Below are 72,089 nucleotides of genomic sequence, written 5' to 3' on the forward strand. Positions count from 1 at the left end.
CCTGTCTACCCAGAGAACAGACTGAGCAGCGGGGCACAACAGAACAAAGAGCACCACCGTACTAAAATGAGTACCCTTCCTATCCGTCCTCCACACCCCCTGCAAAGCTGTCCTGCCTTGTTATGCAGTGATATAATATTTAATTTAAAAGATATGACATAGAATTCAAATTTTACTTTATATGTGGGTGTGGACACAGGGAACAAATATTTCCCCATGTATGGTTACCGTTACATTTTTCAAGCCATAAAATTTTATTTGGGAGGGGGGGGGGTCATTTTAATATTGGTGCCTTTGCTCAGTGTATCACTGGGGATATCAGTCCCCAACTGTGTACTGGTGAAAAAATGAACAAACTAATCAAATACATAACAAGTCCATTTGTAGATATAGCATGGATTCTTCTTTCCCGGGGAGTTGAGGTTGCCAGTTTGTAATGTGCCCAGCTTGGCACAGAATACAACCTTGTCCAGTAACACTCATAATACTGGAGGCTTTGTTGGAGTGGGGGGGGGGGGGGGGGGGGGCGGTGCAGAAGGGTCTTGCAGAAGGAAAGGTTTTCTACATGGACCCGGGGCATGCAAAGGTATGCTAACCTTGCTTTTGTGAGCAAAATCATCTGTTTCAATGTAGTAGCATACCAGAATGCATCTCCATTAAAAACACTCAGATTATTGAAATCCATTCTGGCCATGTGATTTCAGAACAACAGTGTTATACTCTTGGAAAGCCTTATTACTGCATCCATCTTGTTTCCACACAGTGTAGAGTTTTAATGACTACTAACTGAGAATACATTGCGTTAAAGTGAAATCGTACAGCCAATAAGGATCTTGGGAAAAATCAGATATATCATCAAAAAAAGCCTTCTGCAAAATGGCTGTGTGGAAACTAAAACGGAAAGCGCTCACAAGCTAAAGATTCTTATCAAAGAACACTTCCACAAATTCCCCATAAAAAGGCCATGATACCACACATTAACAAATTTGTGGACAGAGGTCCCCAAAGGAGAATCTCCAACACGAAAATAGATTTCAGAGTCCCAAGCATATTTCCACTACAATACAGTACAGCCAATCCTGAAACAGTGGATGCCTTCTTTCCATTTGCAAGTTACAGGAAATTCATTTTTGCTGTAAATCTAAGTAAATACAAATATATGCTGTTACAAAAATACAAAAAAAATGCTGTTAAAAAGGTACATCCTGGTGGGTGTTCTGCTGTATTAATTTAGATCAAGATGGATTCCTTGAATTGCCTAATCCTACTTTCTTTTTTTGGCAGCCGGAAAAAAGACTTCCATTAATACCATTTTACGCAAACATAAAATCCTCCTCACCCAAATGTGACAACTCATTTCAGCAACTTCATCTCATAAGAAACCAACAGAGCCAGAATGAACTCCAGTATGGGGGTAAATGTCTCAACCTTGAAGATTCCCAACCAGAAACACTTTAATCCGTGACAGATCAATGCCACATTTCCAAACTGCCGTTGGTTTTCAAATAGGATAAAATTTTAAATGTTTGACTTATTATTGATATAAAAATGACATAAAACCTTAAATTTAGATTTGGTGTGGTTCAGGAATCCTGAGATTTAGTGATCTTCCCCCATTGTTTGAATATCCCTTAGTTTGGATTATTGTTATTTTTATGAGTAGGGGTTGGAAGTGGCATTACTAGATTCTGTAGAAAGGTCCTTTCAGGGGGAGGGCTGGCAGGGGGTGGGGTTGGGGTAAATGTTGGGGTTAGGTGAGAGACTGGAGAGCACGGTGTGGTTCTCACACGTGTTTGTTGCAGAACTGGACACGGTGGTCTTCCCAGCATCTGCTTCCTGTCCTCATTCTTCCACACGTCTTCATTCATTTAAAAAAAAAGAGTTGGGAAAGTCTTAGTTGTCTGAGACAAAATTCATGGAAATTCCTTTTTTACTTCATCGATGATGGCCCAGGGCTTAAGACTGAGGGTCCTGACTGAATTAAATATGGCAAAATATGGCCCAAGATCAACAGGCGAGCAGTTCCTTCTCTGTAGAGTGGTTGTACTTCGCCCTGGGTCCAGAGGTTGGGTTATGCAGGATCTGTTTGGGTTGTTTTTAAAGGGATATTATGTCAGCAGTTTGATCTGTTTGTTCCTTTTTTCTTCGCTCTTCTCAGTAATTGGTCCAGTGTTATCAAAAATGCAGAAAAATGCAGTAAAAAAGCTAAACAAAACAAAAGGCGTCAGAAGTTTTGAGATGAAAAAAGATTATTTTCCTACACTGTCTCAATTTTCGAGTAGACTGATTGCTGTTTGGGTTCCTGATGATGGTGATGCAATCCCACAGTCCAGCAATGAGGTGGGGGTATGATCTCAAGGCGGACCATGGCATGTGGGATTTTTCCTTCAGATTTTGTCTGTCACTGAAAGCTTCCCCATCGTTTTCCTTCCCTCCCAATGAAACCGGCTCAGAAATGTTGCTTTCACTGCTCTCCCGCATGAGGAGACAAGGACTATACACTTCAAGTTGAATAAATTAAAAATATATACTGTGCCTTTATGGAAATACCAGGATTAATAAATGCGTCAGTCCTTATCGAAACCAGATGAATTTTCTTCCTGATGTTTGTGAGATGAGAGATGTTTGTGGTCAGAGCTGTGTTTGATAGGTATCCTGACACTGCACTTGTGAAACTTCACAACTCGGATAAAAGGCAAATGTGTATGCAATGACGTAGATGTGCGCTTGCCAGAGTACTGTACATATGTTTAACATTCGTGTCGCCCTCTTGTGCTACTATGCTTATTATACTTCTGTTTCTATGTAACACAAATCTCTGCGTCTTTTGTCAGTTGGTCAGAAATTCGGAAGCAGGGGGTGTTAATCTGCAACTAACGGAGACGCACTACGCGTGGAGAGTAGAGACGCTCGAGATGCAGCAAAAACAAAAAAGACAAACTAAATAAAAAAATGCCCGTTCGCTCAAAGTGAAAGGGTCCTCTGTTGTGCGTGGAGGCTATAAATCTGCACTGCCTCGGGAGCGTAACGCATGAAACGGGGGAGAGAGTCTGAAAAGAAACGATGGCATAAGTTCGTTCAGTGGCCACCCCAGTCCCTGACGCTACACTCTTTATCTCAGTGCTAACTTCCTTCCATTGACCAGGGCAAAATAACAAGCCGCTAACACGTTTCGAACAGCAAGGTCGTAGGAAGTTACAGGTTTTCTCAAACGAATAATAATAATAATAATAATAATAATAATAATAATAATAATAATAATCTATTCGTGTATATATTTTCTTTTTTATATACAGGCTATTTATATCACAAATGCCGTTTTTGTGTTGTTTTTTTCCCTATTGTTTTCTGATGAATGTATTTTGGAGTGATTCGGAGGTTCGTTTATTTCAAATGGTATTCGCAAAGTCTCTTTAATTCCTTTAAAATACCACATGGTCAGACAATAAAAAGACAAATTAGTGATGATGAAGACGATGGTAGTAATGGCAATAATATAATGAGACATAGTCACACCACAGTTCTATTAAATATTATTCAACAATAAATAAGAATATGCAAGCGTACCAAACTCCCAGTGTGTCGATTCTCGATGCAAATGGAAATTCTCTGATGTACAATTTATAATCTGTGAGTATATAATTTCTTTAGATATAGATACATTAAAGACTAAATAAAAACACAAATTTAGCAATAAGGGCAAGTGCTTTAAAATAAACCATACAAATAAGAGACTGCCTTAACAATTACAAGCAAATTGGGCAGTCAGTTATACTAACTAAATAAATAGATCTGCAATAGTGAGCACACGCAAATAAATTAAAAGTAAAATTAAAATTCCATGTTGTTGTGTGTCTCACCTCACCAGTTCATTTTTCTTTCATAATGATGTGACTTCAGCGAACACCTTTTAAAATAAACGTTTGACATACTGCTGTTAGCCTAATTATTAGTGTCATTTGTATCTTTAAACTGCCCAACCTGTCACCCTTTACCCTTTTTGAAGGTATAGAGTGGGATGGTTAATAAAATTAAATGAGGTAATATGCTAATTCCAATGGTTATTAAAGTTCAGCCAAATTAGTAGTGTGTATTGTTTGATCGTTTGTCAAATTTATGTGCTTTGCAAATCAGCTTCCAAATTCAACAGAATAGTTTTAGATTTTGTACTGTATGAGCAATCTTAAAAAAATATTTCTGCCCAGTTTTACAAAGCTAATATTAATTGATCGAACCAACCAAATCACTGAACTTAACTGTTCGGGGCCACACATTAATTAATAAAGTGCCTCAATGTTGTGCATTTGCACCTCAGCAAGTGTAAGTATATACTCAAAACATAAAAAGAAATATCATTTATCTGGATCTGAGTCGAGTGGATTACTCATCTAATCTTGCATATCAGAGAATTCTGAACTTCTTATCTCCTTCCCAACAACAAATAAATTATATTTCAGTTTTTGTATGTTTTGTTTTTGTTTCTCTCAACTGAGCCGTGAACCTCGACATCAGTTAGATCTTCCTGTTGTGACCATAATCTCCAGCAACATTTCAGTCTACAGTCTATAACTTGGTGTGTTTCTCAGATTGTTTAACGGGTAACATGGAGGATGTTGAAACGCTATCAGTCCCTGTTTTTGGGGGGTGTTTTACTGTGGAGGGTGTTGGGGGGTGGGGGTTGGCGGGGAAGGGGTGAGGGGTTTTTGTGGGAGAGGTCTCTGGGATTTTTTTTTCCGGGTTTGGTCTTGCTCCCGTTACACCAGGTCAGATTCGACCACGCACTGCTCAGTGTACTCCTTCACCAGCTCCACCCGCAGAGTGTTGCGGCAGAAGTCAGCCAGCGGCTCCCAGAGGGGGGGATCCAGGAACACTTGGCACATGATGTGCCCTTTCAGGCTCTCGGTGTGGCGGTGCAGGTGGGTCAGGAACTGCTGTCGCACCAGGCTCAGGTCCTTCCCAAAGACGTCGATGTTGAGGTAGTACCAGTCGTCGCCAATGGGCACGTGGAAGGGGAAGGTGCAGAGGCTCGCCACCGTGGGGCGCTGAGGGTCGTCCACCATCCAGTCGATGTCCTTCTTCAGCAGGATGGCCATGTTGCTGGGCAGGGGCTTGAAGGGCTGCCAGTCCTGCACAATGGTGTTGTTGGGCAGGACGTCCCGCATCAGGCCAGAGCTCAGGAACAGCTGGTGCACTTCCTCGGGGTCCAGGCGCACGGGGGCCTCCATCTGAGCTGGGGACATTCCAGTGTCTGGTCCAAGCTCGGCCAGGCGGAGTTTGAGATCCTCAGCCCGGAAACGGATCAGGAGGATTCCCTGGAAGGAGAATTTGTGGTGTTGTTTTTATTGGTGTTGTTTTTACTGGTGTTACCTTCTTGTTCCTCGAAAAGTCATGGCATACCGCAAACCAGAGGGAGAAACATGTGAAAGGCTATGAGTGGAATGAATAAGCTTTTGGATTTGCTAAATCTTTCGCTTGTGACTCAGAATTTTAAATCCAGTGCATAAGTAACCACGTTTAACAGTGAGGGACCTTGGTGACAAGAGGACACAACACAGTTAGTGGATGCATAAGGTAGATCTTTGCAGCTGCATACACCATGTAGCACAACACAGTCCAGAGGGGAAGGACAAGATGCCATGCTTGCTAACTGGCACTTGCTTTACAAACAAACAGTATGCAGCGGTGAGAGTATATGCTTTAGTTGTTGTGAGTGACTTCTTTTCACGAAATGAACTAGTGCACAATGGTTAGCATCGACACCATCGAACGCTACCTGTTTGGTGATGAGCCGGTACTTCTGGAAGTCCTTAGGTCCCAGCTGGTCATCGCGGGTGAGGCGGCTCACTTTGACGTCGGGGTACTTGGATTTGACCAGCTGGGCACAGAAGCGGAGGAGGACGCCCGCCACCCCCTTGCCACGCTCTTGGGGTGCCACCCTCAGTCCCTCCACCAGCACTGTTTCACCATCATCGATCACGCACACTGACTCCAGGGCAATCTGGGAGAGGAAGACGTGGGCATGGTGGGGGGTGGGGTCAACAGCAGCCAATGACAGCAGTGCAAAGAATTCATTTGTGTGCCAATGCACATTTGTGAGCCACTGTACATTTCTGTCAGTCAGTTGTGCAATATGTCTGCCAAGTGCTACATGCGATGTAATGCATTGTATTTAGTTGAGCATTAGTCTGAGAGCTGCAATTGAATGAAAATGCTTTTTTTCGCCACTGGAAAAAATTTAATTAGAATGAGAATCTGTAGCAGGTGGACTAAAAAATCATTTCTCATTTCAACAGTGATGATGGAATTCAGGGCCAATTTGGAGCTAAAATGTGTGCTGCAGCTGCTCCACGACTAGCACAATGTTGGTTGGAACTATGATGAAACGCTCAATTCTCTGTGCGTACCACTTTGCCTTGCTTCCTGGCCAGGATGACCGTGCGGTTGGTCTCCTGGAGCCAGGCCTGGTAGCGGGTGGGGAGATAGTCAAGGCCGCCATAGATGTCCTGGCTCATAGCCATGATCTCATCAAAGTCCTCCTCGGTTGCCACGGCGAACTGCAGCCCTGTGTGAGGGGGTGGCTCAGGGAGCTGGGGGCGTGGCAGGCTGCTCTCAATCTTCATCCTTGCAGCTGAGAGGCGTAAGAGACAGGAGGAGGGAGGGAGATAGAGGGAGAGAAAAGAAAACCTTTGAGAACAACAAAATGGGTTGGGGGCCCAGCATGCAAGATGTACTTCTGTGTAAGGGACAGAGGATGAACCCAGTTGATATCACCTTGCGTAAGATCACACTCTTTTTAACTTCACGTTTTTTTCTTTTCCAAAACATTTTGCCACTCACCCTCAGTCTCAAAGGGCACGAAGCAAGCATGCTGTACTTGCCTTTAAAACAAATTTACTAAAATTAGTGCACCTCTGTCCTGCCGGCTGGAGCTTTTGGGGGTTTAAATTTGTGCAGAACAGCTCAGGTGTTCCTTTGCGGATTGCCGCTGAGGCAGCTTTGCTTCACCAGCTGAGGGGATGGTGATGATGGCATCAGTAATGCTGCTGTGACAGTGATGTTTCAGCTGCTGTGGGTAAACACAGGTAACTGGCTGAAGAGCGACCCTATGGCATGAGCGTTCAGGCATCTTTGCCACACCTCATTGTTCAAGCTGCTCAGGCTTTGTCTGGCATTTCCTGCACTGGATCTTCCTTGAATGCTATTAAGTCCAAAAATGGTTAGACCAAATTGATCTGGATAATAGTATTACTGTAAATGGACTGTATTCTTAATTGTTTATGAATTGTTTAATTGTTCAGTCAAAAATATCAAGAATTGAGAATCTATTTCCTCTACTTGCACGTGGACAGTAGACTGCAGCCATGCCCACTAATGACCTGTAAGTCCTGGATAACAACCTTTGTTAAATGAAAGAATGAATAACCTAATTCATTATTATTAGTAGTAGCGGCAGTACTAATAGCATACTAATAGCTATTGAAGTAGCAGTAACAGTAGCACAGTAGTCATAGTGTCGTAGTAATGTAAAGTGTATCAAGCCCACCGCAGAATGAAGTGGCAAGCTTGTTTTCACAAGATTTTGGAGAGATTGTCAAGTTCAGATTCAATGGTATTTCAGTGCTGCATGACACCAGCTCTTTGCTGTTTTTTAAAATGCTATGATTTCATAAACTTTACATTGTGTTTGCTTACATTACATCTCTTTATATGAAAAAAATCTGTTGCTGCCAAAACATGCAATAAGACCATATTTCCTTCCTTCCGTAAGTATTTGCTGTGGGCTAGTGCTGTGGCACAGAGAGGACCTCCATGTTCTTATGGAAGACCTGGCAGGCGGGGGACGGGGGGGAATAGGCAGGGCGGGGGTGGTTGGGGGGGGTTAGGGGGGAGGCGACCAGCACGGGCCATGTGCCAGTAGAGGAGACGTTGCCATTAGGAGTTTGGGTGGCACGGTGTCAAGGCTGCGTTCTGTTTTCTTGCGATGCCAGCTCTCGGACCGCGTCGTGCCGGGGTCTGAGGCGACTGGCAGCTTTCCCCACGAGCCCCTCCGCATCCTGCTGCCAGCTCTAATCCCCGCAGTAATTCCCCCTGGGGCCCGGGGTTCAGCCCCCAGCTCCCACGGAAAACAAACACATTTTTTGCGGGTGAGAAAGAATAGGGGAGATAGGCTGACACGGGGCTCCCGGCAGGGAGAGAGAGTCACGGGAGGCGCATGCACGCATGCATGGCCAGTGAGCGTGGGTATGGACATGGCGGGACCGCAGATGTTTTTCAGCCCGTACTGGAGAGGAACACGAGGTGCTCCCTGTAAAAACACTGTCAGCTCCCTGTCCCACTGGTAATTTTCCATCAGCGCAGATCCACTAACTCACTAACACCGTCCCAATTGTCTGAAAATGCGGCAGCTAAGTCTCTGTACTTTATACATGATTTCCTCTGTGGCAAAACAAGCCCAGCAATGTTGGAGATGCCGTCAGGAAAAATGCTGACCGCAGAAACGCACTAGTGAAATGTTGAGCATTTCAGGTTTCGCACTTCAACGAAAACACTGCCACGCCCAATGGACAGTTAATCATCTCTAATCATTTTGGATTGAGTCTTGTCCACAAAACACCAGTGGCCAGTTTTGTTCAAAAAAATAATGCACACTGTCTTTGCTGAAGTAGCTGAATGGCTTATAGATATCTATTACACCAGCATACAATCAACTAATATCATGTATGACATTAAAATATAGGAGGGGGCCTCATACCTGAATAGTGTTCCCACACATTTTAGATATTTTCTATGACTTTTCAATGATGTTCCAAGGACAAATGTAGGACTTTCAAAGATTTCTTTTTTTATCACAGCAGCATTGAAATTACTGTGAAATGGGGCCACTTAAAAATATCTTTTGGTTGCCTGGACACACTTGGGGATACTTATAGCAGTCACCATTTCCTTGGCTAAGGACTTAATGCACAGACCATCAAGCTAGCCCGCTTGTTAGCAATACCAACACACTGACACTTCTGGATTTGAGAGCAAATTGTAAAAAGATAATGAGCAAGCCTGGAATGCATCTTTTTCTCTCATCTAAAAGGATATACTTTTCAGATTTTTCCACAACTTTCCAAGGATAGAGGGCTTTTGACCACTTTGCACAATCTTTCCACAACCTTTAAAGGATGAAAAGGGCTGTGGGAACCATAATTTTTCCATCCAGGAAACACTACATCCATGCATAGACATGTATATGCATCATTTAAGACAAGCCCAAGTACCTGCTGGAGGGCACTGCATATGTAGCTCTTTAACATCCCCACTCATTTGTGGAGTAGGTGGGTTTTGTGATGGGTTTGGGTTTGGGTTGGTTTTGGGAAAGGTGTGTGTGTGCTTGTGTGGGGTGGGGGATTGCAGATCACTTACCTAGAAAGATGTGATGCAATTATCAAAATGACTAACACCCACAATGCATTGCCAGTGTAACTGTATGTAGAGGGGATGGATGGCTCTGATAGGAAACCCATGAGGCCATTGGTGTGAAGGCACAGAATTGAATGCATAATTACATTATCATTCCTGCAACATCCAAAATGATCTTGTGTTTGCATGTGTGTATTAGTGTGTACATAGAAGGGTACATGTTATGTATTTGTGTATCCAATTTCCCCCTGGGGGTATAAGACAAGAGATCATGCTTGCTATCAGGCTGTCCCATGACACTCGCACATATAAATCAGGGCCCTGAGCTTTCCATTACTGCAGATCAATGGCTGACTGTCTCCCTCTGTCATTTCCAATTGGCATCCTGTCCCCTGCCGACAGTCTGTGGCTCCTATCAATCTCTTAGTCATTTGCCTCAACTAACCTCACCCTGGATTAAATTTTACCAGACTAGGAAACACATTCCATGGCATCAATAAATAGTTGGAAAGAGAATTGGGGTGAGGCCAGGCTGGGTAGTGGTAAATTCTAAGGTTAATATAAAATGAAACATCGTCAAAGCTCATAATCCCAGCATAAGCCCAATAAGCCATGAAAGCACATATATGATGAGCAGCTGCTACTGTAGGTAAGGAGCAGGGCTTGTGATTCAAAGGTTGCCGGCCTGGTTCCCCACAGTGGGCCACTGCTGTTGTGCCCATAGGCAAGGTTTTTAACCTGAACTGCCTCAGTAAATAACCAGCTGTATGAACAGATCACATGTAAAAACTGTAAGATTTAAGTTGCTCTGGATAAAAGGGTCTTCTAAGCAACTGTATTTGAATGCACTTTATGAAAAGACTGAAGATGAAAGCATGCTGCATGCGACACTGTGTGTTGCGGCCGTTGCTGCCTAGTGCAGGCCCTTCTCATTGCCTTTGCTGTCTGCTTTTCCTTGAGCATCTAGACAGTGGGTAGATGCTAACTGAGCATAATACATGTTGTTTTGCATATATTGCCTTTGCATTGCCCCATTGAGTTCTTCTTTCACCAGTGCATACTCAACCACATACGCATACATATACAAACACACACACCAGCTCAAAATGCAACCAGGAATTATTCTGGTTATAAAATTGTTATGTTATGTAACATATGCACCCAATTAAACTCAACCTAACACAAAAGACCACAATACAGCACCCCCTACTGGTGGTGTTGATTTATCTGAGGAGGAGAAATAGAGGCAGGGTGACAGTTAATACTATTAATATCATGTTGCTCTCATAATCACTGGAAAAGCACTGGAGAATAAAAACAAAGGCTTTCTGATAAAGCAGAATCCATCACAGGAGCTCTGTGATCCCCTTATGTAATTCAAGGGGCATTGCAACAGATGGGTCACGGTTTCTCACAGATATTTTGGAAGGATTTAAGAGCTTTATTGTTCCATGAAAAAATGATAATCGCTATTGCAATATTCCATTTTGGGAACACTGTGAAGAAGCAGTGTATCTGAGGTTGTTTGATGTACAGTGTCAGAGGTTATCCCCCACTTCTGTGGGGCGAAGAAACTTGATGGTCAAGTATCGCCTGCTAAGGAATCACCCTGAAGATCAGGACTGGAGAGGAGAGGTTTCAAACTAGTCACATGGTTGTAGTTTTTTCCCTGCCCACAACACATGCTCCTGTAATTGGAACAGGCCCGTTTGCTGAAAGGCTAATGTCAGGTGAACACTCATGCTCTCCACGTGCTGTTCCAACAGTGTCACGAAGCAAACAATCCAACCAATGGCCACAACACCGTGGGCCTCTGCCTGGGGCAGCATGATCGATCTCCAGGCCACTGCCATAATGAATTCTCCCCGTGGTGCCAACAACACGAGAGGTATTAACACAGAGGAAGGCCGTTTGGTTACCACTAGCAGCAACTGGTTGTTGGATTTTAGAATAACAGAGACAGGAGTTTCATGCGGTGGTTTCCTCAGGTCTGCACACAGCCAGTCCTGATTAAGCTACTGCTGTGAGCAAAATGCTCACCCTACTGACCACGACTGAATAGACAACCTGTAACATGCCTCATTGCCACTGGAATAAAATCATATAAATGCTTAGAAGTAGCAGATAAACACAAGGCTTTCAAGCCAGTTACTTTCAGTTATTCTTTGTGTGAAAACCTAAATAGAGGGTAAAACAAGGATCAAGACAAGATAATGGGCTGTCAGCCATTCTGGGATGAAAGCCAAAATATGTGTGCAACTTGAAACATATTACTGACAGAGCTGTGTGTGGGCTTTGACTGACTGCACTCACACAGTGGTGCTAAATTTCTGTCAAGCTGGTCCAGTGGCCCACGTACATACGGTATGTGTTCACCGTACAAGGTAATGCTGGATCCCTGCGTGGGCGGAGCAAGGCAGGCATTCTGAGTCACAAGGCCAACGAGGACTGGATGTGAGAGGTGCAGGTGCACGAAATTACACCTCGACTCTGCGATCTATTTACTGTTTAAAGCTTCAGCCCTCAGACCTCATTAGCATGGTTGTTCTGACATGGTTGTTCTGACCAAAATGCAACAGCCACCATCTCCACAGTAAAATCTTATGCTTGGAAGATGAAATTCTTTGTGTAATTCTTTGTGTAAAGCCTAGTCATAGCTTCTGTTCATATGTCCTGTATCCCTCTCATTTCTGAGTGTTCTTCACTCACACATAGATGTAAATGACATAATCCTTATGTCATTTACATCTATTTTTTTCTTGATTTAGGTATTGTCTTCACTGTTTTTTTTTTACAGTAGAATGATGACATTGTGTATAAGAGAAACAGAATGAAACATTCACTCACTTGATTACTTATTTAAAGTGTGACTGGGTTTGTCTCAATAAGCGACCATCACTTGCACCTGGGTGGGCGACTCTGAAGAAGGGGCACCCTTTTGTTCCAGAGAGGGGTCACTCAAAACTTGCGGCTGTTTAGTAAAATTTATCTGACCCAAAATTCCTGTGAGGCAGCAGTGTTGTCACTCGCTGGACATCTACAGAAGATTCCACTGAGGATTATACAGGGATGATTGATCAGGCACTCACACATGGCTGAGTGGATGTATTGTCTTTTGAAAGTGGTCGTAATCCAAGTTTATATTCAATAAAAAAAAAACAGTTAGCTCGGCTTAGTTTTGTGATCAAATTTGCTTCCTTCGGCAGGCACTGTTTTTGTCAGCTTTGAATAGGTTTTCACAAAGCTGCTGAACAAAAATTAAAAAATGAAAAAAGGAAAGCATTGTTTGATCAAATATGTTCTGGATTGTAAGAAATACTACTGTGATGCAGGAAGTAATAATCTTCAATGGGTACTTCCACACCATATATAAAGAACATTTTATGAACTTTGTATGAACTTTTTATGAAAACTTTATTTTCACATTTCATGGTTCATATACTTTAATTATATGAACTTGAAGGCCTCCTATTGTTAGAGTTTCCATACCCACAATAAAACCAAGTGCCATAATTTGACACTGACCAGAAACCAAGGGCTGTATTCACTGTTTTAAAAGCAGCAAGTGATTACAGCCTGGACTACCAAACCCACAGCAAGATGAAGAATGGGAAAACTGCAATGGAATAGGAATAGGAATAGGAGTGCTTGCTCCGGAATATCATGGTCATGTCTGTCTTCATCCAATGACATGATAATAAGGCTATCAGTTGATTTGAACCAAAATTCCTGCCTTCATATTCTGAAGAAGCAACAAAATTGTACTGTTCAGTATTTTACCTTCTGGTTATAGTTGGTTTCTTTGCACTCCTTCATGACGTTTTTTTTTATTTTCTATTTGAGACTTTTCAAAAGGCAATGCATCAAATGCATTTACAGACCAGCCTCCCCTGGAAATGAAACCAAAAAAATCACTTTTGCTGGCTAGTTATCATGCTATCATGTTAGCATGCAGAGGGCTTTAAGCAGCAGCTTGTTGGCTAGTTAGCATACTGCGAGTAGACAGGCTAACATGCCTACGTACTATTTACTGTACGGAGAGAAATGAGTTCATTGGCATGACAGCATGGATAGTCATCCTTGTTTCCACCGTCCATGTAATTCCATCAGTGGTGTCTACTTTTTCAAATCAGCATAAGTACCTACAAAGATACTACAGACGCTCCTCTTTTAAGATTTTCTTTCCATAACATGCCAGAGAACACAAGGAAGGAGTTGAGTGACAGGTGTGGTTGACCAAGAGACATTCAATCAGGTGACCACAAACGTCAGCATAATTATTATTGTAGGTTATGATTTTAACACCCCTTAAACTTGCTTTTATATTGAAAAATCTTCATCCTTGTTTGTTGCTCCATCCACAGAATACATAAAACATGTAGGCTAATTAAAATTGTATACATGTCAGGGAGAAAAAAGACTCTCAGAGGAGGTCACTGAAAACTGAGCTGAATATAGGTGACCCATCAGCTGGCTCAGAAATTCTGTCTGCTGTCCCATGCCAGCTGAACACGACTGGACACAGCTGAACCAATCACAGAGCAGGAGGGTGCAAATGTAAGATCATTGGAGCTTCTGTGTGATGTAAACACTCAATCAAAAAGGTACAGACCCTGGGCTTGTTTTCACCATCCACTGACCAAAAATTAGGGGAGGCAAATGTAAACAATTATAAATGTAAAAAACAAAATTAAGGCAAATTATGCTTATACGTACTTAAATCATAGTCAAATGATAAATCACTACAAACGCAAGCTGATGATTAGCTTCATATTGTTTTATAAATTAAACCCCATTTCAACTAGCACTGCTAAACTGATTGCAGGTAGAACACCTCTATAGCTCACCTCTGTCACCTTCCCTGCTACACCCACTACATCTGTTGTTTATACACTGTGATGTTTGACCCACTTTTGTTTAAATTTAGCCTGGATTTTGAGGATGAACAAAGAAAGAACAAAAGCTGTTTCTGGAGTGTTTATTTCGCTCTTCCTGTTGGAGCAGATTCTATAAATCAGTCCTGTATGCCCTGGTGCATCTTGTGCTGTAGAAAATACTAATGGTTAATCTTCAAGTAGAGGGCTAGGTCAGCCCATCAGGATGAGGCTCCTAAAACCTGTCCCTCAAGCATCACCCCACCCCTCCTCTCTCCCTCTCTCTCTCTCTCTCTCTCTCTCTCTCTTGCTCTCACTCTTTTTCCCTCAGTAATTCTCACATGGTTTAGACTGTATCACTCTTCCCTCCTCTCAGTAAAATGTATCTGCACGTTTGCACTTCTGTTTACATAAGCCCCTCTGGTAAAAACCCCATGACTTCAGATTTTACTCCCCTCCATCTCTCCTCATTTCTCACACATCAGCTTCCCATACAGTGTGAAATCTCTTCTGTTCACTGCTGAATTTTGCTTTTAATTATGCACCCCATAATGAAAAACTATTGATTACCTGTATTGCTCTGGAACAGGCGGGCAGAGGGACAGACACAGTCTGATCGGGGATGTCTGAACTGTATGTAAATAACAGCCATAACCATTACCCATTAAAACACAGAGCTCTGATTCTTTGGCCCATCTCTGAAAAAGATGTCATATAAAAGGGTTGGGGGGTCACAAAGGAAGTTCTGTTTTTACTTTTGTAATGACTCTGAATTTTCCGTACATCTATGACCTTGATGGACAGACAGGAATGTCTCAATGGATGGTAGGCCAGAGGAGTTGCAGAAATACCTAAGCTGTCTTCGACAACTTCACAGAATGTAAGGGAGCACACAAGCATGGTTTCGCCCTGATTCCTATTTAGACATTTCACTTATGATAGCTTGGCTCCTGCTGAAGCTGACACCAACCTGCTTTGCTCACAGCTTTGGTGTTCCTGATCCCTGTGCAACACTATATAAAGAAACATACAGAAAGCCTTCCGTTTTCAAGGGTATCAAAGATTAATGCCATCATGTGCTATATGTTCTTTATGCATTTGGAATTCATCACTTATTCATGCCTTCTCATATATAGAGCGTATGCGTGTTCACTATCCTTTCTCCTTCCCTCTACTCCCATATTTTTCCTCCTGGTCACCTTTTTGTGGGGCTGAATCTACTGATACAATCTCATGCAATTTAATTTCACAAAGATACAGCAACCTTATTTCTAATTATTTTGTTCAGAAGCCTCCACTAATGCAAAAAAATCACTCAGCCACATCTTCATATTTATATTCTGTATTTCACAGTTGTTCTCCTATTATGGCATCCCATTACACTCTCAAATAAATGTATTTTTCCCTGCCCTCTGTATGTGTCTGTATGCTCAAATAGAGTAGGTTTAAGACTACAGTCAGTCAAAAAAATGCACACAGAAAACTAAGTAAAAGGTCATATTAAGGGGAAAAAATGATACAAAATAATGAGGCAAACAAGCAAGAATACCCTCCTAACACTCAGTATCCCATCCCATTTTCCTCTTGTTTTTCCTCTTTTCTTGTTCCTCTTTTCCTTATTCCATTCATTTTTCGCTTGCCCTGTAATGCCGCTGCTTGGGCCACAGGTCGAGAACTAGCACACTATTGAAAACCAGCTGTTCCACTCACAGTGCTTTGCTGTGCCCATAATGTGGAAGCAGTGTTGGAGTGGCTGCCACAGTAGCCTTTGTGATATTCTGTGCCGTCACTGATGGTAGTTTGAGCCGAAGAGCTGGTCTTGTCACCTGATTCATCGCCTCATGCACACACACCAGGCCAATGTGAGCTCACCATTCATCTGAGATACAGTACATACTGTACCAGGATTCCTGATGTGGATCAACCCTCATTTTGTCTCTGAAATAAGTGCGACATGAGGAGGTGCAGTGCGGTGTGGTCCCACTAGCAGGGAGCTTAACCTGGATTGCCGCAGTAAATATCCAGCTCTGAGCAAACACAGCAATACATTGAGATCCACTTATGGTGATGTCACGGTGATGTCATTACTTCTCTGTGAAAGGGTAATGTGTGACTCGATATGTCCTTGAATCCCACCATTAGTGGCTGTGTTTTAATGTGTGTGTGTGTGGGGGGGGGGGGGGGGGGGGTGGTAGATGACTTTAGATAGGAAGAGAAAGAGTGAATGAAGGTGAGGAAGACATCCCATAATGTGTTCCCGTGATGACTTTGCAGTACCCAGAGCTGCACCAAAGCAGGAGACCTTCATAAAACTACTGGGGCAAGACAGTGGTGCAATACTCTCAGTCCCTCACTGCAGCAGCCAGATAAGCTCGAACCAGCACATTCTGTTTTTTGAAAAGAGGAGCTGTTACATAAGCTTACCATACTTTCAGTATGTATAGAGTCTGAGAGAAGGATGAGACTCAGATTTAGAGGTGGCAAATGCATCAAAAGTGGAGACCAATGATGTCAACAAAGACTAAGGACTATTGAAAACCACTCAGAGAAGGAGGAAGAAGATGTAAGTGATGACAAAAGAAGATTGAGAGGGTTGGCACACATTTAAAAATGAGTTTTTCTTTATCCTCTCTTTCTCCCTGCAAAAGCTCCTTGATGCGATTAATTATGTGTACACAGTCGTGTCTCTCTCTTTCAGACACGAATTCCAAACTGCCAGTGGGAATTAGATCACAGAACAGAGTGTATTTTACACAGTTACCTATACTGGCACACACACTACATGTACATACACACGAACGTACGCACAGACACAAAGGCACACTGTCTCGGGAACAAACTTAAAATAATTAATGTACATACTTTGGCATCCACACGAAATACTGCAACAGAAGGTCATCGCAAGAGGCATGACGTTTCAAAGTAGGGCATTCGCGCATCAAGATACAGAAATTCTTATTGCCGTTTATAGTTTGAGTCCTGGTGTTAACATGGTATTGCAATTTTTTAGTACATCGTTGTTTCTGCAGATTTCCCTAAAAAAAAATAAAACTACTCTCATAGACTCAATGTACTCGCGTACATACAGCGTGACAAGTGTACAACCGAGCGCCCTCGCGCTTGTGGAGAAACAGTTTTGTACGCACAGGCTACACATACATGCTGACACACGCATACAGGGACACATGCACACAGTGTCTGTCGCGCAGCATGAAATAATCAGCACGAAATGAAAATGCATAAACTCGTGTTCGGGATCTGTGCTCTCTAGTTTCTGCACTGGTCCCGGGTTATCTTTGGTGGAATGCGAGCAGTTATCTCAGATAAATCGTTCATTTTAAGTCTCCCCGAACACCACATTTACCCATTGTTAACTATAGTTTTTGTGTTGTGGCATTAGTGATACATGGCGGAATTTAGATGCAATGACCTACGTGGGCTAAATGGTTTGATGGCGTTTTAAAATAGAACGTTAAGCCTCACTACCCGATTCTATGGATTCAAGTGCAACTAGCATTTGATATAAAAAAGCTGAAATGTGTTGCATTATCTCTTGTTTACTTTTATGTTTGGAATTTTAGGCGAATATCGTGTTTGCGAAGTGGAATCAAATGTTAAATCATTTACTAAATCTATTTAAATCCCTTTGTTACTGTATGTTTTGACCGTAGTCTTACTGTTACAATGTCGTGTAATTCGGTAATTCGAATTGTTCTATATTGTGGTCTAGATGATGGTTTCATGACAACGTTTATGTTATGTTAAAATCGTATATGACCAAGGATAATTTGCAATCCAATTTATTATTATTTTGTGGTTGATGGAGGTAAATCTGTATTTCAAACTGTAAAACTACGTTGGTGGAAAGTGTAGCATGAATCGCACAGCATTGATGCTAGTTCTGTTCTCTGATCTGCGCTTTCATATTCCACGGCACAAACTAAAAGCTACACTGATTTCTGTCTGCACGTACAGTATAGAGTGACAGGGCCACTGACATGTTAAGTGACTCATCAGTGCCGGTATATAACCATCATGAAAGACCAATTTCATTTCTGGTGAGAGACAATATTCAAGTAATTTGTGTAGTCTCGCTCTCACATATACGCACGCGCGCGAACACACACACACACACACCTACATGCACTTAACACACAAAGATGCTTAATTTAAAGGCACCGTTTTACCATCCCGTCATCCTTTAACCTTCCTATCTCAGTCTCTTTGGTGCATTCCTTAATTTGGGCATAGACAAAATGGCCGATATGGATGAGAGAGGGGGGAAGAGAGGGAGAGATAGATAGAGAGAGGTAGAGAGAGAGAGAAGCGGAGAGACAGATATGAGAAGAGGATAGAGTTGGAGTGCAAGATGAGGAGGGGGTTGGGGACCGAAAATAGGAGAAAAGGGGGGTGGGGGTAGGCAGAATACGAAGAGATGCGCGATGTCCGGTAAAATAACAGCAAAGAGCATTTACATTAATCATATTTAATCAGGATTAACACAATAAACGTAGTGCCAATACCATGATTTAAAATCATTTTAACAATTTGATTCGAGCAGCCTGTGAATTGCAAGCATGAAACACTAAATTTCCTGTTCATAAAATAACGGTATGGGCGTGAATTCACCTACCGTTAGCGTGGCCCAGGGGTCTATTGCTGGTGCGATTGGTCGGCAGGTGTCTGCTAAGTATGCAGCGGAACACAGCAGAGGACTGGATGCAGAACGGTGGCTAAAAGATAAATTCTGTCAGCTACCGGGTCGGGCTTTCCATATAAGAGATTATTGCTTGGCCCCTCCTACTCACGCTTCCACCCCCCACCCCCCTCCCTCCCACCACCCCACCGCCACCAAACCTCACAGTATCCCCCCCTCCCTAATAACCCTCCCCTCTCTCACACGTGCACCCTTTCTTTCTCGCCACTTTAAAAAGATAAATGACCACTGAACAGGACACATCAGAACGGTGGACTTACTAACGCTTGCATCGCTAGCGGATCGGCTTGGTCAAGTTACCAGCGTTCCCCACCTTAATTTTAATGAATTCAGGCAGTCAGTTCTATTCCACCCTCCCCTCTTCCGTCTTTCGCTCCCTCTGTATGTGTAAACGTACGTGCGCGCGCACGTGAACATGTGTGAATTTCCCGCAATCTCAAGGGCGCTGCTGGAAACGAGGATGACTTTGAACAGTTATTTGCAATATACTGCTAAGATATACTGCAAGTCAATATCTCTATTCACCCAGCCAATCACTACTGACATCCCCTCTGTCACCCACTGTTATCAGTCTTTTCATCAGTCCTTATGGCTATATTATTTCAGTGTGTTGAGTTGTATGTTGCTGATGGCAATAAAAGGATCTAAAGGATGAGTTATAAAGGGATTTTTCACCAGTTTATGTATAGAATACATTTTAAAATTGGCTTTTTCACCAAAGGGTATATAAAAAGGGCATTGCAAAACATTTCACTGCCCAACTCTTTGCAGGAGAGACATGTGATTTTTAATGACTACCAGGAGCTACAAGCTGACCTCAGCAAAAGACCGTGTGTGCTGCACCATCTCTGCTTTGCTTTATTGGTTTTCTCAGTACCAATGTTAGAGTGGGCCCTGACCCACTTATGGCACTTCTCTTTCAGTAGTACTCCAGTTCTCCTGAGAGGTCCGGAGAGAACAGTTTCAAGCAATGGCTGGTCTGGTCCTTGCCAAGACTGCCATATAAAGGATGGTTCCAATGAGTTATTTATGATTGTGGAATTAGCCAGCTGCTTCTGGTACTGATATTATAGTTGGTGTGACCAAAATTCATATAGGCTACAATGGTATTATCACAATGGTTGATAATTGGCTTAGTACAAAGGAGCTGCACGAAAAAGGAAGCAAAGGTGCGCTGATGTGGTAATTTTTGAATTCTGTATCTTATGAATTTATTGCTTCCTCTGTTCAGCTGAATTGCACCTATAGGCATATATACAACTCTTGATTTTTCCATTTATTACTATAGGCCTACTAGGCTTATATGCTCTGGTCCTGAAATCTGTTACAGAAAAAAGTACAATTATAGATATCCTCCCTCTCCTTCTTTGGTTCAAGTCTATAATATATAACTTTATTGTTGATGAATGTTTCTGTTTTTCATCTGCTTGAATGTGGACTTTTTCTGTAGGCTAATAGTTTAAATCTTGTAATATCTTACATTTTTATTTGGGGAGGGGGGGGGGGGGGGGGCATGCAGGCCAGGTCCCCCTTGTAAAGGAGCTCCATATCTCAGTTGGACTGTCCTGGTTTAAAAAAGGTTAAATAAAATTAAAATATAAGGCTCAGCATTTGCTACGCGGGCCTACCTGAACTGTAAACATCTTATAGCTGTCTGATTTTAAAAACATTCGGTAAGGGCCTGGGATTGTTCCGTTTTCTTACAACAAATAAAAATACGGCAATCCTTGGTAACTGATACATGGTGTAGCGCGGTACCTTGTTATAGTAGCACACCAAAATTACTTCAGAGGATCGGCTATTCTAACCCTCATTTTCACTCAGTTTTACGGCAGCACCCATAAAGTTTCAAAGTTTAATATCCTGTGTTTTAGTACAGTTTCATGAATTTTTGTAAACTAAATAATTTAAATAAAAACGTGGATGCTCAAAAGGAAGAGGATTACTTAAGTTAACGGAGCTGTCTACTAAGCCAGTGCTGAAAACTACGGTAGGCTACTGCAGTCAGTCTCCTCCTCTCTGTCTAAGGTCTGACGGCTGAACTGCACAAACATAGATTCATAAAATATGATATGCATAACACAGAAATACAAGATTAGCCTGTGTGCGTCTCATTATTTTTTCTTATTTAATTATTCAGAGATTGCCATGTTTCTTGTCGTCATTCCTTTTTTTTTCATTTCTAGAGGTCTTCTGAGCGCAGCCACACAAAAGTCAGCCTACTAACTGCAACTGTTGTCCTACATCATCCCGTGTTTCTGTTTACATGCGACCCCTCTACAAAGATGGCGCTGGGAAAATGACTCCAGAGGTCACAGCCGGAAACAGATGGCATGGGGGTGAGAGAGAGGTAATGGTCGTAGATTGTGGTCGGAGGGGAGAAGTATGCAAGCAACTTGTCTCGGAAGTTGAGGGGATAACAGCTGCGAGTATCACATGCGTAGGCTATACAGTATTATCCCCCTGATCTCGTTATCTCTTCAGCTTTGCGTTTTAATCATCCATGTCCTCTGTAGGAAAATTACACCCCTGTATTCCAACACGTATGATGACCAGGCTATTGGTCCAGGCTGTTGTAACGTCGCCGAAAGTAGCAGCGACGTTTAATTGTGTCGCCAATCGAAAGATCTCGAGTAGGGACCCCCTAAGCGGTCCTTTTAGCACTGTAAGATTGGTTTCCGTCTTACTCTACCAGTTATGTCAGCTATATACAGCTACCTTACCTGTTGAATGCACCTTTATATGTCGCCACAGATAAGAGTGTCTGCCAAATGACTAAATGTAAATATAAAATGTTATTTGTGGTAGCCTATTCATTTGTTCGGCAGAATCACGTTACAGTAAATATTGTATGTAGCCAGTTTAGTGTCTAAAGCAACTTTACAGTAAAGTCAAAGCTGATGAAGTAGGCAAGGGAACTCAGGTAGCGACCGTCCGACATGGAAGAGAGTAGGTTTAAATAAATAGATAGATAAATAAAATAGTTTAAATCACGTTTGTCGATGACATGTAATTTTGGCTTATACTATAGCCAGTTCTGTTCACATATGCACCTCATTATAAAGACCTTATTCTCTAAAGTGATTTAGGGAATTGTATTCGCAAATTGACATGACGTCAAAGATCAGTTGATCTTGAATGGAGTAGGCCTACCACGATCAAATATTTTCTTACTAGCTAGAACATAAGTGGCCTGCACCTGGTAAAAAAAAAATCTGCCAAATTAACATGGAGCTTTTTTTGCTTTCACTACCCTTCTGCAATACTCTGAACTTGGCTATCAAATGGCTTTAACGTGGTTTGGCAACCCTGTGCAGCTCTGCAGTTGTGGGCGGGAACGGGCGGTGTTGTGGAGGGCACGGTTGACCTGCTATGCTGTGCTCGAGCATGACCTATGTTAATTTGGCTTTCAAGGACGATGAAAATGAGGTAGTGACCTTGTGTTGTGGGGTGTATGATGGAGAAGAAGGCTACTCAGATCAATCAATTCGTACTCAGAGACTGACCTAAGGGTAGGCCTAATTATTTAGTAATTTAACGTACGTTATTAGCTAACTTAGCTTGGTTGTTAGCTAACGTTAGCTGGTTAGCTGGCGAATGTACCAAGCATATTACGATTAACCGTAGCTAGGCGGCTGACATTGTTCGAACTGTCCCAATATTGCTAACCAATTAGACCAATCTAATCAAGTACCGCAATGTAATGTACTTATGTCACAGACATATTTTGGTATATTTAGCAGAGTCGTAGCACCGTCGTTTTGCTTGTGTTTCAGTTGCTGGATAGCCCAATAAAGCGATATACTGTAAGTTAATCAACGGGACTTGCTGGCAGTGCATTTATTAACAATATAGATTTGCTGAAGTAGCTAAACAGCCTTAATACTGATTCTTCGTGAGTTTCGTGGGTTGGTCAACTTAGACTACCTCTCGTGTTGGCCTACTAACTAGCTAGTTACTTAGCAAATTAACACTGAAAATGCCCATAAGCTCCCCGCAAGTGAACATTATGAATGATTGCCTAGAAGATCTTAATTTCTGATGATTCCATAATTTTCTTGAAGCTGTAATGCTACGTGATCAGCACTGCAAGCTCCCCGGTTTCTGTGTCTGGTGAAACTGGGTAGGTAGGATCTGGATGATGAGTTTCCATACAGTTCCCTGACAAGTTTAGAACTTCTGAGTGTGGGGAGAAAGACATGCTTTGAAATCGATGCTTTTAATATTCTCGCTCACTAAATTGTGAAGTAGGACATTTGCTTACCCTGTAAAAGTCGGTCAGTTTGACAGTTTTTTAAACAGAAAGGTTCAGTAGTTCAGGGAAGTGTACATACATCATTTATAATTAGAGTGGTCAGGAAAACATATGTTGGTTACCTCTAGTTAGAGTGGTGCCATAAAATTTCTTGGATTAAGACAGTGTAGTTGAACATTTTGGAATGGGAGATGGTGCAAGATTATACGTATTGAGAAATTTAGGTATAGAAGTAGGGGGGGAGAGACTTAATACCCTTATACCTTAATTCCCTGAAGACGGTCCCCCTCTCCTACTAAAGAGACAAAGCTTTGTACTGTCAGACACAGACATCCCGTCTTGGAATTAATATCAGAGTTTTCTTTCCTGTTTCTCGTTTCTTTTTCCTGCCACAACAGGAAATGCTGGGGTACGTAGAGAGGTACTGTGCACAATTGCACTGTTGGCACCCGCTCTGCCTGCAGGTAGGAAACTGCTGTCACATGCCAGCTCTAATTTCAAACGACCCAACTGCCATCGAGTCTGTTGCTCTCAGAGAAGAGTCCTGATTTAGTCACAAACGTCACACTCCCGTGGCTTAAGTAGAAGTGTGCTCTTGGCTTCCCAGGGCGATTGGCCCTCAAGATTGAAGCATGCTTATCTCACCTGATGCCTGCATACACTACAGGTACAGCACACCACATGCACACCAAAGCATGTAATAGAATCAGTGATGAGGGCACAGGAACAGCGGGTAGTGTGGCCATTTATAAGTTACATCTATGTTTTTCAAAGGAATACTTACATCATGTATAACTCACCCTTCCTTAGGCATAACTTGTCTTCTTTTATTTATGTGGTTTTACTGCAGGATATATTGTATTGCACTTAGGTATCAAAGGAAATGCATACTGCTTGTCACAGAACTGTTTAAGGGGCTTGATTCTTGTTTGGGTGTGGCCAATTGTGTCCCGTGTGTACCATCTTGTCTGCCATTTTATTAGATGCACTTTGTGCTCATTCTTTGTATGTTGGTCTGGATGAGAGCGTCTGCTAAATGGTAAACTGCTAATTTATTAAAGCATTACGCCAAATCTCATTGCAGGTAATAACAATGAGTGAGTCAGTTTTTGTGCAGATCTCCAGGGTCTTTTATAGTAAGCTCCTGAATGCCTCTTGCCAGATGTGGGAGCTTGGGTATTGGCGGGTGACCAGTTAACTGTGGATTTGGGTTTATAGCAGTAGCATGGATGTTGGAAAATGCCTTGCAATCAGAAGGTGCTTAGAGAAACACAAAAGTCACTGAGTTGCTGGCAAAATGTTGGGACTGTAGCTACTGTATGCTTTGTTTCAGTGCTTTGTGATAATGTCCATTGTGAAAGTACGTCATTAAAAAAAACTAGCCATCAGTTATGTGTATATTTAGATCTTTTCCACAAAAACTATATAAACACAAAGTTCTCCTCAATCTGTGGACATGCAGCCTTCAGTTTGCCCAAATTACACCCCCTTATCTGCCTCCTAAAAGAACTTAGATCTCAGACATTGCAAGACCTTACACCCCTGTGACCTCCAAAGTTGCTAGCTTTGTGACCTGTTATTTTGCGTTGCTGTCAAAAAAATCTTTGGAGCTTATTGCAGTTTTCCATCACCACTACTTTAGAGAGGGATCCTCAGGCTGGCTTGCATGACGAAAATAAACCACAACAGAAAACTTCAGTCGTGACAGAAAACTTGAGTTGGTGGGTAATGCCACCGGCCATACCATTCGGTAGGGCAGTGGTAATGCGCTGTGTGCTTCATGCCAGGCAGCAGATTCTCTTGAGTGAAAATTCAGGTGTAAATTTAACTTTGTTGGGGCTGACTGCAGTGCCCTTAAGTGTGTCATCGGGAGTTATTTTTGACGCACTAGCGGGAGGCTGTGAGTTTAAATTTAGGTAGCGCCTTCTGTAAAGGGAGGGAGAGGAGCAGGAAGTGAGAAGAAGGGTCTGTCTAAATATAACTGCAAGTAATGCGGAGAATCTATTAAACCCTTGCGCAGAAGTGAGGGGTAAGAGAGCCCTGGTAAGAGCCATTATCTACCTGGCAGAATGCGATGTTATCTACTAACAGCCTTGGCAGAAGAGAGGAAATGGGGTTGGAATGAAAAAACAGATGAGCACTGTGATGTAAATCCCCACGATGACTTTGGACAATTCCTGTTAATGCTGGCAAATGAGAAAAGTTGACTGTAAACATATTTGTTATATTGTGAGAAAAAGCACCACGTGGAACAAAGCAGCTGTGTCTGCCTCAGCATAACTTGTACAGGCACAGGTCATGAATTTATATGACTTTAACAGAAGATGGCAGTGTTGCACAAGATGTTCAGAATTTAAGATGTTCAAGGATGCATTTGCAATGATGCAGGGTCCATTCTTTCAACCTATAAATTCACTTTTACCTTTTTTTTGTATATTCTGCTTTCTGAATATGCTATACGTTTTATTAGTTTATTCTGCTATAACTTTCTCAGAAGCTTTCCTGATTTTTTTACACACAACTGCAGTTTAAATTTAAATGCAGGATCTGCATTTACTCTAAATGTATGCAACACAAATGTGGAGCAGCTCCTATCATGGACATATATTTACTCTATAATATGAAACACAGCAGAGTAGATTGTGGTATTCTTCTTAGGTTTACCATGTACTGTAATGTTTTACTATTATTATTTCATATATATTATTATTTATGAGAAAAAGTGTTCAGAGGAAGGACCCTGGGTGGGCTTGAACCACCAGTTTTTCAGTCTAAAACCATGCTCCGTAGAGACATTCACAGATGCCTTTTACCTATCAATTACTTGCTGGTGTTTCCATGTACACTTTTGTCATTTAGCACACTCTGCCAGAGCAGTTTATAAGATGTGAGGACATCAGACTCTCCTACCCAGAGATTGGATATAGACTATGTTCGTTAAGTGCATGTATACAGGTCCTTCTCAAAAAATTAGCATATTGTGATAAAGTTCACTATTTTCCATAATGTAATGATAAAAATTAAACTTTCATATATTTTAGATTCATTGCACACCAACTGAAATATTTCAGGTGTTTTATTGTTTTAATACTGATGATTTTGGCATACAGCTCATGAAAACCCAAAATCCCTATCTCAAAAAATTAGCATATGTCATCCGACCAATAAAAAAAAAGTGTTTTTAATACAAAAAAAGTCAACCTTCAAATAATTATGTTCAGTTATGCACTCAATACTTGGTCGGGAATCCTTTTGCAGAAATGACTGCTTCAATGCGGCGTGGCATGGAGGCAATCAGCCGGTGGCACTGCTGAGGTGTTATGGAGGCCCAGGATGCTTCGATAGCGGCCTTAAGCTCATCCACAGTGTTGGGTCTGGTGTCTCTCAACTTCCTCTTCACAATATCCCACAGATTCTCGATGGGGTTCAGGTCAGGAGAGTTGGCAGGCCAGTTGAGCACAGTAATACCATGGTCAGTAAACCATGGTATGCAAAATTTGCTTTCATCCGAAAAAAGTACTTTGGACCACTGAGCAACAGTCCAGTGCTGCTTCTCTGTAGCCCAGGTCAGGCGCTTCTGCCGCTGTTTCTGGTTCAAAAGTGGCTTGACCTGGGGAATGCGGCACCTGTAGCCCATTTCCTGCACACGCCTGTGCACGGTGGCTCTGGATGTTTCTACTCCAGACTCAGTCCACTGCTTCCACAGCTCCCCCAAGGTCTGGAATCGGCCCTTCTCCACAATCTTCCTCAGGGTCCGGTCACCTCTTCTGGTTGTGCAGCGTTTTCTGCCACACTTTTTCCTTCCCACAGACGTCCCACTGAGGTGCCTTGATACAGCACTCTGGGAACAGCCTATTCGATCAGAGATTTCTTTCTGTGTCTTACCCTCTTGCTTGAGGGTGTCAATGATGGCCTTCTGGACAGCAGTCAGGTCGGCAGTCTTACCCATGATTGCGGTTTTGAGTAATGAATCAGGCTGGGAGTCTTTAAAAGCCTCAGGAATCTTTTGCAGGTGTTTAGAGTTAATTCGTTGATTGAGATGATTAGGTTAATAGCGTGTTTAGAGTACCTTTTCATGATATGCTAATTTTCTGAGATAGGAATTTTGGGTTTTCATGAGCTGTATGCCAAAATCATCAGTATTAAAACAATAAAACACCTGAAATATTTCAGTTGGTGTGCAATGAATCTAAAATATATGAAAGTTTAATTTTTATCATTACATTATGGAAAATAGTGAACTTTATCACAATATGCTAATTTTTTGAGAAGGACCTGTATATCATCTGAATCTTTTACACAGGTGTCCCTGAGAATTCACTTCAGTATATTCAATTACTCACAAGCTTTGGCTTTTTCAGTTTTAGTCAGTTGCACCACAGAGACCTTTATAGGTGTGAGTCTTTTTTTACATTTATTTACATTTACATTTATTTTATTTAGCAGACGCTTTTATCCAAAGCGACTTACAAAAGTGCATACAGCAAGTATAGCGACAGTACGGGGACAGGATGTGTACAGTTCCACAATGAGGCAGTTCTCAGGAAATCCTTTCATGAATATTACAATACCTAAATGGTGAAGTTACTTGAAGGTAATCTAAGATAAATTAGTCTCTTTCACGGCTAAGTGGCTTGACGATATTCCCAATTATCCCACTTTTTGATTTTAATTATCCATTCATTCAAATAATATTAACTAGTAGCTCCAAGCTCCAATTAGAAAACGAAATGTAAGTTAATATTAACTATATATTATTATATTGTATGTAAATATTTCCAGTATGTCTATTTTGCATTTGTGTAACGATATTTACTTGTGTTCTCTTAAGAGATATTTTTTGATTGGTCTGAGTTACGTTGTTGAAAAGGAGTCGTCCCTGGGTGGGCTCGAACCACCAACCTTTCGGTTAACAGCCGAACGCGCTAACCGATTGCGCCACAGAGACTGTTGTAATGTAAGATTGTGAATCTTGCCCTTTTAATTTTTCCGCCAAATATACAAGTCTCCACAAATATAAATTTTATATGCTTTATAACCCGGAGGACCAAGTCACTTGAAGAAAATTTGGACTTGTCACTCTTCGTTTTGTAAAAGGCTACCAACCCTGACGTTAATTGCCAGATACAGATAGACCGTAAACTATTACTATATCATCTTATGCTTGCTTTCTGAGATTATGAGGACTATGGAAATAAAGCAGTTGTTTAATTCTAAATAATGTAAATGTTATACGGATCAAAGCTTAAAGAGTATATCACAAAACAGAAGGTGGCAGTATTGTACAAACTATGCAACATTAGTCACTGTTCTGCAGTTCTTGCCTTGATGTGTGGTCCACTATTCTGAATGACGTTGCGATCGTCCTGATCGTGTAAGAGAGACAGGAAAGAGTTTGTGTTCAGTTCAGCCGGTTAGAATGGGTTTAGCTTGATTAGTTGTGTTTCTTTGAACACAAAGAACACGAAAGTGTCTCCAGTTACTCATTAATGTGTGTCTTAATTTACTTGTGAATATGTGATGTTGTAATGTAATGATGTTAAAAAACAAATGAAACAGACATTGTAGTAAAAGGTGTGTGGGCAGTTACAATTTTATGATCTAATAACTAATATGTGCTTTCTTCATATTCAGTATTTCTTGCTTTTACCCTGTAATACTTGTATCAGATCATTTCCTACTTTTAATTTATAAGTGAAATTCAGAATATGTGACCCATCTACATAATTAAGTAAAAAAAAAAAAAACTAAATTATTAATCAGACCAAGGGATTTCAGTGGGATCATTCACCGCATTCGTGATTATGCGAATTTCTACTTACCTCGAGTTTCTCGATGTCAAAAATGAAACTTTTAATGAAGTTTCCTGGCAATTCATGTCTTACTAGTAACTACTAGACTACTGAAAGGGAATTTCAGTTTTAAAAGTGAAAATTTAAAGGTGTCCTTTTTGCATTAGCAACATTAATTCGTGTTATCATAGCTGTTTGTGTTCTCTGACAGTAACCTGTATATTGGATTTTTTTTTGAAAGACACTGTGCATTATTTACATGCACTGAGTAAAGTTGAATAGTTGAAAAGGACACGTTCCTAGGTGGAGCCGAAAAATGAACCTTTATAACAACCGAACGCGCTAGCCAACTGGCAGTCAGTCTTTTAGTGTGTTTGTTTTTCGGCCAGGTACTGTATGTAAATGTTATGTAATATGTAAATATTTAAAATTTTATTGATAAACCAGAGAACCAAGTTACTTGAAGGTAATTGAAGAAAAACGGAAATGTGTCTCTTTATTTTGTAAAAACTAAGGATTGTGACGTTAATCCCCAAAAATATCTGAAAATTTCGGTTCACATTCTATCACATTCTTACCATAATTTGTAAACTGTAGTTCAAAGTTTTAAAAGTGTTTCACAAAATTAACAGAAGATGGCAGTATAGCACAAATTTGAACGATGCAGCACAAATCGTAGTAAACGGTGTGTTGACATTATAAATTCCCGACTTTTTTACTTGACTTTTACTTGAAGTTAAAATATCAATTTTGTATTATATATAATATTTAAATATATTAGTCATTTTGAGTTACATATAAACATATCTGTAAAGTGTGATCTTTTAATGAAGTTTTTCAGTGAATTTCCTTCATAAAAATAAACCACTGGTTAATTTCAGCATTGTCTGGCGACATTAATAATCCCATTGTTGTGAAGTGTGGAAGGCAGTGATTTAAGCCCACAAGATCCAAAAGCAATTAAAAATAACTTGAGATCAGCATCAGAACACCTGAAAGATTACCTTGATTGTTGTACAGCTGGCAGATATAACATCATTTCTGTGAAGTAGCAAACATAAGATAGCTGTAATAAATGAATAGGCTATTGTTCTTGAGACAGAACAACTGTGCCAATTGAGTATAACACACTGAGTATAACTGCGGTACCGGATGTCAGATGTCATTTGTGAGGAGGGGTGATAAGAGAACCTGGCAGTATGAAAAGCAGAATAATTCCCTCAGCTCCCAGTTCACCTAACTAGCATATACTAGCATATATAACTAGTAACACTGTACATACTGTAAGATATAGCGCCACTTATACTGTAGTAATTACTCGTACCTGCACTTATCTGTAAATAATACTATTCTTTTGCGCTTCTGGTTAGATGCTAACTGCATTTCATTGGCTTTGTGCCTGTACTCTGCACAATGACAATAAAGTTGAAACTAATCTACAGCTCAGTTGATAATCATACTTGGCAGCTATAGGGGAATGCACATGACGAATAACAAATACAGACCTACGGTGTCCTGCAGTATGTCAAACCATTCAGTAAAACATGAACAGAGAAGAGTGAAGCAGTGATGTAAACTTTCATTTTATAGTGACACTTTACAGTTCTCAACTCACATGAACCAATATCTTAATTAACTCATGCAAATTATGCAGTGTATTAGCAAAGCATGGGTTAATGAGCTAGTATTAAGTATAAAGTGATTGTAAAACACATTCCAACAGTCATTTCACTTAATTGACAGATGTTTGGATGTTTAGTACGTGGACTTAATGTCCATATGGACGGACACCGTGTCATTGCCTTTGTGGAATGTAATTTTAAGTTTCACTGCTCTGTTTGGTTCACTGCTCAGCAGTCTCCAGCATTGTCCATTATTCCATAATTCTGACTGGTTCACTGGATAATATTCACCAATATGGTCCAATATTCAATGTTTCAGTTACTCAATGTTTCATTTATCAACATTCTCAACATTGTGTATTATGCCAAGGCTCTGATTGGTTCAATGGTTCATCTTTTGAATTGTGCTGCAGAGACCTTCACTGGTGCTTTTTCCCACTTATGCATACCCACTTCATAAATATAAGTTTTGACAACACAGCTGAGGTGTTTGAAAAAAGAGAGGAACTGTTTGATATGTTAACATTAACAATTAAAATTAACAAATGTGTAAAAAGAAGAATGCTTTTTCCCCTTTTTGAAGCACAGTTAAATTATACTGTGGTTGCGGCAAGTTACTTTGTTGCAGATTCCATTGTTGTCTGACACAGAAAATATGTGATTGGTACCTTTCAGTATCTAAGCCTTTTTGCAAATGATTAGCATGTTTGTCCTAGTGCACTTTATTTTGGAAATGTGTATTCATAGACTTTTAATTTGTTCATTTCAGACAAGAAACTACTACTCAGAATCTTTCAAGAGTGCAGAGTACGTAGCTAGTTACCTAATAGCTAGTCTGATAGGTACTTAAAGAAATTCTTGACAAGGTTTTAATAGCTGGTAGCGTGGCCGAGCGGTCTAAGGCGCTGGATTAAGGCTCCAGTCTCTTCGGGGGCGTGGGTTCGAATCCCACCGCTGCCAAGATATATGTTTTTGTTTTCCTGCCTATCAGCATGACACGACACGTGATGTAAAATGTTAAAACACACGATTTACTCTGAAAGAGGGTAATCCTGGGAAGAAGGGTGACGCGGTAGCTAACATTTAAATTTCCAAAACGCGTACCCAGTATCCGTACTTATTGGGCCTTTTTGTTACCCGTATATTGTAGTTTGTGTCGTATGATGTACGTTCTCGCGTTTTGTCAGGCTGTATTGCAGCGGGGTACACCGGAAGGCTAACTAGCAAGCAATGAAGGTAGGAACGAGTTATCTTGTCAGCTAAATTACCTGTTCCCTCGAGCCACTTATCAATAAAAAGTTGCACACGCTCTGATACTAGACTAAGTACACTGGATGAGAGCGTCTGGTAAGCAGTTGTGATGTATTACCGAGAGGAAAAAAACGTCAGTCTAACTAGTACTAACTAGTAGCTGCCTTGCCAATAGGATTTAAGGTAACGTTAACTTCTTTAGTTCATACTTTAGCTTCTGTTGCTGACAGTCAATGAAGTGGGCTTACAGCCAGCTATAGACACCACTGTCTGGCTGGCACAGTTTGGATAAATACACTTTATACCAAGTGAAATTGCACAGTTAATGTCAATTTAGCTAGTTAACTAATCACTCTACCAGATAGGTAGCTATCTGTGTAACTTGAAGAAGCACATGGTTCTTCACGCTTGCTTGTGTAGTTACATTAAAGTTAGTTTAAAGAGATTGCAACGGTGCGAGTAAGCTACGTTAGGTCTTCATTTAGGAAAGACCCACTGGCGGGGGGGGCGACCCTCCCTCCCCTCCCCTCCCCCCCTGGTGCCCCTCCCTCCCCTCCCCCCCTGGTGCCCCTATGGTTAAAAAAGCGTCGCTAAAGTGCCCTCTAGAGTGGCGAAAACGAGAGGAAGTGCCCTGTTGGCTGCCCTTCACATGGGAAAAATGATTGAGTGGCCTCTATGGTGCAACGCAATGAGGTGTGAGACCATTTTGAGTGCTGAGGTGTGCTGTTTGTTATGTGTACACCTGAGTGTTGAAGCTGAGTGTGAACCTCACAAATGTATTACACCCTCAAAATGGTAAACTCTTTTCTTGGCAAAATTGTTTAACGTTTTGTGCCGAACATCACACGTATTAGGGTGCAGCATTCTAGCATTTAGGTTTTCTGTATCATGTCCCTCAGTTGTCTCCTGTGACGCGATGAAGCCACCAGCCCGCAAGCGAAATGCCCCTCAGCGCTTCATCTGCAAGCAGGCGGAGCAGAGGCGGCACGCCAGAGCCCGGGAGTCCTGGTGTGTGTGGAAGACGAGCGAGCGGCGCCGCCTCCTGATCGAACTGAGAAAGCAGCGCGACCGTACGGAGCTGGACGTGGCCGCGCTGCAAGCGAAACTCCCGAAGCGTTCCGTAGAGGAGGTACACAGTGCGTCCCTTAAGTGAGAGAGAAGGGCCAGTGTAATTTGAACTGGAACAGTAGCAGAGGATTTTGTCCGTGTGACTTACATGCCTGAAAAACATATACTTTAACAAAGTTTGAGGAAGTTTGTATTAGACTATAAAAATAATAGTTAGGAATGACAAGTGTGTTACAGTCAGGACTAGCAAAAAAAGCTTGCCGTATTACCATCAGGATATGACAATGTGGAAATTTGAATATTGGTACAAATCTAGCTTAGAACAACGCATCATGCACATTTTTGATGTTTTCCCAGAATAGCTACAAACCAAGTAGTCCAGGTGAGAATGACATCCAGCTGTCAATGCTGTGTAGTTGTAGGAGAAGTGCAGCTTTTTCACTAGAACTACACAGACAAACATTGGTTAATGGTTTGGCAAACCACTGGGGTACACATGTTACCAGTTCTCACATTGATCAATCCAAACTCGACCCAAAGATGTTCATTTCATTTGTGCACATTTTTGGATGAAAAGACAGTGGATCTTGACAAGTTCCTTTTGTTTTGTATGGTGAATGGCTGTGCACCAGATTGACAGTTTGGTGCGGTTCCTGAAGGGAAAGGTGGCAAAGAGGGTGAGCAGATACCTGTACAGAAGGAGGCAGGAGGAGGAGAGAGCGAAGGTGCCCATTGTGGTGTGGTCTGAGATGGCACAGAGAATGGCAGGCTCTCTGGAGGGTGCCATCTCGTCCGCTTTCTCACAGGTCTGTTTTTCTCTGTGCATATCATTCAGTATGTCCATTTAGTGATTCATTACATGGGTAGCTTGCTTGTTTTGTGTTTTTTTTTCCATTTTCATCAAGGTTGGCTTAGCATGTAGTATTTGTCTGTCCATTTGTGCAAAAAGCTTCATTTTCATAACTGAATCCCCCATGAGATCACAGAAATTACATGAGAAATTACATGTGTAGCAGACACCCTGAGCATAATTTACAGTGCAACAGTGTTACAGCTTGCGCCTTCTGCAACCTGTTTGGAGCATCGCATTTTACTGGAGTCAGCTGTCAGCTTCGTTTAAAGGTTATTAAATGGCCCTCATGTAAGTTCCCTTATGGTTCCCTCAAGGTATTGACATTTATTTGGTACTTATTTTTGTTTTATGCTGATACAGCAAATTTGTCAACCAAGAGCCCAGGTGACTTTTACAGAAAAGATCAAGGGGGAGTTAAGTGTATTGTTGGAATTGATTCAGACCTAACCCAGAGGACCACAGTTGAGCCTTCAGGGTGTTACTCCTCACTAAGATGGTGTTGCTGGCCTGTGTGTCCCACCTTTGTGTGTTTCTCTCCATTAGATGCTGGTGATCGCAGCCACGGAGCCGTGCAGCCTGCTGAACTCGGATCCGCCCCGTCCTCTCAAGGCTCGTCAGGATCTCCCGGCCGATCTCCGGACGGTTCCGCCACGGCCCATGCCCAGACTGCAGGCGGAGACTCCGTCGCAGTGCGGTACCCGCAGGAGGCGGGTGTCCGCCAGGCGTCCGTCCAGCCAGACGCCCAAAGCCCAGGCCCTCTCCCAATGGCTCAAAGGTCAGCCCCAGCGGTCGACACGGGCGGCGGCCGGCCCCGGCGTCGTTGCTTCAGCGTGTGACTTGCTGTCCCCCAGCACAGGCTCTGCCAACACCGCCGCCGCCACCCCTCAAGACCCGTCCGAAGGAGGGTCTGCATCCGCTGGCGCGGCCGATCCCCCACTCTTGGCCCCTGGCTGTGCTCCTGAGAACCCCAATCAGCAGGGAGCCACGTCCGCCCAATCCAGCCCGTCCACCCAACAAGCAGCTGTTGCTGACATTGGAGGGCCCGCCCAGGGGGCAGAGCAGTCCTCCTCCAGCACCGGTCAGGGCCCAGCATCTGCTCAGCAGACCTTCCAGAGGCCTTTGAAGCAAAAGGACTTTGTCGTTAATTTTAAGAACATCTATCACTTTCTGAATGCGGTCAACAAGCAAGGAAAGAGGCCTCCCCTCACTGCTATGGGTGAGTTTGAGTGTGTGTGTGTGTATGTGTATGTTTGTGAGTCATTATTTTTGGGTTATTGTGACATCACTACTGCTTTCCCACCTCTTTCACTTAATGATTTAAGTTGTTTGTGTAGCAGATAGCATTATCTTACTTTAACAGTATGTAATTTCTATATGACCAGTTTTTACAGCTGCATTAGTGTCCTTCCTTGGACATGAATGCAAAGTCCAGATTCTAAAGTTTCACAAGTCCAGCAGCCTAGCCACCTCATTCATATTCATATTGGATTAGATTATATAGATATAAGTAATTTAAGTGTCCTCCTCTGCCTGTATCCTCCCAGAGAGTGCTGTGATCTTGGACCTGCTGCTGTCCCTGCCAGAAGAGATCCCCCTGCTGGACTGTGAAGGACTGCAGGAGCACATGTGGGAGATGCACGCCCGCCTCACAGCTCCAGTACCAAAGCCCCGCCCCCCTGAAAGCAGCAGTCAGGAGGGTCACCCCCAGCCGGACCTTGTAAGCGGAGACGCGCCCTCAGGGACACGCACGCAAGATGGAGAGATCTCCAGTCAGAACGGAGGTGAAGCCGGCCAGCTACCAGCCTCAGTGGCCAGCCACAGCTCTGGGAGGGCTGTGTCTGTCGATCTGACTGAAGGCAAAGCCTCCTGCTCTAGTGAGAAGGCGCCCACCAATCAGGAGAGCAACTGCGCAACAGGGCATGTTGATGGTGTAACTCCTGAAGGTCAGAAGAGGTGCGGAATGGAATGCACCGGTCAGAGTAAAGCCTCCTCAGCCACTGCAGCAGCCAGCAGGCAGCCCGGAGCAGGACCACAGCCTGCACGTTCTGACCAGCCTGGTGCACAGAACCCAGCGGTGCATACAGCAGCGACCTCATCTGCAGTGTCTCAGTCGGCCCCACACACCACGCAGCAAAGCACAAGCCAGCCACACAGCGCAAATCCGCCAGCCCAGAGTACTGTAAAGAAAAAGGCAGACTGGGCCAAGGCAGGTGTCTGCCCACTAAACCCATTCATGATCCCCATGAAGCTGCTGGTGCGAAAGCCTCAGCCGCCTGAAGGATGATGTTACTCCAGTGCTTTTCACTGCACTGATGTTGGGGCTATGATGTCATAGCTGTTAGGGCAGGAAGATTGCTTTGTTGCAGGAAGATGCTGGCTTCAGAGCGGCAGCTCAAACTGTCTGCATTCTTTTGAAGAACGAATGAATTGAGTAAATTAAAAAATAATGCAAAGAAGTTGTGTAGTTTTTATGACTTGGGCTGGTTCATTTTGCACGATAAGTAGTTTATATTTTGTACTGAAAAGAGTTGGGTCGTGAAGGGTACATAATTGTTTGTGTGGCATTTTAAGTTGATTTTTGAAAAACATTTTCTGTATCTTTATGCTGAAAGACAGCCGAGGTAGACTTTGATGTAAAAGTGTGGTCAAACAGCAGGTTCTCAGAACTTAGAAATGTCAGCAGTGCCGTGATTTGCAAGTAGTTGTTGTTTCACTTCAGCCTTAGCCGATTGAGGGTCATTTGGATGCCATGGTTTAAAAATGGTGCAAACAAGCGGTATAGAGGTCTGTTTAACTTATTGTCCATGCAGCACATTTTTTTCATCATGGCCAAATTTGCAAAGCTCAGTAGAAGGAGCATGTTTAATACTAATGCTTGTTTTGCAGTAAGGGAAGAATTTAATGTACAGTTTAACATGGAGAATGTAATATTATGGTTCCATGTCAAAATGCAGCCACTAGAGCCCAGTAACTTTACATCTAGATTGGATTAATTGGTGTTGATATGGCTTTACTGAGGTAAAAACCAACAGGAGGCAGACACTCATCCATTCATTTCCAGTTGCAGGGCAAAAGAAAGATGCACTGATAAAGGAGTAATACCCCTGCATGATGTGGTGGTTTCCCAAACAAGCCTTGAGAAACATAAGCTTGTGAGCAGTGTTTCGACCTACGTAGTTCTGTACGGTCTTGTGTCAGGCGAATGGTGACAAAGGCTGTAAGTCGAGGTGTGTTCAACAACTTTGGGTTTCATCATGTGCAGTAAAGGCAGTTTGGGAGCTATAACAAGCACTGCTGCTGTACCATTTTATTTTACTTAGACAGGTCTCTTTGTTAAAGTTCTTATTGTTATGTAATGTTCAGGTGTTATTTTTGTGGTTTGTTTGCTGCTATGGCTGTAATGTTAACTTCACTGTTCTTTTTTCCAGAAAACATTTCAGAATAAAGGTTTGAATGTCAGAAAGAAAAGCTGTCAGTCACCTCATCCTTGCCTTGGTTGCTTCAAATACAGCCATGTGTCTTCAGTGTATTAGAAGGAGAGCTTTTGAATCCAACCACTAATAAAGAATAAACTGATTTAAGTCAATTTTTCATTTTTGTTTCTATAAATACAGAAAAATTTACAAATTGTGCACAAATTTCAAAATGTTACATTGTATTCCAGGTATTAAAAGGCACATCACTAAGCGACAGTAGATGGATTGTGGACTGTAGATGGGACCAAGTTCAGCGGGTTCTGGCAGTACGGCAGACAGAGTGTAGCACAGACGTGGGAAACACAAGGCCGCGCAGGTGTGCCAATTCAGAGGCGGAGGTGTGGTAGTGCGGGCTGCAGAGCAGTACTGATGCCAGTCATGTTTATTTTTGTTACTGATGTGGGCTTCAACACATTGCCCTGTGGAGACAGTTCCTTCACCCCACACAGTGCACCCCTGCACAAATTTACACCCCCATGTTTGCACATGCTGACACCATGGAACGTTCTTGCCGTGGAACTACGTCATGTGCAATGGACAGGCCGGCTTATTTGCCTGACCACAACCAGGTGTAGCTCCTGGACTTTCTGGATGTGTGGTCAGGATCCCATACAAGGTACATTTTAAGACCTGCATGCTGCATGTCTTCTGAGTGGAATATGAATTTCCAGAGAAATAAGTGCTTGGGTAATGTAAATGCCTCATTGCATGTGAGCACTGCTTGCAAAAAATGCTGGGCACAGTATATTGTGTCATTTAATTGGTGAAGAGAAAGGACCCTCGTAATATATCTGTATCTGACAATGGCTTTGAATGTGGAATACCCCAGTGCTGTCTTTCGTTGTTATGTGAAGAGACCAAAGCATGTTTTTGTTTCTCCTATAGAAGACATGGAAGCAGCCAGAGGTTGATATCATTGAGATTATGCAGGAAAACGTTATGGTATGCAGAAAGTTTTTATAGTGTATGTCACTTGTCAGTTGTTAAAGAAACATTTTTTCAGTGAGCCATTATGATTATTACTGGATTTAATTAGGTTTTTTTTAATATTGTATCTGGGTTTCTATAAAATGAAGTACAGCTAGGCTACACATTTCCCCACATCTTTTCTAGCTTCTTGGTTGTATAATCTTCATAACATTTGCCACATTTGATTCATACATGTATCCCAGTTGAAGTACGCTTGGGTCAGCTATGTTTCTTGTCTCTGCCTGTCTCTGCAGGGCGCTGGACAGCCCATGAAAGACTGGAGTGCCAAGTTTCAGTGCAGGGCTGGAGTCTGGCTGGTGCTCATTTTGGAGCTTGGTTTTTCTAAATCAGGAACAAGTACGTGTTTTCTGAGACGTACAGCTAAAGTGTTTTGAATGGGATGGCCTAGTTCACTGAATTACTTTGGTGAATAACCTTGTTTTGAAAGTAAAAAGTCTTTGTATGAAAATGTTTTTTTTTTTTTGTACATTTTTAACATTTGCTATTGGACTTCTGTAAGTGATAATTGTTGGTCTGCAGGCTTGCTCCCCATGTGCTTCCAGCATTGAAAGGACTCTTGGTGTGTTGCTCCTTCCAATAAAGTACTACAGTTGGTGAAATGACCGTATGTCGCAAGGAGCATTATCTTTGCTGGAAACTTCCAGCTATTGAAGAGTAGGCTCATTCCCACTGTAAGAATTTGATTAGTAACCACACCCCAGTCTTGCCGTTGTTTTCACTTAGTAGTTAAAATTATCCTTCAAGATTAAGGGCCAACCATGAAATATAACCTCTGCTTATCTTGTGAAATTCCTTCAGAACATTGATTTCTTTTGTGAAGTTATGTTGCTTGTATCTCTCTGCAGGCCATATGTAAAGCCCTGTAAAAGGTTGTAAAGCCCTATCAGAAGCACAAATACACACTGCACAGTCACCATTTCTAAGAGCTAAGTTTACAGGGCTTGCTGTACCTACCCAAAAGCAGCAGTGGTCTTAATGAATGCTTAAAATGTCCTAAAAATGACTTGTAGGTAAGGGTAAGGTAAGGTAAGTTCTGCTTTATCGGGGTATCCCCTTATATGCAAGTTGCATTTAAAATTATTCTTCTGTAATACAGCAGTCTGATAAGAGTGTTTTGGCTCAACTGCACTAACATCTGCGTGTGTTTGGTAGTTTTCCTGTGGGTGTCTATATCCTGGTGTGTTGAACAGATTGTTAGCTTGCTAAGCTAAAGACCCACATCTCCAGCCAAAGAAAGGTATTGTATACTTGTTTAGTCTCTGTGGTTGACACCGCCTTATGTAGCAGTTTACGTGCTCACACACCCCCCTCTTCACTCATGGGAATTAAGTCTTGTTCTAGGCGTTGACATCACACTCTGATGAGCTTATATGAAGAGGCTCCTCTACCCCCTTCACTTCCAAACCCCCATAACAGCCTCAGTGTACAGATTAAGGGACAATGTCACCATCTGTGGTGGTGACATTGTCCCCTAATGTACACTGAGGCACCTTAGGAAAATAAAGATGGTTCTAGTGTCTGCTACACTCAGTCATTATTGTTGTGTAAAGTTGTCTAATTCTATAAAGCTGTTTATATATGCATATATATGTTTTTTGCACTTACCATAGTACTTTCATTCATAGAATGTTTTGTTGTCTTTTGGTCTACCTACATGTAAGAAGTATAACATTTCTTGTGGCAGTTGCAGTTCCATCAACAGGTTTGCAGATGTAAGTCCACACAGATGTTATTGTTGCATCCCCATCATGTTGCATTACATTATTACATTATGTCATTTAGCAGACGCTCTCACCCAGAGTGACTTCCAAATAAGTGCATCACAATGCCAAGAGTGCTTATCAAAAAGTACTACAAGCCTCTAGGTAGTGGCTCTTGGTTTTCAATTGTAAACATTAAATATGTTTTAAGAACAAATTTAATAAACATTTTGTCTGTGCAGCACACTCTTTGTCAGTACTGTTGCAGGTGATGTCTGAAAAATATTCACTAAGTTGCCTTTAAAAATATCCACCCTCTGCCATTCTAAGGAGATTAGTAATAGATTAGTAACAGCATGTCAGCCAACACTCGGAGTATCCTTTCAGCACAGTGTGTGTTAACTGGAATAATGCTGGATAAACATTAACTCCATCAATCATATTTTATTTGGCTGTATTGCATCAAGAGAGGTTACACAGATCAAACCCCAGATAATACCCAACATTACAAACAGAGGGTCATCTTCAGATGTTTTACAAATGTCCCTGAGATTTAGAATAAATAGTTGAATATACATATAAAAAAACAACAGTCACTTTTAACTCTGCTTTATCAAACAACAGTCACTTTTAACTCTGCTTTATCTTATTTGGCTTAGTTGATCAATGGCTCATTAAAAGTATTTTAATACATATGGGATATATGTTTATTGGTAGAAAAAAATCATTTGTCAGTTTTATTTGTGCAACTATGAACACACCACATATATGGTATGTAGTAAAACCTGAAAATCACAAACATTTCATTTAAGTAACAAAAAATCACCTATAAATGTTACATAACAAACATCGGGATCCTGTCCCATTGTATGACAAAACAGTACCTATTTTGGAGCCTGTCCAACACTGACTTAAAGCACACAATACAAAAATAGAAAAATGCTGATGCTTGTATTTTGGAAACATAGGTAGTTTGGTACAAAGAAACAAGCAACAAACATATTTTAATAATATTCTGTGAATAAAAATACTCCTGCCTTTCTTGTCAGACAAAAGACAGGAGGTCAAGGAAATATGATAAATATTAACCTCTCATCTCTCAGCTCTCCTCTTGTGAAACATGTTAGGCCATTTTCTCCATTAAAAAGTGCTTGATACAATGTCTGTTTTTGTCCAGCTATGTGCCAGTGCAACAGTTATGAGTCTTTCAACAATAAAATAAAGTGTGAACGGAGGCACGTCTAAAGCTATTTAAAACACAAATAAATATTAACTGCACAGCTGATTGAGCAGGACTACCCTGTCCAGAACAGCAGCAGTCCTTTTACTGTTCCTAACTGACTTAACATGATGGGTTATTTCAAACAGACATACCATGGCCAAAGACTATGTCACATATGGATCTGGCCAATCACCTTGCCTAGATATATGATTTTGTGTTGGATCCAGGATTATTTAGATCTTTAAAATACTGTTCCATTAGACCCAAGAGGCAAGGTAATGATGGGCTGATGAAATTTCCTTGAAGAGATCAGGAACACATATTTTTTCATTTTGATCCATTCACAGAACTAATTTTTTAATGTGCTGTCCATATCTGTATTTGTGCTGCAGTTTTTTGTTTTGTTTAGGTTAGGTGGGTTCAGGTCACAACTATGTCATCCATTGTGTCTGTGCTGGTTCACGGAGGGGGAAAAGGGAGGCGACTAGATTTCAGAGTAAGTCCGTATCTGTGGCCTGTCGATTTTCATCTGTGTGGAATTCATACAGAGAGAGTCAGTATAGAATCACCAATGATGAAGGTCTGACCACGTTTTAATTCCTGTCTGAATTAAATAACACTGTGATACAACCAATAATAATAAGTTATTTATAACAGTATTTGTCAGTAGTTTTTAAAGACAGACATTGCCCTCTGCTATGTTTACCTGTATGTGTGTGCCAGCACCATTCAATGTGAATTGTGCCGGAGGCGTTATTGACCGCCTGGAGCTGTAGTCGTTGAAAACCTCGTCGGACCTCCCACAGGACAAGCGGTCCTGGGGCCCATGATAAGGGGACCTTCCACCCAAATCCAGGGTGGATCCCAGGGTGTCCCCTTCATGGTTGTATTGTAAACCATCATACCCATCAACAGGTGTACCAAATTGGTTCTCTGTGGAGTGGGAGGATGAACATGGAAAAAAGTAAGAATCCTGTTACTAAAACAGGCATTCCTGGAGCATTCCTGGAGTCTTAGGGAGCCTACACTAAGTGGAATTTAGCATCAGTCTTGTCATTCCTATAGCATATAGTCCATGGAAACCCAAGCTGCAATCTGAGTAAATCGTCTGACCATACCTGTGAGCGTGTTTAGGATTGGTCCTGTCCATCTGTCACTAGACGGCCACTCAAAGTCATCCTCCAGCCACTGGTTCACCTGGTAATCCTTGCTGTCTTTCATTCTGGAGAGTGGGGTCATGTCAAAGGAAGTTCACAATTGGCTCATACAGCTAATTTAGAAAACTTACCTAAAATGAATGAGGTCATGAACAAATTATGATTATTAGGAAATTTCTTGAAAATCATATAGCAGATGTAATGTGTACAGAACATGTAATGTGTGTGTAACAGGAGGTTAAAACCATCTACACCTCTAGTTTTTACAAATGAACTAGAGATGTTCTTTGTGAAGTTCTTTGTGTTGAATTTTAAAAAGTAGGGAGAGCTATACTACCTTCCTGTCTGATCAAGGATCTTTTACCTCTTAGCTTGCTGTCTGCTCCGGACCAGATAGACAACCAGGACTACCACAGAAACCACCAGAGCCCCAGCCAGAGTCCCGATTGCAGCCAAGACAGCTGTCCTCTCAATGGGCCCATGACAGTCAGCTCCTGAGTACCAGAAACCTATCGGACAACTGCACCGAGGGTGCAACAGTCAAGGTTAGGATAATGACAATCACAGTGGTGTATTGTGCACTTACATTCATGGTTCAGTCACTTCTTTTCAAATCTGCCTGGTTATACTATAACCAGGCTGAAATAATTAAGACCCTCAGTTAGATAAGCCTTTGTGCTTGACCATTAAAACCTCACTTGGCCACTGTCTGATCTACAAATGGAAACCATGTTTACACAGTATGCTTGCAGTGTTTTTTTTTACCATAGTGGTTGCCTGATTATTTTTTGTGTGCCTGACTGGAACTGTGCAGTCTGAAGCAGCTGTGAAATTTTGAGTTTTATATTAGCAGTGCGCCATTTTAACCAATCCTGAATTCACCTGAATCTCAGCCATATATTCAGAGATGCTTTGTACCCTCAGCAATAATTCTGTTGGCATAAATTACTTTTAATCACCTATCAATTACATTTAATTGCATCACATTTACAGCAATTGGCCTTACTGACTCTTTGACACTGCATTCTGCTTTTTTGCTCTGTGCCTAATATGACTATATGCACTTTGTTCCCTTTGCTTGTGAAAGTATGTATCATTACCACATGCTGTTATTATTTGTAAGTAAACCTGAGCAGCCTAAGATGCATGAAAGAAAGCATGTTTATTTGGATGGTAAGTATTTTATATCAGTAGTCAGCAGCCACAGTGTTATGGATATATTTACTCTGATATTGATACAGGTGTAGGAGTATGGATGTGGCTAGCAGCAGTAAGAGCACAGGTGGTGCAGTTAGACTCACATGCAGGTTGGACCGGTGCTGCTGACCCTGCACCTGCCAATGTTGCAGTCCCTGGTGTCATTGTGAAGGTTGTCACACTGAGAGATGCAGGTGATGGCGCTGTCCACTTCGATGGCAGTGTAGTATATCCTGAGGTCCTTAGGGATGCTCTGATCACATACCACTGTGAAACATCAAAAAACAGTTGACAGACGTGGTAGAAGAAAAGTCAGACATCGCTCTCTCAGTCCTCATTGCTGAGGGTGTCAGATTTCCTTAGATGGCGGCAGTGCATAACAGTTGTCTTATGTAGTTATATATAATATAAATACATTATACATATAGATTGAATTTTCCTGTGACTCATGAAAATTTAAAGCGGGGATTATTGTGTGCCTTTAATTGGCTAATGTAAAACTCCACAGATAACCTATAGAGCATTTCCTGAAACAGAAGTACCCAGTCCTCTGATGTTCCCCCTTTCCATCAGTATCTCAAAACCCAAACTATCAGCCTTCTCTCCTGTTCTCTGCCCCTCCCTCTCTTAATCTCAACTCTCTGAATGTTTTGCACGTCTCGTTCTCCCTGTGCACCATCATCAACTTACTCTCTTTGTTATATGTTGGTGTTTCGACAATAGGATCGCCAAGTATGGTGACCCCAGGACAGCTGTCTGAACCTGAAAAATAACAGAGACAGTAAGGAAACTGAATGCCACTATCACTGAAATCATGGCTGATGTAAGAGTCTTTCCAATTAATTTAAATCTGCTTGCAGCTTGCATATGAATATTGAGTGTGGCATGTGCATCACCTTCAGTGCAGTTCTTGTTCAAGGTCTTGTTCAGAGCGTCTTGAATCTGAATGAAAGTCTCAGCAACCTTTTCCGTCGTGTTCTCATCATTCTTTAAATTCACAATCACCTCGTGGTCCACTACAACACTGCCTCGTCTGTGAAGGTTGGCAGAAAGAGGCAGAGGCAGATGGTACAGGTCATTGGGAGGAGAAAGTGACCATGGAATTAGATGCCAGTTAATATTGCTGCTTTGAAAAAAACAAGTTTAGCTTAGCGTTAGGTAAGAGGCAAATCTGTTGACTTTGAAAATGTTACAGCTGTCTGTTTGGTGTTTTTGTTTCTGTGAGGAAAGATTCTTATTTTCTACAGAATACAAAAAAACATGAATATTTGAATAAGATACAGAGTAACAAAGTAACAATACAATGCTTTGTGTAATTTTTACACATTTATAATGTCATTCATACTGTACCTGATGTTTAAGACTTTCAGTCCCTTGTAATTTGTAACTGTGCCACGATATACCTTGTCCATCTGGAAGACAAAACCAACATGTTGTAAAATGTTTCCACTTAATATCTGAATAGCATATCTTCATGTTTAAGTTGGGAGGAACCCGAGTGTCAGGTGTCCTGCCTGGGAATGAGAAAAAACTGAAAAAAATGATTATGCTTGCATGACACTGCAGGGACCTTGAGGGACCCTGTAATACTAAACTGATGACACATGAAGGTTACAGTCTGGATTTCTGTGCCCTGTTACAGCTGCGAAGCATTCACCAGGATAAATGCCAACAAGGGAGTCTCATCTGCCCAGTGTTGATTTTTTCTTTTAATTCACCTGGGAAAAGTTTGGTAGTTACATAAATTACCCAATAACTTCAGTCAGCCATCCTCACCCCCATTTAGCTCATCAGAGAAAGGGTCATTAGAGCATGTTTCAACTTGAAATACTGCGCCATACCAGCGTAAGAGACATCATCAGTGACATCAAAGGCACATAATGAACCATTCCAGACTATACATTGACTGAAAGTCAGAAAACACCAGCGTGAACACGGAACAAGATGGATTTTTTCAGCTGGTGTTTCCATCATTTTGTCAGCCTCCTGCATGTGTGTAAATGACATAATGGATGGATACTTCTAGAGGCATTGTGTATTATACTGTACCTGTGCCACGATAACTGAGACAAGTTGCCCATAATTCAGTTTTAAACAGAGATGCTGAACATTAAAGTACCTGCTTATGTATTATTTTGCTGCCACGTACCCAAGGATGATTCAATGCAAATCACTTCTTACCTCAGCTGTAAAGCGGCGTGTGAATTCTTGGTATCCTGGAGATGCTGGATTGGTATATTCTTCTTTGAAAGTTTCGTTGATTCTGACAATAACCTCTGTTGCCACTTCAACAGTCTCTGCAATACATATAATGGCACACAAAATAAACACAAATTCTTGGGCCTTTTTGTCAGCCAAATTAATGCAGACACACTTACATAAACCTGGAGAAAGCAACGAATAAAACACTGAAAGTGTGGTTGTTAGACTTCACCATTGTGTTTAACCTTGTCATTATTATGATTTCAATGAATGTGGTTAGACTAAGGTGTATTCTTACATGTTTCAATCAACTGAATAATTTCTTACACAAATTGGATTTCGTATTATGCACATTATTAATACATCAAAATTTCAAATACATTTTTCAAATACATTATACATTGTTTGATCACTCACCAAACGTCACAGAAGGGGCATAGAACTGACATCGATCTCCATCCCAATTTTCAGTACAATTGCAAATACCATTTTCAAAAGTACCGTCGTTTAAGCAGGGGGATGTAGTTGGTGAAGGTGTAGAAGTTGAAGTTGAGGTACGAGTAGTACTTGTTGTAGCTGTGGTTGTCGTATGTGTAGTTGCAGAAGTTGTTGAACTAGGCATTGCAGGAGTGGGAAGTGTGACACCCGAAGTAGCTGTTGACGGAGTTGTAAGTGTTGACATAACTGTGGAAATGACAGGTCTGTCAGTAACAGCAGTCTGTGAAGCCACAGATGTTGCTGTTACTCCACTGGTGGGAAGACTTGAACCTGATGTTGTACCTCTTGAACCCTCAGTGGCTGGGACACTATCAATAGTAATTGCTGAAGTTTCTGGACCAACTATTTCTGTAGTGGTGATTGAGGGTTTTACTGTAGTTATTGTTGGAATTGCAGTTGTGGATATATCTGAAGTAACTGGAGTTCTTGAAGTTGCATTAGTACTGATGAAACCCTCACTTGTCATTACAGAGAAATAAGGAGTACTGGTTGAATCAACAGATGTAACAACTACTCCCTCACTAATAGGAGGAGCTGACCCCGAAGATGTAATAGTTGACCCCCCGGTACCAGTTGTAGTTACTGTGGATTCAGTTGTCATTGCAGAGACTTCGGGGGTAGTGTATGTATCCGCAGATGTAGCTGTTATTCCCTCACTTGTGGCAAGTGTTGGCCCAAATGTAGTAGCTGTTGTCCCTTCAGTGGCTGTGACTCCATCAGTAGTAATTTCTGGCATTTCTGTTGCAACTGTTCCTGTTGTGGCGGCTGATGTTTCTTCTGTACTAATCGTTGGAGCCTCAGTTGTCGATGCCTCCAAAGTAGTTAGTGTTCCCGCAGTTGTAATTACTATGGAATCAGTTGTCATTGCAGAGACTTCGGGGGTAGTGTATGTATCCGCAGATGTAGCTGTTATTCCCTCACTTGTGGCAAGTGTTGGCCCAAATGTAGTAGCTGTTGTCCCTTCGGTGGCTGTGACTCCATCAGTAGTAATTTCTGGCGTTTCTGTTGCAACTGTTCCTGTTGTGGCGGACTGATGTTTCTTCTGTACTAATCGTTGGAGCCTCAGTTGTCGATGCCTCCAAAGTAGTTAGTGTTCCCGCAGTTGCAGTTGTAATTACTGTGGAATCAGTTGTCATTGCAGAGACTTCAGGAGTAGTGTATGTATCCGCAGATGTCGCTGTTATGCCCTCACTTGTGGCAAGTGTTGGCCCAAATGTGGAAGTTGTTGACCCTTCTGTGACTGTGACTCCATCAGTAGTAATTTCTGGTGTTTCTGTTGCAACTGTTCCTGTTGTGGCGACTGATGTTTCTTCTGTACTAATCGTTGGAGCCTCAGTTGTCGACGCCTCCAAAGTAGTTAGTGTTCCCGCAGTTGCAGTTGTAATTACTATGGAATCAGTTGTCATTGCAGAGACTTCGGGGGTAGTGTATGTATCCGCAGATGTAGCTGTTATTCCCTCACTTGTGGCAAGTGTTGGCCGAAATGTAGTAGCTGTTGTCCCTTCGGTGGCTGTGACTCCATCAGTAGTAATTTCTGGCGTTTCTGTTGCAACTGTTCCTGTTGTGGCGGCTGATGTTTCTTCTGTACTAATCGTTGCAGCCTCAGTTGTCGACGCCTCCAAAGTAGTTAGTGTTCCCGCAGTTGTAATTACTATGGAATCAGTTGTCATTGCAGAGACTTCGGGGGTAGTGTATGTATCCGCAGATGTAGCTGTTATTCCCTCACTTGTGGCAAGTGTTGGCCCAAATGTAGTAGCTGTTGTCCCTTCGGTGGCTGTGACTCCATCAGTAGTAATTTCTGGCGTTTCTGTTGCAACTGTTCCTGTTGTGGCGGCTGATGTTTCTTCTGTACTAATCGTTGGAGCCTCAGTTGTCGACGCCTCCAAAGTAGTTAGTGTTCCCGCAGTTGTAATTACTGTGGAATCAGTTGTCATTGCAGAGACTTCGGGGGTAGTGTATGTATCCGCAGATGTAGCTGTTATTCCCTCACTTGTGGCAAGTGTTGGCCCAAATGTAGTAGCTGTTGACCCTTCTGTGGCTGTGACTCCATCAGTAGTAATTTCTGGCGTTTCTGTTGCAACTGTTCCTGTTGTGGGGGACTGATGTTTCTTCTGTACTAATCGTTGGAGCCTCAGTTGTCGACGCCTCCAAAGTAGTTAGTGTTCCCGCAGTTGTAATTACTGTGGAATCAGTTGTCATTGCAGAGACTTCGGGGGTAGTGTATGTATCCGCAGATGTAGCTGTTATTCCCTCACTTGTGGCAAGTGTTGGCCCAAATGTAGTAGCTGTTGTCCCTTCTGTGGCTGTGACTCCATCAGTAGTAATTTCTGGCGTTTCTGTTGCAACTGTTCCTGTTGTGGCGGCTGATGTTTCTTCTGTACTAATCGTTGGAGCCTCAGTTGTCGACGCCTCCAAAGTAGTTAGTGTTCCCGCAGTTGTAATTACTGTGGAATCAGTTGTCATTGCAGAGACTTCGGGGGTAGTGTATGTATCCGCAGATGTAGCTGTTATTCCCTCACTTGTGGCAAGTGTTGGCCCAAATGTAGTAGCTGTTGACCCTTCTGTGGCTGTGACTCCATCAGTAGTACTTTCTGGCATTTCTGTTGCAACTGTTCCTGTTGTGGCGGCTGATGTTTCTTCTGTACTAATCGTTGCAGCCTCAGTTGTCGATGCCTCCAAAGTAGTTAGTGTTCCCGCAGTTGCAGTTGTAATTACTGTGGAATCAGTTGTCATTGCAGAGACTTCGGGGGTAGTGTATGTATCCACAGATGTAGCTGTTATTCCCTCACTTGTGGCAAGTGTTGGCCCAAATGTAGTAGCAGTTGTACCCTCGGTGGCTGTGACTCCATGAAATGAGAAATCTAAAAAATGTGCAGAGATGATCAAATTATTTAATGTGTCATTAGCTAAATAAGGAAAAACTGCATCTGGAAAGATACAGTAGTCGCATGTCCAAGCTCACCATCAGAGATTGATGCACACACAGGATACTTTTTAAACACTACAAACCATCACCATGTCAGCACTGCCATGTGGAAACCTCTGAGAGCTGGAAGAACGATATATGGACTGATGAATCATCTTTTACTCCTTTTCCTGCATCTGAACGAGTTCATATCTGAAGAAAGCGAAGGGAAGTCTTCATTCCACTTTTCCTGCTCCCAATTGTTAAATATGGTGGTGGATCCATTTTGTTATGGGATACCACCTAGTAGCTGTCATTGGGTCCAGTTATTACTCTGAATAGTAGAATAAGAAGAGCCAAGGAATACAAGGCCATTGTAGGCAACCAGGTGTACCTGTACCATGTTTGTATGGTGCAAACATTTTGTCCTCATGATGTTCCTTTATTTCAAGGCAATAATGCCCCTGTACACATAGCTAAGATTCTTTTCATGAACACCAGGATGAACACCTTCTATGGTCTCCCAATCACCAAATCTAAACATCATTTAACCTTAATTGGAGGCTATGGAACATACAGTGCTTCCACCTCCATCTCTCAAAGAACTGGATGCTTTCCTTCTTGAGGAACGGTCCAATATCCCACTAGAAACTGTTGATAACTTGCATGACAAACAAAAATCAAAGGACAGTAAAGCTCTTCTTTGTTAATAAATATTGATATATTGTTTGGTGTTTCCTTCATTTTATTCATTTTATTTTATTTTGTCTACCGTCTGTCATTCATATGAGAGCACGTAAACAAGCATCTCAAAGTGCTGAAATCTGAACGAAGTGTGACAGGGGAACACGTTTTTCGCTTACTACCGCGTCACTTGTTTCAAATTCCGTTGCAACTGTAACGTTAATTCGAATGGTGTCGCGCATAAACGTGCGTCAGATCTAGGTGGAGATTTCTGAGGAGGTTTATCGCAATAAACCTCCCGGAGATAACGGAGACATTCTGTCATGCATTGCTGGCGGTGGCAAATGAGCCGATCCGTTTATGATAGGATTAATTGCTGTCTTAAAGTGTTTGCATGCTTCCTGTTGTGAGTCAAAAGATTAAAAGGGAATTATACGGTACAAAATTAAATGCAATTTAATTGCCTTGTTTATGTTTTGTTTCTGTCCTTTACATGTTCAGAGTAAAACTTCCGTCATAGAGTTCTTGGCGCTCTGTAATGCACGCAATTAGCTTTACAGCTGGTGGAATAAAAATATCCTCCACGTCTTCGTTGGAATTGGTATCTGCCAAGGAAGATATTGGCACGTCCGTTATTCGAAAAAAAAAACCCCACCTAATTTCGTTTCTGTGGGTAACGGATCATTTTGCAGTCACAGACTCCACCAGCAAATAGCCTGCTACTGGGAAACAGTGTACGCCAAAACGCACGTAAATGTTGTATAATGTTGTGCACGCTGTAGGTGATTTTACTTAATTACTGACGCAGCAATTGTCTCCGTTTCTGGGCACCTTGGCTAGCATCCATTTTGTTAGGCTGAAGTGTTATATAGATAGTGCAGTATAATTTGGCGGGCGTGTTGGTTACGTTACCTTAACGAATATCTATGCCTATGAAACATTATTAAATAACTAAATACTGAAGTTCATGGATTTTGCCTTTAACTGCTACTGAAAACTGCACTGTTTGTGCGTGGCACTTTGTGGACGTTTCATGTTCACTGCAAGCGCATTTGCAAGGTTGCAGCTAGATATTTTTACAGGTGACAAGGTAAAACCGAATAACTATTTAGACTCAGTGGCGTCGTTAGGTCCGATCATTCGGGGCTATAGCCCCAAGTATTTTAAGCCTAGCCCCGAATATTTTCGCTCTGAAAAAGGAGGTGTTTATAGCAAAACAACAGACTGTGTAACTGAGCGGAACCTGACTTGCAGCGTACAAAGGTGTGATAATATTTATATATTATAAAGGTAGATATAACCTCCCCAACCTACCGATGCCGATCTCCCTTCAAAAAGCAAGCCCCAGGCAAACTTGCCCCTGACTCAACTGCATGTGATTCATCAGAAGTAAAGGACTATTTATGTTTAATCATGAAGTAACGAGGGAAGCGCATTCGGTGTGTGAAGTTATGCGGCCTGACGTATATATAATATTCAGAGTTACCTTTACATATGTTCAGCTTTATATTTATATATTTCCCGTTTGGCCCCTCATTATATATATATGTAAGTATATAAGTATAAGTTATGCGCTCTTGAAGCAAATTTACACCTAAAAGCTCACAACAGTCTCACTTAATTACGTGCTATTTCTACTAATGTATTCCACTTTTGACAGTGCATATTGTTAATTGTTATGTAGTCTTTCTCCCATGTAACAGATTCAATGGGAGGTGTATGAGTGAGTGTCTTTATCTGAATAAAAAGTGTCGCGTTTTCGTGGAAACATCTTATCAAAATGTTCATCGCTCAAATTAACACGAAAGCGGTGTTCTTATGTTTACTATCCTCAGTCTTGCCTTTGCAGTTTTGTATTAAGTATTTGTATTAATTAGCCAAAAGCTAAGGAAAATTTCAATTACAGTTGTTCTCCGGGTACAAGAGCAGTTTATCGGAACACGTGAATCACACAGCAATTCTCTTCAGTTCAAAGATAACCCCAGAACTACATTAGCTGTCAGAATTCAACCACTGATCATATCCCTGCCAGTTCTGATAATTTAGGACTACTGCACTTTATGTATTTAATGTTAGAGTAAATAGCGATCACGACGCGCGCGCAGATTGTGATTGTTACAGTTTCTGATCAGTTTCACCTTGACGGGGAGACTTATCAGCCGACAGTACAATAGGCTAATAAAAATAAAATCATTGGCTAATAAACTAAAAATAATTAACTATCGATACCATACGATAAGACGTTATCAACGGCGGCAAAGCTGGGAACCTGAAAGGCACTTTGCAATTTCTTGTCATCCAGAAGTAAGAAGCCAGTATCTCATTGGATACCTATCTTTCTCATTTTAAGCTTGGTAGTTTTGCTGTAGTACAATGGAGCCTAAGATAGGAAGACATACGTTGGTTGCACAGCAATGAAATCTCGTTTTATGTAGGTCTTACAGTCCGCATAATACGATGAACTCTTTACGTTTCTCCAAGTTTGTCGTGCAAACCCTACCCAGCTTTAAGTCTATCCAGGGTCTGCAATCTTGGGAACGCATGTTCTCTATATTTTCTGTCTAACTGTTATTTTTTCCATTCCAGTTTCATTTCCCCCCAGGCTGTAAGATGCACGATCGTGTGTCACAATTTTATTTGTAATTATTTTTAAAAAAAGGCGTCGAAAGTTTGTAAAATATCAATTAAATTCAAAGCTGAGCTCCAAAATACTCATTATACTCATTTAAATGAGTACAAATGCAAACCATAGTTTTGGCCTATCAGCTGTGCTGAATTGCCATAATTATATATTATTTGAGACAAATAATTTGCCTTTCAAATGTTGATGACATGTTTAACGCGTGATGTACCATTATCCATCAATGTCCACTGTACTTTCTTCGACAAGCAAGTGCAATTTCAGAAAGGTAGGTCTCATGGACTCGAAGAAAAATTTTAATCACTTTTATCAGTGGGGCTTAACATCTGAGCTGAGCAGAGCATCAAATCCACAAAACATCCAACTGAAACAGTGCAATCAGCCAAAAGAATTTTGAGCTGTGTTGATTAATACAGTGATGCAGAAGGTGAACTAACATAATGTGCATAGCTGTAAATATCCTGTATCTGATATCTCATCCTCAGATATATCTCTAATTTGTGTCTTACCTCTGGCAGAACACAGAATCATCCAGGTGAGCAGCAGGTCAGTGACATGGACCCTCTTGGGTGCCATGGCTGCACCTTCTCCCACTCAGTTAGTTCTTACACTGCAGCGATGCTACTTGTTTCAATGACTGAGCAAAACTGCCTCAGAAGACCAGCAAATAGGTGGTGCAGTGTGAAGTTCGTGACAGTTTAAATATTAACACCCAGTCTGAAAGAGATTGTATGCTTTATTTATTGTACTGTAGATTCTTGATTGCAGTGTTCACAAGGATGTAGCAGGAGGGATGATGCAAAGAGAAGATAAGAAAGTTGTATTTACTCAGAAAAGCTATTACTGCGAAGGGATGTAAAAACCCAGGAGCATTGCCACTTAATCGCTTCAGCTAGATAGGCAACAAAGAAGCTGTTTTACCCCTGTAATTTTATTGAGTGTGCACACTCTCTCAAAACATTTTTCCCATTATACAGTGATCAGAATTAAGAAAGTTAGACCTAACAGTTTTATAATAAGGGTGACTGAAAAATTATTACTTCTGTAATTTAGACTTACCTTGTACCATGAATAATTAGAGTCCTGTAAAGTTTTTGTTATGCTGGCATTTATTGTGGTGACATCAGTTATTAATTTATGAATGATCTTATGCTTAGGTAGGAACTTTCTTACGAGTTATTTTTATCTATTGTCATTTGATGGTGACATCAACTGAGCAGGAAAATTAGTCATATAACCAAATAAAGAGAGGTCTCCATGCAAAAATACAATACTCTTACCAATAATTTAAGTGCATTAAATATAGATTTATCATCATAATAGTTTTGTGTGTCTGTTATTTATATTAACATATCATTAAATAACCCATGTGCTGCTGTATGCTGTTGAGGAAAAATGGGCTATGTTGAGATGCATATTATATTTCTCTTTTAAAATTAAGCATTAATTTTGCCATATAATTATGGGCAAAGCTGTTCAAGCAGTTTCTGATGCTTACATAAAAGAAATTGTTTAGAAATCAGCAAGAACAAGGGGCCTACAGAGAGTGGGCTGGGAAAGTTGGGCATTGCAGTTGATGGAGGTCATTTGTTTTGTTTTATTTCCAAATTTACACTTGATCTTCCGGTTTTACAGTGATCTTTTTTTGGCAGGTAATTTGTTGCATGTGTGAGACAAATGTACATTAAAAAGTACATTTGTGGAACATAAGTCATGGCCTGTTTAGAACAAACCTCATTACCATGCATGCATGACAGCATGTGTGACTTTCTTAGCAGCCTTAGAAATCATGCCTAGACTTAAGTCTGGGTTTGCTGTTATGATATTGCTAAATGTTGCTCTTGACGCTGTTATAAGTTTAATTTTGTTTGTGTGATTTGTTTCCCTCAGAATATTAATGAATCCAAGCATACTGGCAAAGGAAGTACTCCTTTGTCTGTGGTGTAAGCATCACCATCATTTTGAGACTCAGTTAGCAGCCAGAAAAGGTCATTCCAACAGCCTTAAAAGATGCCAGTAGAGTCAGGGAGATCCACATGCTGATTACTTTTGCATTCAGACTTGACAGGGCATAAGCCCCTCACCTGTCCATTAGTCTCCATCCTGGGCAGGTTGTTGGTGGCCTTCCCACATTTGCATAGTTCAGTCAGCTGTGAATGGTGGGAAAGTCCCTGTAAAAGCTGCCTGAGGAATGCCCACTCTAAGAAATCTCCATCTGGTCTCCACCCACTGTTAAGCAGCATTTCACACATAAGGATGAGACAAACATGCAGTAGGTGAAAGGGTTTAGGCTTCGCCCTTTATCCCTCTATAAACCTCCTCTGAATATCCCATATTCTGTAGTTCATACCTTGTGATGAGAATTGTCTGTTAACATAGGTTACATATTAAAAGACTACATAAATGCAAACATATGAGAGTAATCAATCGATGCATACAGTATGCATGCACTTAACCTGCAAACTCAGGGGATCAGGGGTATTGTAGCTCTGTGCTCAAATTGCAGTGTTCCTGGTTATCCAACTTAAGTCTCCATGCTGTAGAGGACCTAGGTGCAGGAAAAGCTAAACATCGAAACCATTGTCTGTTTTCTATTAACATCAAAAAATATGTTGTTACATTTTAAGGGTAGTTGAATCTAAGGACCATTAACTCTTGTGCTCAGTTTAGCCAGGCAAGATATTTGCCCTGCACGTCACAGTGGATTAAAGATGTGTCACATTTTGCTTCCTGCATGCCCATACTTGTTTTGATCAACCATCCCACCATGTATCAACATGTATCACCACTATATTGCTGGTAACAAAATGCCATAAAAGTCAGCAAGCAAGTACTAAGAATATATAGACCTATCCAGTGTGAAGGGGCATGACTCAGGGAATTAGTCATAGATGTGGAAATATACATTAATCCTGATATCACACATGACCCAATTGAACACACTTGGACTGAAGTCCTGTATATATACATATATGTATTTAATGTTATCAAACATATTTTCTCAATCAGCTCTTAATTCAACTCACATATTGAAGATGTGAATGAACAAAGTTACATATAGTGGCTGCAGTTATTTTCAGCACACAGGTGTGGATATAATGTAAAAAATGACGGTGTGCAGTATGCTCACTTTATGTGAGCTAGAAAAATGTAATGGACTCAGTCTGAAAAAAAGTAATTAAGTAAAAAAGAGAATGGTTTATTCAACATGTACTAGAGTGAAAGTATTGTCATTCAAAAATAATAAACCCAGAAAAAACTACTCAAGTACAGTAACAAGAGTACTCATAATACATTACACCCCTGGCATCTACCCATTTGGTCAGTCAAGCTGCTTTTCAGAGGTACTGATGAGGAAAATATTCCTCCTTGATACTTTACTGTCAGCATTCATTCATTTATTAGCTTTTGCCATCCATCCTTATTTCAATCAAGTACTGATGTGCTAATGCACTAAAGTAAATCTTCCTCTGTCTGTGTGAATTCTCTGTCTCTGTGTTTCTCTTTCTCAAGGAATAGCTGTAATCATACCCTGAAATGATCTGTTAAAAACTGGAGAAAGAAAAGGTTGTTTTATGTATAAATATACGTTGACTAAAAGAGAGTACAATTCCAATGTAAGATTTTACAAGCCCTTTCTGAATGAGACTCACGTTTGCCTGGCGTACCCCTCATCAGATCTGCCAATCTTTGCTTATGCCATGTTAACCAGTATGTTCACCATATGCCAGGCTCACATGTAATTGGTGTACTCCACCCCAACAGGACACTTGGAGGGCCCCACCAACCAACCACCCAGCTAAGATTTGTTAGTTAAGGGCAGTAATTTTGGTTGCATGATGTTGTGGGAAACAGCGGGGCTCAGATATGGCACTATTGTTGCACGCTTACCCTGAATTGCTTCACCTCAATTAATATCCAGTTTTATAAATGTGTATACATACACATAAACAAGCAGATCTCCAGATGTAATGTGTAATCTAGCTGAGTTGCATTCCCTGTAATATCAGTTCAAAAGTTTTATTTCCACAGCCAGCCCTGAGACCCTATACATCAGCTGCAAGTTTTGTTCCAGATTTTCCATGTTTCATGTTTGGTGTCCCAACTCAGCATCCCGACACAGCACCACAGAGGCACGCAAACCAGGAAGACTAGTTGTGATATCACACATGACCCAGTTGAACACATTTCAACTGAAATCCTGTATATATACATATATGTATTTAATGTTGTCAAACACATTTTCTCAATCAGCTCTTAATTCAACATATATATTGAAAATTGTGATTGAAATAACAGCAAAATAGACATGGTTATACATAACCATTCAACAATGAGGAATAACATTCAGTGAGCATACATTTGCATAAGAAATAAATAAGAGTTAATGCTTATTTTTAGCAAATACATTAAAAAAGTACTAAGACAACTTAAATACTAATCTAACAATTGTACAGAATTTTACAGCACTGACTTATATAAAAACGGTGTGACTTTGAGACAAAATCTGAAAACAGGCAGCAGTGTTGTAGTTTTCCCAAACACTGAAACAATGCAGGAGAGTGCAGGGTGAAACCAGAGGTAAATTAAATCACGGAAGGTGGTCACCTAAACATGAAGGGCAAATCACAACAATGTTAGCAGGGGTTCAATCATAGGGTTTAGACCAACAGCCTGCATATAGCGCAAGAAGTCAAATACAGTTAAAATGTAAGGTGCATAAAAAAGGAGATACACGCCTTTAGCCTTTCCATTTGCTCATGGTGCTAATTTACTATACCATACATTTGTCAGTAGGGAGATATGCACAGCAGCAATTAATTGCAATTTGGAATTGCACATCAGTGGCACAGGGTTTGTGATTGATGTGGCAGTCAGACTGAGAACTGGTCTGTCCTGGAATAACAGGAATGCAGGCTCAAGGTTGGCTATATCTGGGAAGATGTGTTGATCTGTGGTCTGTGGATCTTCACCTGCAAGGACAAAGAGAGATGAAACATATCAAAAACTATTCTCCTTGAACTCATGTGCAATTGTATAATTTTCTAAATGTGAGCTGTGTGAACACAATTAATTACTACTTGATTAATTAATTACTACTTAATTTGACCTGTTGTTTGTAGGGATACCAGGACACCCCAAAGTGTGCATATGTGATGCCTATGTGCTTGTATCAGATTTGATATACACAACCAAAAGACTGTCACAGGTTTAAGCATGCATATATAGCTGCGCATAATGTAGTGTACAGCATTATGAGTGAGTATGTTAATTATTGCTATAGAGGGTAGCTCCCTATAACAGGAACAAGATTAGCTCCCATTGCAGGAAAATCTATCTTATCATATTTCTTGTGTTCTTATGCAGACAGGCAGTGGGGATGGGAAAGGGGAAGATTACAGTTCACTACATACTTATCCAGTTTGTTAATTGCTGTTTGCATGCATGTATGTATGTACAATATATATGCTCATTGTGTGGGACTGTATAGGACTATATAGGACTACAGTATAGGACTGTATATAGGATAGGATATATATATATATATATATATATATATATACATAGCATTTGTTTTTTGTATGTGTGTAGTGTAGTGTATATAGTGTAGTGTGCCCATGTTTTTGTGTGTGTGTGTGTGTGTGTGTGAGTGTGTGTGTGTGTTATCTTGCAGCACATGACTTACCGGTTGGCCGTTCATGATGTTGTGCAGCTGCATCTGGGGCTCTTGGGTGAAGCACAGCTGAGGCGGGTCCAAAGTGCGAAAGGGTGGGTGAGGATGGTAGGTGGGTGTGCTCTCCTTTTGATAAACACTCCGACTCCCATCTGTGTAGTTCGGGTTACCGTATACCCCTGTAGCACAAGATCAAAGTAAATCACAACAGAATGTTATCTAGAACATCATAAAACTGAAGAATGCCACCAATGCTGGAACTTGTTCACAGCAGGTCTAGTTTTCTGCAAAAAAAAATACTCTTATGGCTACAAGAACACTGATCTAACACCTATTTAAGCAGAGCATAATAATGGGGAGTTCAGTAATTACCTGTATAGGTGCCTGAGTTCCTTTTTGACGGGGGCCACTCAAAGTCATCCTCGAGCCACTGGTTTATGATTTCTACCTCAGAGTCTTTATTTCTGAATAGGACCACAAAATGAAGGGAACAAATGAGGAACTGACAGAAAAAAGGGAAAAAAGAAGGGGGGATATACAGCAGGAAGAATTCAATCATGATTTCATAATCAGTAAGTCCTGTTGTTCAGTTGTCAAAGAACATGCCCTCACTTTCTTTTACTGCATGTGTCCTTTCAGTCTGAAAGTCCTGAGCACCAGAGGAAATCTCAGATTCATCTTCATTGCTCTCTCTTTCTTTTCTCTTTCATGTTCACGTTTCTCTTCCTCTATCTTCCCTTCACCCCTTTTCCCACTTTTCCCTCTCCTCCTTCCTCACTCCGTTCCTATTTTTTTCTCCTTTGTCATCTCCCTCTCTTCCCTTTCTTCCTCTGTCTCTCTTTCACATATCTTCCCCACTTCCTTTTTTATCTTCTCATTTCAATCCTTTTTAAAGATTAAAGTTCTCCAGACTGGTCTTGAACACACAGCAAGCAGTGTCATAATCCTGACGGTGTTAACAAAGGTGAACGTCCTCTTATTTCAAAATCCCATTCACTCCATGTGTTTAAAGGTCCCAAGTCCTAAACTTTTGGCCAATCTGTGGGTGATTTCAGAGCATCCCAAAACAGTGACTTTGGGAAGTAATGAACAATGATTTTTGTGCAGGTTTCTTTCCTATAAGAGTTCCATTGCATTTGTATTGCCTTGTAGTGAACTGAGGGTGAGAATGGGTGTTATGTGTAGCAAGAGAAAAAGTAATGACAGCACTTGTAGAGGATGTGAATCAGCCACAGTTCACATTGATCAAGGCGGGAAAAAAGGTCAATCAGTGCCAGCGTGCCACCAGTACTGTCGAGATGTAGCGAGTGGATTTTTCTTTTTTAACATAAATTACACATTCCCGTGTTGTCTTTGTCATTGTTGCTATTTTGCTTCATTCTTATACACTTGCCAAGGTGTCACCCTTATCCAGGGCAATTTGCATTGCTCAGATTTTCACAGATTGTCCAATTTTCCTTGCTGGATATCTTTACAACCACCCCCCCCCCCCGATGCCAACCCTCTACGATACATACACACAATGGCTAAGACCTCAATACATCACCAAACCTGGGGGATCTTATCTAATTGATAGAGACAATAGCCATATTTGTGTGTTTGTGTGGAGCAGCTCTGCCACACTAAGCTCAGGCACATGTCTCACATGGTGAGAAAGCAGAAAAGTCAGACGCCTCCCAAACCAAAGTTCACATGGAAGGATTCGTTTTAATGCAGCTGTGACAGAGTGCTGTCACTACGGTTGAGTATGTGCTCTGACTGCCATGCCAACGAGCCTGGCTCTTTGGCGTTGCGGTAAAAGCTGCATTTTGATACCCCATAGACCCGGGTTTGAGACCAGGTGGGGTGACTGCTCTCGCCCTTTGCGACAGCAGCCATGACTGTCACATTGTGCTCCTACCCCAGCATTGTTCTGCTAGCACAGTTTCTTTGGGGGCCAGCTGTTCTGTTTTCTGCAATCTGTTTTGCTGAGTGAAAACAGTATTCCAATTTCGCATCCTATTACGAATACTCGTGCAAAATGGCTGAAGATACAAAGATAGAATGTCTGTCACCAGTCGACGTGGACAGCACATCAACCTCTGAGATACACATGTACAGTGCACTGTTAAGTTATGTGCTCTGTTATACTATTTGTTATATTTGTCAGGTGTAAGATATAATTTTCTAGAATTAAATGTTTTCATATTGTATGGTTTACGACCAAGTTTTTGTACGCATGTATTATATGAAATATGTTCTGGTTTTAAGTGACGTCATGTATCCCACAATCCCAGTGTGCTCGACATTAGAAAAAAAAATTGCGAGTGATGGTTTACCGGTGCTGCATGTAAAAGAATAAATTGATTGTATCCGAATACATCATCTACATGATCTTTTTTAACGATGGAAAACAGAAATGAAAACTCAACATGCACAGACGGAATTTAGTCCTGACTGAGACTCAGTGACAGGGTTCTTGGTGAATGGGATAATGATTTTAAAGAAAACTGACTGAGAACTGAGACTGAGAATTGGTTCCGTGGGCTCAAAAATGCCACCTGAGAACCTCCTGCTGCGGTGGTTCATGTTTTAGAGCAGCAAGCAGTGCTCTCTTTGAGGGACACTGAGTGCCTTTTTTTTCACAAATTTATCATCCTGATTTTGTAATTTTGCCAACTGTGCATTAAGCTCACCTCACCACTACATCCTCTACATCTTTTCATACTGCAAATCCCACAGTGCACAACAGGAGAGCCAGCCCTGATCAGATGATAGAAGAATCTCTCATCAGCATGATGTGATCAACTCCTAGGGACTTGACAAGTCACTAGAGGTTGCTGATGAGCAGTGCAACAAGGACATGTTTGCTGGCTCAACAGATTATATAGGCAAAGCTGTGAATTCCCATTCACTGTCATGTAATAACACAGCGGAGACTCAGACTTGCAAGGGCTTAGTTAGGGGTATTAGTTTTCTGTCAATACATGTGTGTAGAACATGGTAGAAATGATACTTTTGAGACTGTATCTGTATCTGTAAAGTGTTGTAGCAGCAAGTGTTGGACATCAGCTTTACTTAGTTAGTTTTATAACTGGTCACATAGGGACAATTTGTTTTGTCCCATCAGTGTCATTCTCATTGTTTACCGACAAAAAACACAGATGCTACCATGGACATTAAGTAAAGAAATGGAAGGTAGCATTTACTCAGTTGCTACATCAGCTATATTTCAGGAAGGCTAAAACTCACAGTGATACTCCTTTTGATTTTTCTACAAGCCCAAGTATGTATTCTTTCAGATAATATCATAACTATGAATAGTAGGTACAGTGCAATGTAATTCTTAAATATATTGTCCAGTATGTTATTTATTTAGTAGAAAGGGAAATGGGCAAAAATTGCTGAATATGGCAGGGGCTCTGAAGAGGTTTTAAGTACTTTTCTCAGATGTAAAAGTGATATGTCCTTTAAAATATCCATCATTCTGTATTATCCATTTGTTATCGTGAGCTTATCATTCAACAGTGCTGCATGATTGTTGGCATTAATGCCAACACCTTTACAACAGCCAGCCCACCCCCACGACTCACCTCTTCTCCTTATTCTTATACACCACGAGGTATGCAGACAGGACGGCCAGGGCCACTAGCAGGGCCACAGCTAAGACACTAGTCCCTGCGATGAGCCCAGCCTTGTTTATGAGGATGCCACAGTCACTGCCCAGGTACCACGTAGTGCTCGATTGCCGGCAGCTGGAACAAACAGATTTTTCTACATTTTATTGATATTTTTTTAAGTGGAATCAGGGCACCCTTTACAAGTACCGTATAAAAGCTGACATCTCTAGCTAGTCATCTCAGTAAAGAATGGGACTGGAGTAATGACCACCTGACCATGGGCCTCATCTGTCACTGATCTTCCCAACATGACAATGATATGTTAGGAAGATATTACTTTAAGGAAGCTGTAATATTGCAACTGTGTGTTAGTATTGGTAAAATGTTGTTGGGATATGCTACATGATAGCTGCAAAATTGCTTAAAAAGACATTCAGAAATACATACATACGTGATTAATCATGCATACAATTGTAACACTCATACAGTTTTGTCATGACTTTCATATCAAAGCAGACAGTTTACGTAGAGCTGTCATGTCTTACTTTTGCCTCAGCTCTGTGAACATTCAAATGGATTGAACAGGCTTCACTGAAGCTTTCTCCTCTACCAGTTGCCCATTGCATCCATATGTACAACAAATGAGGCAATATGCTCTCCAGAGAGTAATGGTGATAAAGATAGGAGGGTGGATGGGGGGTGGAGGGAATGTCTCAAAATGAAATTGATGCAACAACCAGATGTCCTGTGTGCCAAAGAGGAAGGCTAGTGATGGCAGAGGCAGGATTATGGGATATGAGTCCCCCATGTAGGAAGTGAGTGACTTACTGGCATTCGGGACCACCGCGAGGCAGGGCGCACGTTCCCTTGTTCTTGCAGACTACAGCATCCCCGTGCCTGGCGTCACAGACGCTGACACAGATCAGTCTGCCATCTTCAGTCAGAGGTTGGTAGTACTGAGTGAAGTCCTGCGGCACAATCTGCTCACATACGACTGCCAGAGATGGAGAGATGGGAAGAGGAGAGGAGGTCAGAGGACATGCTAATATACATATGTGGGATCAAGATTGTCAAAAATGGTACCTTAATACTAACAAGATACTAACTACTGACTAGAAACAGTTCCAAGCTTCATTAATTAGGCTTTAGAGAAAATCTGTGCTTGTCTGGTGACAATTGCTTCTTTGCATTCATATAAATCGCTACTGACTAGCTTCCCTTTGTCTCCATGCAGTGACACCATACACAAAACTGACTTTTTAGTGCTGATCTAGGAAAAGATTTCCCAACCCCAATCCTAACCTTTAGGATTAACCAAACTATTTTTTTTTTATCTGGGGTGGTCTAATGTCTTTTTCCTCACCATTGAAAGGGCATAGAATATCATGAATCTAAGATGATGCCACGTTGAAGTTAAACATTTTGGTACAATTGGACAATTTTATGGCATTCATCCTAATATGGACCACATCCCAAACTCCTCTATCTCTAATTAAGTGTACATGTTCCCTTCCCCACCACCTGCTAAAGACTATGTCCCTGGTCCTCTGTCTTTTTTCCCTGTACTGCCCCACTCCCTCAGTGCTCTCCAAGTACACACACCTGTTTTATTCAAGACAGTTTCAGTTGTGGTAACAGAGGTGATTTTATACTCCGGACAGGCTGAAAGACAAAAATTGGCATCACTGACATGGCCCTCATGATGGCATGTGTAGCTCAATGAAACACACTGTAACACTGTACACAGGAGACGGCAAACCACAAAATAAACACATGACTATCTGCAGGTTAGAGTACTGGTCAGTGTATTGCTACTGGGAATTGGTTGAATTTCTGGGAAGAACAGTAATCTTGCACCCTTAAAGGTAGTACACCTAAAGTTTGCTCTAAACTCTACTTGCACGAATGGGTTGAATAATATAAAGTTGTGATTCAGTGAGGAGTCATCTAAGGCAGCGTTTCCCAACCCTGCTCCTGAAGGCACACCGTCCTGCATATCTTCTATCTATCCCTGCTCTACCTACCTGACTGAACTCATCAGTGGCACTTTTGATTAGCTGAGCACACCTGATTTAGTCAAGCAGGAAGGATACATAGAAGATATGCAGGACAGTGTGCCTCCAGGAGCAGGGTAGGGAAACACGGATCTAAGGATCCGATTTGTTGAGCAGATAAATCTGGCAGGGGATAAGTGTAAATAAGCGTTTGCAGGAGCAAGGAAAGGCACTAAGAGGCTATTGCTACTTTAGCTGATCCCCTTTTCAGTGGCTATTTGCCATCTAGTGGTGAGATGAAAGGTACTGCTGTTACTGACAAGACAGCAGCTCACTGTACCAGTCTGCAAGTGAAAGGCACTATCATTTCTACAGTAGTTGCAAGTGACAAGGTCCACTTAACATAGATACCTGTTTTATGTCCTGAAAAGTGAAGTTTGGGATTTTAATTGAGAGGATATTGATCAATTTCCTATATAATTGTGATTGAGGTGAAAAAAGTATGTAATGTCATTGCAGGTTCAGTCACCTTCAGCTGCACTGCTGGCCGTACAATTCTTCAGAGTAGCATTCAGCTGAGAGATTGAATCGCTATATGCATTTTGCGAGGATATATTGTTCGGAACCTCCAGTACGATGTCATGGTTTACCTGGACACTGATTGAACAGTGCAGAGGAGGAAGGCAAAATGAGAGAAACATTGTGGTTAAAGAGAGGCCTTTTTCATGAAGTTTAGTGGAGCTCAGTGCTTGTCAAACATTTCAGCCATATTAATCCTGTTTGAACTGATGTGTCAGTACTCCTCCTCCCTCGCTGTGGTGTTTTTGTTTTTGTCCCTGTCCATGTGCTTTTGTTTGTTGTTTTTCCTTGTGTTCCAGCCCTGCCCCGCTCACCGCCCTGTCTCCGCCCACCTAATCAGTTCCACCTGCCTGCCCGCACACCTGTTTCCAGTCCCCTCATCAGCCCAGCCCTATTTCTACCCTGCTTGTTTCTGTCTCATTTGCTAGTTCGTCACAGTGTGTTTTTTCGCCTGTTTCGTCCCCACCGTTTTCTTATCTGTCTGTGCGATTCCCAGTTTCCGACCTTGCCTGAGCCCCGACCAAGTCCCTGCCTGCCGCCTTGCCCAATCGCCTGATAGCCTGCCTGCCTGGTCCCGACCCTGCCTGTCTTTGTACTACGACTTTGTTTACCATTTACAATAAACCCGCCTGGAACCCAAAGCTCCTGTGGTCTGCGACTGAGTCCTTATCTGAGTTGTTACATGAGGATCACTTTAGAACTTGTGGTTGCAACTCTGCACTATCACAAATATTGTATGGATTGACCAGATATTCTGCTCTGTGTCCTTCTCATAGAAATGTATGGCCCTACCACTATTCATCTATGCATTTTTATTTAGCAATTTGCTCTGAATACCCATCCAGTGGTGTGGTCTAAAACACGACATCCATGGCTAGCATAGCAACGATAACAGCACCGGAATCTTCTCTTACCAACTAGAACCCCCAAGATAAGGAAGTAGGTAGGAAAGAAAGAAGCACGATCTGATTGTAATATAGAATATCTGTGGTAATATATCCAAGCATCTGTTTTTTGCAAAGGCCAGAATTGAAAAGGCTGTAACTGCCACTGTGTTTCAAATATCTCTGGTGAAAATTGTAGAGCTTCATCTGGTGCTATTCATATGCCACCTTTTCAAATGGAAAACAGGTAGGGAATCATTGAACATTGATGTTTTTTTACTTCATTGTGGCTTTGGAGGCCAAAGATGGTCTCTATAGAGGAAGCAATGTGCCTGTTGTTTTTGACAGTTGGTCGTAGATGTGTGGGGAGTCCAAATTTGTATGTGTTCCTTTGAATAAAAGTGTGGTTAGTGGCTCAGAGATCTTGGCATTGCTTTATGGCAGTCGGTGCTATCAACTAGAAAGATAACATAACTAGAAACTGTCACATCAACATTTTGGTTTTCATTAGATGAATGAGTAATGTTGAAAAGAATTTATCAATCCAGTTTTTTCTTGTTTCTTGTGTTCATTGAGCGGTCCTTATTATATTACTACAGTATTTTGGGGTGGTTACCTGTCTTTTGTAGTCTCCCTGTTACTGTAGAGCTGCACAAACAACACCTGAAAGGTGAGCAGTCTGTCAGTACACATCAAAAAAATTAAATACAGAACATCACACAATATCAGTGGTGGATGGAATGTTCACACAACCTCGACTGTGCAACATTTATTTATGTGCAATGTTATTTTACAAAACCCTTCTATGAGCTGGTGTGTCTACATAATTGACTGGTATGGCCTATATTTCCCTGTAAACATGGTGTATGCATTCTGGCTGTTGAATGTGTTTCACATGGGGCACTGTCACCCTGGGACAGCCTCCCTCATTCAATTGTTTCCCAAATGATCCTGCATCAAACTGCATACTACAACTGCTGCAACTTTTTTAGCACAGTGGTCAGCAAAGCTGGGAGATGATTGGTTTGTCAGAAAATAAGTGACGTGCAGACTGGTAAGATCTAGATCATGTGACAGTCCGGGGGCGTTTCCCAAACCTCTCCTGGAGGACCCCTTGTCCTGCATGTTTTAGAACTCTCCTGCTCCAACACAGCTGATTCAAATGATCAACTCATTATGAAAATTGTGATGTACACTACTGAAAGCTGGAATTGCTCTGACTTCTCTATGCAAGTTGTTGGATGACTTCTCCCCTGAGAGCTTTCAGAATAAACACGGAATTGCCAGGTGAGATTCCACAACACCTGGAATAGGCTGCCCTGGTACTGGAGATGTTTCTGTTTTTTGTTCCATCCATGCTCCCAGTCACGCAAACTTATGAATTTTTCCGCTGGAAGTGGGCACATGCACATATACCCCTTACCTTCTCAGAAGCATCTGCTTCACGTTGCATTCCTGACAGTCTATCTCCCATCATACCCCTGGCCACCTGTCTCACCAATGGGCTGCCTCGGCTTTTTTGAACACATAAAGAGTAACAGGTCATACAAACAATCAACACAGTTAATGTCTTTACAGTTTCCTGGACATATGTGAGTATGTATTGTGTGTCTTAATGTTGCTGCATATATGGTACCTGAGAGTTATGTTCTCCACTGCTTTGAAATTATTGAGGGTTTTTTTGTAAAATTGTTCCATCTGAAAGGCAAACATAATTTATTAATAAACACATTTTGAATTTTTGCAAGTTGTCTTGACCTTTTCAGACTCTTAGCTTACAGCATTACCTGATAGCAGCTACAGAGCTGCATGATGGAAAGTAAGAATTCACATTCATAATTCGGCTAAGGGCAGGATATAAAAAGCAGAAAGCCTGAAAGCTTGCAATCAAAAAAGACTGCTGTAATCTATTATGGACTAAGGTACCAATTGTTAATCAAACTATGACAAAATACGTGAAAAAGATTTCAGAGGCTGTACAGTACACTTTGAATAATTCAATTGATCATCACAAGTTGAGGGAAAGGAAACCAGCCTTGAAAACAGAAATTCAGTGTGCTTATAAAAATGCATTTTTTCTCTCTGTGCTGCCCAAAAAAAAGGTAATGTTTCACGTCTGTGATATTCATACCCCAAATGCCATACAAAACAATAGGTAATTGATTCAGGTTTATTACTGAATCATGAATAATTCAGCAATAATTGCAGTAATAAAATACTGTAATAAAACAGTAATAATTTTTTTCTATAATGTAAAAGAGGAGCCTGTACGCAGTTCTTGTTTGATATAGAAGTTATTTTAATTTCCTGTAGTTTGTGGAATGTTTTGATCCAGTTGCTGATGCTACTGTTTCTGAAAGATTTCTGTACTACTAGGATCTGTGCTATTGATTCTCGCTTGAAACATAATGGCTGCATTAAGTTGGTGAGCAACTCGGAGCCGCTCAGAGCATAAGTGGATATGTTCAGTATCACTGCCTCTGTGCTGCACATAGTGCTGGTGAGTGTTTTAAATAAATTATTAACACAAGCAACCAGGGAGTGGAAGTTAGTCGAAATTGAACTGTCACCAACTGTAATCTCCATCCTTAATGACAGCTATTCTGAGCCTGACAAAATGGCTGTCTGTATGTCATTGGTACAGTTGTGCAAGAGATTGATGACAATAAATGTTACTGAGTAGTATGTTACTGTCTAGCAAACCATGCCTAAGAACTGAAATCAATGTCAAGTAACCATTTTTAAAGTTGCTCAGTCAGAGCAGAGTGTTAAGCAATTCAAAACATTGCTCAGCACCCTTGGTGAGAATTCTCACTGTGAGCCCCTCCCAACTTAACATGGCTATTAGGTCCCCTTTTGCTGCATTAATACAATGGAATATTATCAACATTCCTCAAGTCCAACATTTTAATCATTGAAATACATATCACTCCAAACCAACATGAAATATGCTACATTTCTTAGACAATAGTTAGTTGAGTCCCTATGAAGTTTTGCTGCCTTACCGTACGGGTGAATTCCCCTGCAAATTTCTGGTATTCTTGTGAATTTTTATCACTGTATGCAGGTATGAATTCTTCTGATACTTCCAGCTGAACCTCAGCAGATCTATTCAGTGTATCTGAAACAAAGATGTGGGTAAGGAAAGGGCTTTTTTCAGACTGCTGAGACACATTAAATCTGTTATTTTTAAATGTTTTAAAAAATTTAGTGCATTGGATTTACACTGTTTAATTTAAATGAAAAGACCACCAATGAAATGCAAAATTGTAAAGTAACTATATTATCATAGCAACACTAATTATAATAACTGAATGTCATAATTCAAGCTATAACAAGCCACACACATGTATGGTTACAAACCTGGAGCTGCAATCTCTGTTTGAACAGTTCTGCAGGTTGTACCAGTGAAACCAGGAGGACAAAGACAATCCTTTCCATTGGCATTTGGTTTACCTCCATTCTCACAAATTATTGGTGGTATGGTTACAGGAATATTTGTTGTAGTTACTGTAGAGTCGGTTAATGTTGTGACCACTGAGTCAGCTGTAGTCACTTTAGAGTCAGATGTTGTCAGTACAGAGCCAGTTGTGCTTTGAGGGTCAGATGTTGTCAGTATAGAGCCAGTTGTGCTTTGAGGGTCAGATGTTGCCAATGTGGAGCCAGTTGTGCTTTGTGGGCCAGATGTTGTCAATACAGAGCCAGTTGTGCTTTGTGGGTCAGATGATGTCAATGGGGAGCCAGTTGTGCCTTGAGGGCCGGATGTTGTCAGTACAGAGCCAGTTGTGCCTTGAGGGCCGGATGTTGTCAGTACAGAGCCAGTTGTGCTTTGAGGGTCAGATGTTGTCAGTACAGAGCCAGTTGTGCTGTGTGGGTCAGATGTTGTCAGTACAGAGCCAGTTGTGCCTTGAGGGCCGGATGTTGTCAGTACAGAGCCAGTTGTGCCTTGAGGGCCGGATGTTGTCAGTACAGAGCCAGTTGTGCTTTGTGGGTCAGATGTTGTCAGTACAGAGCCAGTTGTGCTTTGAGGGTCAGATGTTGTCAGTACAGAGCCAGTTGTGCTTTGTGGGTCAGATGTTGTCAGTACAGAGCCAGTTGTGCCTTGAGGGCCAGATGTTGTCAGTACAGAGCCAGTTGTGCCTTGAGGGCCGGATGTTGTCAGTACAGAGCCAGTTGTGCTTTCTGGGCTGGATGTTGTCAGTACAGAGCCAGTTGTGCTTTGAGGGTCAGATGTTGTCAGTACAGAGCCAGTTGTGCTTTGTGGGTCAGATGTTGTCAGTACAGAGCCAGTTGTGCCTTGAGGGCCAGATGTTGTCAGTACAGAGCCAGTTGTGCCTTGAGGGCCGGATGTTGTCAGTACAGAGCCAGTTGTGCTTTCTGGGCTGGATGTTGTCAGTACAGAGCCAGTTGTGCTTTGTGGGTCAGATGTTGTCAGTACAGAGCCAGTTGTGCTTTGTTGGTCAGATGTTGTCAGTATAGAGCCAGTTGTGCTTTGAGGGTCAGATGTTGTCAGTACAGAGCCAGTTGTGCTTTGAGGGTCAGATGTTGTCAGTACAGAGCCAGTTGTGCCTTGAGGGCCGGATGTTGTCAGTACAGAGCCAGTTGTGCCTTGAGGGCCGGATGTTGTCAGTACAGAGCCAGTTGTGCTTTCTGGGCTGGATGTTGTCAGTACAGAGCCAGTTGTGCTTTGAGGGTCAGATGTTGTCAGTATAGAGCCAGTTGTGCTTTGAGGGTCAGATGTTGCCAATGTGGAGCCAGTTGTGCTTTGAGGGTCAGATGTTGTCAGTACAGAGCCAGTTGTGCTTTGAGGGTCAGATGTTGTCAGTATAGAGCCAGTTGTGCTTTGAGGGTCAGATGTTGTCAGTACAGAGCCAGTTGTGCTTTGTTGGTCAGATGTTGTCAGTACAGAGCCAGTTGTGCTTTGAGGGTCAGATGTTGTCAGTACAGAGCCAGTTGTGCTTTGAGGGTCAGATGTTGTCAGTATAGAGCCAGTTGTGCTTTGAGGGTCAGATGTTGTCAGTATAGAGCCAGTTGTGCTTTGAGGGTCAGATGTTGCCAATGTGGAGCCAGTTGTGCTTTGAGGGTCAGATGTTGTCAGTACAGAGCCAGTTGTGCTTTGAGGGTCAGATGTTGTCAGTATAGAGCCAGTTGTGCTTTGAGGGTCAGATGTTGTCAGTACAGAGCCAGTTGTGCTTTGTTGGTCAGATGTTGTCAGTACAGAGCCAGTTGTGCTTTGAGGGTCAGATGTTGTCAGTACAGAGCCAGTTGTGCTTTGAGGGTCAGATGTTGTCAGTATAGAGCCAGTTGTGCTTTGAGGGTCAGATGTTGCCAATGTGGAGCCAGTTGTGCTTTGAGGGTCAGATGTTGTCAGTACAGAGCCAGTTGTGCTTTGAGGGTCAGATGTTGTCAGTACAGAGCCAGTTGTGCTTTGAGGGTCAGATGTTGTCAGTACAGAGCCAGTTGTGCTTTGAGGGTCAGATGTTGTCAGTATAGAGCCAGTTGTGCTTTGAGGGTCAGATGTTGTCAGTACAGAGCCAGTTGTGCTTTGTTGGTCAGATGTTGTCAGTACAGAGCCAGTTGTGCTTTGAGGGTCAGATGTTGTCAGTATAGAGCCAGTTGTGCTTTGAGGGTCAGATGTTGTCAATGTGGAGCCAGTTGTGCTTTGAGGGTCAGATGTTGTCATCACAGAGCCAGTTGTGCTTTGAGGGTCAGATGTTGTCAATGTGGAGCCAGTTGTGCTTTGAGGGTCAGATGTTGTCAGTACAGAGCCAGTTGTGCTTTGTTGGTCAGATGTTGTCAGTACAGAGCCAGTTGTGCTTTGAGGGTCAGATGTTGTCAGTACAGAGCCAGTTGTGCTTTGAGGGTCAGATGTTGTCAGTATAGAGCCAGTTGTGCTTTGAGGGTCAGATGTTGCCAATGTGGAGCCAGTTGTGCTTTGAGGGTCAGATGTTGTCAGTACAGAGCCAGTTGTGCTTTGAGGGTCAGATGTTGTCAGTACAGAGCCAGTTGTGCTTTGAGGGTCAGATGTTGTCAGTACAGAGCCAGTTGTGCTTTGAGGGTCAGATGTTGTCAGTATAGAGCCAGTTGTGCTTTGAGGGTCAGATGTTGTCAGTACAGAGCCAGTTGTGCTTTGTTGGTCAGATGTTGTCAGTACAGAGCCAGTTGTGCTTTGAGGGTCAGATGTTGTCAGTATAGAGCCAGTTGTGCTTTGAGGGTCAGATGTTGTCAATGTGGAGCCAGTTGTGCTTTGAGGGTCAGATGTTGTCAGTACAGAGCCAGTTGTGCTTTGAGGGTCAGATGTTGTCAGTACAGAGCCAGTTGTGCTTTGTGGGTCAAATGTTGTCAGTACAGAGCCAGTTGTGCTTTGAGGGTAAGATGTTGTCAGTACAGAGCCAGTTGTGCTTTGAGGGTCAGATGTTGTCAATGTGGAGCCAGTTGTGCTTTGAGGGTCAGATGTTGTCAGTACAGAGCCAGTTGTGCTTTGTGGGTCAGATGTTGTCAGTACAGAGCCAGTTGTGCTTTGTTGGTCAGATGTTGTCAGTACAGAGCCAGTTGTGCTTTGAGGGTCAGATGTTGTCAGTACAGAGCCAGTTGTGCTTTGAGGGTCAGATGTTGTCATCACAGAGCCAGTTGTGCTTTGAGGGTCAGATGTTGTCAATGTGGAGCCAGTTGTGCTTTGAGGGTCAGATGTTGTCAGTACAGAGCCAGTTGTGCCTTGAGGGTCAGATGTTGTCAGTACAGAGCCAGTTGTGCTTTGAGGGTCAGATGTTGTCAGTACAGAGCCAGTTGTGCTTTGAGGGTCAGATGTTGTCAGTACAGAGCCAGTTGTGCTTTCTGGGCTGGATGT

The 72,089-nt window shown here is 41.7% G+C and overlaps 2 protein-coding genes and 2 non-coding genes across 5 annotated transcripts; 2 read left to right on the forward strand and 2 right to left on the reverse strand.

Moving 5' to 3' along the window:
* Positions 1-4,669: 4,669 nt before the first annotated feature.
* On the reverse strand, positions 4,670-19,361 carry nat16 (N-acetyltransferase 16). Its single transcript, XM_036548655.1, has 5 exons — positions 19,260-19,361; positions 18,916-19,015; positions 6,405-6,628; positions 5,774-5,998; positions 4,670-5,312 (listed from the first exon to the last, which is right to left on the reverse strand). Exons 1-5 carry the CDS (start codon positions 19,269-19,271, stop codon positions 4,755-4,757), a joined length of 1,119 nt encoding a protein of 372 aa, XP_036404548.1. The 5' UTR covers positions 19,272-19,361; the 3' UTR covers positions 4,670-4,754.
* Positions 19,362-28,128: 8,767 nt separating this feature from the next.
* trnan-guu lies at positions 28,129-28,202 on the reverse strand. The gene has a single exon. It is a non-coding gene; the product is annotated as a tRNA-Asn (tRNA).
* A 3,344-nt stretch (positions 28,203-31,546) lies between these two features.
* trnal-aag lies at positions 31,547-31,628 on the forward strand. Its single transcript has one exon. It is a non-coding gene; the product is annotated as a tRNA-Leu (tRNA).
* Positions 31,629-31,860: 232 nt separating this feature from the next.
* snapc2 (small nuclear RNA activating complex, polypeptide 2) lies at positions 31,861-37,197 on the forward strand. 2 transcript variants are annotated; one of them, XM_036548550.1, is made up of 5 exons: positions 31,861-31,904; positions 32,819-33,048; positions 33,620-33,793; positions 34,384-35,056; positions 35,385-37,197. In XM_036548550.1, exons 2-5 carry the CDS (start codon positions 32,836-32,838, stop codon positions 36,122-36,124), a joined length of 1,800 nt encoding a protein of 599 aa, XP_036404443.1. In that variant the 5' UTR covers positions 31,861-31,904; positions 32,819-32,835; the 3' UTR covers positions 36,125-37,197. The 2 variants fall into 2 exon arrangements, with proteins under 2 accessions (XP_036404443.1, XP_036404444.1); XM_036548551.1 differs by lacking the exon at positions 31,861-31,904 and adding an exon at positions 32,051-32,102.
* Positions 37,198-72,089: the final 34,892 nt, after the last annotated feature.

This window comes from Megalops cyprinoides, chromosome 16 (assembly GCF_013368585.1).
Source record: "Megalops cyprinoides isolate fMegCyp1 chromosome 16, fMegCyp1.pri, whole genome shotgun sequence".
NCBI classification, from domain to species: Eukaryota; Metazoa; Chordata; class Actinopteri; order Elopiformes; family Megalopidae; genus Megalops; species Megalops cyprinoides.

What these genes read in the sequence shown, in the direction of transcription:
- snapc2 (XM_036548550.1), top strand. Translation starts at nt 32,836, where the DNA reads ATGAAGCCACCAGCCCGCAAGCGAAATGCCCCTCAGCGCTTCATCTGC. An exon ending in TCTCGTCCGCTTTCTCACAG is followed by an intron (nt 33,794 to 34,383) that starts GTCTGTTTTTCT and finishes TCTCTCCATTAG; the next exon opens with ATGCTGGTGATCGCAGCCAC. An exon ending in GCCTCCCCTCACTGCTATGG is followed by an intron (nt 35,057 to 35,384) that starts GTGAGTTTGAGT and finishes GTATCCTCCCAG; the next exon opens with AGAGTGCTGTGATCTTGGAC.
- nat16 (XM_036548655.1), bottom strand. An exon ending in ACCCCTGGGCCACGCTAACG is followed by an intron (nt 6,629 to 18,915) that starts GTAGGTGAATTC and finishes TACGCCTCTCAG; the next exon opens with CTGCAAGGATGAAGATTGAG. An exon ending in ACCGGCTCATCACCAAACAG is followed by an intron (nt 5,313 to 5,773) that starts GTAGCGTTCGAT and finishes TTCTCCTTCCAG; the next exon opens with GGAATCCTCCTGATCCGTTT.